Source organism: Parus major, chromosome 3, assembly GCF_001522545.3.
Source record: "Parus major isolate Abel chromosome 3, Parus_major1.1, whole genome shotgun sequence".
Taxonomy (NCBI): Eukaryota; Metazoa; Chordata; class Aves; order Passeriformes; family Paridae; genus Parus; species Parus major.
Window position 1 is genome coordinate 21869634 of NC_031770.1, and position 70574 is coordinate 21940207.

General features: G+C 44.4%; 3 protein-coding genes across 11 annotated transcripts in view; 1 reads left to right on the plus strand and 2 right to left on the minus strand.

Moving 5' to 3' along the window:
- Positions 1-19486: 19486 nt before the first annotated feature.
- On the plus strand, positions 19487-42363 carry RD3 (retinal degeneration 3, GUCY2D regulator). Of its 4 annotated transcripts, XM_015621909.1 has the most exons (4): positions 19517-19569; positions 20093-20238; positions 30331-30645; positions 38335-42363. In XM_015621909.1, exons 3-4 carry the CDS (start codon positions 30350-30352, stop codon positions 38630-38632), a joined length of 594 nt encoding a protein of 197 aa, XP_015477395.1. In that variant the 5' UTR covers positions 19517-19569; positions 20093-20238; positions 30331-30349; the 3' UTR covers positions 38633-42363. The 4 variants fall into 4 exon arrangements, with proteins under 4 accessions (XP_015477397.1, XP_015477395.1, XP_015477394.1 ...); XM_015621911.2 differs by lacking the exon at positions 20093-20238 and having other exon boundaries at positions 19487-19569; XM_015621908.2 differs by lacking the exon at positions 19517-19569 and having other exon boundaries at positions 19809-20238.
- Positions 42364-47668: 5305 nt separating this feature from the next.
- On the minus strand, positions 47669-53245 carry LOC107201243 (ADP-ribosylation factor-like protein 6-interacting protein 4). Its single transcript, XM_015620427.3, has 7 exons — positions 52834-53245; positions 52306-52377; positions 51940-52074; positions 51238-51290; positions 50677-50760; positions 50353-50445; positions 47669-48966 (listed from the first exon to the last, which is right to left on the minus strand). The coding sequence occupies exons 1-7, from the start codon at positions 53243-53245 to the stop codon at positions 48916-48918; spliced, it is 900 nt and encodes a 299-aa protein (XP_015475913.1). The 3' UTR covers positions 47669-48915.
- Positions 53246-53589: 344 nt separating this feature from the next.
- Positions 53590-70574, minus strand: part of TRAF5 (TNF receptor associated factor 5) — a 22183-nt gene continuing 5198 nt past the window's right edge. The window contains exons 1-12 of one of the 6 annotated variants that reach the window (XM_015621907.3): positions 66578-70466; positions 64217-64349; positions 63443-63667; positions 62253-62310; positions 60941-61042; positions 60437-60601; positions 60060-60137; positions 59611-59685; positions 59249-59341; positions 58270-58398; positions 57596-57764; positions 53590-57103 (exon numbers count right to left, since the gene is read on the minus strand). In XM_015621907.3, the coding sequence (XP_015477393.1) occupies positions 56526-57103; positions 57596-57764; positions 58270-58398; positions 59249-59341; positions 59611-59685; positions 60060-60137; positions 60437-60601; positions 60941-61042; positions 62253-62310; positions 63443-63657 (1662 nt within the window). In that variant the 5' untranslated portion in view covers positions 63658-63667; positions 64217-64349; positions 66578-70466 and the 3' untranslated portion in view covers positions 53590-56525. Of the gene's footprint in view, positions 57104-57595; positions 57765-58257; positions 58399-59248; positions 59342-59610; positions 59686-60059; positions 60138-60436; positions 60602-60940; positions 61043-62252; positions 62311-63442; positions 63775-64216; positions 64350-66577; positions 70467-70574 lie in introns of those variants that run through there. The other 5 variants (XM_015621904.3, XM_015621905.3, XM_015621901.3 and 2 more) reach the window with 5 other exon arrangements.

A 70574-nucleotide genomic window follows, 5' to 3' on the forward strand; every position in this document is an offset into this window, starting at 1 on the left:
CTTCTTCCCAAAGCACAAGCTGAGTGCCAGAGCCCCAGCACACAGGAGACTGTGTGTGGTCTCCATTACCAGCCAGCTTGGGCTGCAGAAGGGCTGGACCATCTGATCTCATGGAGAAGACTGAGTGGGCAGTAAGACACTTTCTGGAGATGAGCACCTGGCAGGGATCCTCCTGCCTGGAGGGAGAAATTAGTGAACAGTAGGTTTTTTTAGTATGAAGGAATAATGCAGCATCTGGACAAAACATAAGCTATGCAATCATTTTACCTGCCTTAGTGCCTATAGTCTTGCTTGCTTGAGGTATTTAGGAGATTAACTAATTTCTGCACTCCCACAGACAAATTAAATGATGCTGTGTACAACAGATATTGTATAACAAGTTTATTAAAGCCTGGAGAAGGCTTGGGCTCCTATGAACAAAGATGTGGGTGGAGATGTGGATTCATTTGAATGTGTCTACATGATATTTTTGTGTATAGGGGTATTTAAAACCACCTTTACAATTGGCAAAGTGGCCTTAAGTTGTAAAAAGAGTCAGACTGGACACAAAGAAGCAATGTTTCCCTGTGAGGACAGTTGAACCCTCGAGCAAGTTGCCCCGAGAAGCTATTTGCTGCATCTTTAGAAGTTTTCAAAATTCAGAAGAATAAAGCACTGAGCAACCTGGTCTGGCCTCATTGCTGGCACTAATGTGATCAGGAGGGTGGGCTGAGACACCCTGAGGTGCCTTCCAGGCCTGAATTATTGCTGATCCAGTCTCCATTCCTGAGAGGATTGGGTTCCACCATGCAGCCGTGGCTCAAGCGGTCCGTGTGCGCACACCCACGCAGACAGGGCTCAGCCCTTCCCTCCCTCCCTGAGCAGCTGGTATGTCGCTGGTGGGTGATGTCATCCCATTTGCTTACTTACGAGAGGCATCATTAGTGAGTAAGTAATTTCTGTGATGCTGCTGCTAGCGCAAATGAAGGTAGAGCCGGGTTAAGCAGGCCCAGGGCAATGAGGGCACACTCTGCACGGCGGGCTATGGAGAAAATTGCTGCAGGAAGCCAGAGGGCCGGATTACTGGAGATCAGAGGATCGGGGAGGACTGGGTTTGTTTCCTATTCGCCACACCCTTCGAGGCAAAGCAGCGCCGGGAGATGGTTTTTAGTCTGTTGCCATAAGGGAGCTCAGTAAATGCCTGTTCCTTGTCAATGCCCTTTACCCAAAATGACCTGCTTTTGGCCAATAAATGCAGGCTCAGCTTATTGAAAAAAACAACTTTCAAAAATCAGCCACTGTTCTAAGATCACTTTTTCTGTTTGTCTGAGTGAATTTCTGTGTCAGTTTTGCCTTGTGAGACTGGACCAAACCCCAGAGTGACCAAGGCAAACAGCAGCTGAGGACTACAGCTTGCGGGGGATATATGGACCTCACAGCATCAGGAAAAGCTGCTCTGCAGACTTGAGAGAAAACTTTAAAGGAAAAATTCAGGAAAAGAGGGAAGGAACTTCTTGGAGGTTGTTTGAGAAGGAGAGACACCCTGGTGGTTTCTTCTCCCCTGCCTGAGTGCTATTATTGCTGTTCCAGTGGCATAGAAATAGTAGTAGTGCTCTTTTGGGGCAGAAATGGTGCACAAGAGTGTTTGCCACTGAGGAGGTATCTCAGGCCAAACAGAAAAGATAAAGGAAGGATGGCAGCTAGAGAGGGCTGGCCAGGGCACGTGTTACCCTGTCTCCTGACTGTACCACAGAACTCACCCCTGGAGATGTGAGTCAGACTCTAGATTCTCATGAGCTCTGAGGGAATTTAGAGTGTAGACAGCTTATACCTATCATAGCTCAGTCAGAGTCTGACCCTTCCCACCTCACGTAATTTAGCAGATGATGTTCCTGCCCAGCTTAGCCTACACAACATTGGTTTGCTCATGTTGCTAGTAAAGGTGTTGTTTGGATTGGCACACAAGACTGGGTGAACAGCAAGGAAAGGAAGTGCAAATGCAAAGCCCTTTGGTAGTCAGGGTAATTATCATTGCTCATAGACTCACTAATAAGGATTTTGCTGCTGTGAAAGAATAAGTATTGAACAACATCCTAAAAATTACATTCTCTGTAAGATGGGAGATCAGACCCTTGGAGGAGAGGAAAACAAAGCAGAGCTGGGGACCTTACTGATTATCAGAACTCTGAAATGTTATTAGGAAAGCCATCACCGTATCTCAGGTGGCTGAGGGAAGGCAAGGAGACAGCTTCCAGCAGGGTTCAGGGCATCATGGTCTGTTCTCCTGCTGATCTGAGACCCCTTGGTGGGAATACGGCAGCCGTGAGCACTTAGCGTGTGCTGGCTGCAGGCGTGGAAAGCCACCAGTGGCAGCTGCGAGTCAGAGGAGCACTGCTGGGCACGCAGCTGGGGTCGGGGTGGAGCATGAGGTGATGTGACATGCTGGGCCCTTCTGCCAAAGCAGGAGCACAGCGGGAGCCAAGCTGTGAGCCCTGCAAAGAGAAATTACAGCAGTGAAGATGTGCCACGAGTGTGTGCATTTCTGCAGAGAGACCCTAATGGGATCAAACCAAGCGATAAATGGGAGAGGAACACCCTAGAACTGCGTGAGCTCTTGGGCTTTCCCAGGAAAGGAGTGTCTGAAAGGGCTGTGGAGACTTGTCTTCTGCATCCACCCCCACCCTATCTGCACCAAGAGGCAGCTGGAGAGGAAGGAGGGAATTTTCATCCTACCAACATCTGCCTAACACTACATCTTGGCTATAATTTGGGTTAAGGACAAAGGATCACCAGCTAACCTGGAAGATTCCTGTTCCCAGTATAACTCACACTGTGATACCCACAAGGTACACAGCTGTACAAAGCTGGGTATTAACCTAAGCCTACACCTCAGCCTAATGTAGGCACATCCCTATCAGGAGTTTTGTTTGTGCATTTAATCACCAGTTCATGTACCACTGGAAACTGATGCTGGCACCTGATCCTTCTGGGCATGATTCCAAAGAAGCTGGGAGCACGCCTCTGGCCCTCAAGCTGGAACTCACTGAGATTGAGATGAAGTAGCTCAGCCACCCTCTGTGGAGAGGATGGGCTTGGGATCTGGGGAGGAGCCCCCCTCCTTGCACTCATCCTGGCTGACACAGCCTGCACCCCCTCCCTAGGGCGGCCTGCCTGATTTAGGAATCCATCCCTGGGCACTGCCCTTGAGGCTGTCTGGTCAGGGAGACCTGCTCTCTCCTTGTCTTTTGATACATTTTTTGGCATCTCCAAGGACTGCGCTCCAGTGTGTTCGGCCAGTCTAAGGGTGACAGAAATCACAGGGAATATAAAAGTAAAATTTTTTGTTACTACACAAACCTAAATGCAGTTACTGCTCTATGTATAGTTTTGAAGCAAAACTATTCTTATAATCACATTCATTAGCAATTAACAGTTTATAGATGGAAGTGTACCTAAAGATATGCATGTGTTGCTGCTTGATTATAATGAAAAATTTCAAAAAGAAAAAAAAAAAGTAGTTTTCTTTGTTCTATCTCTTTTATGTGAAGTTAGAACTTGGTTAAATCAGTTAACCACCATCCTACACTTCAGAATAATGCTGCTAAAAATGAAACATAGAATTAGCCTGTCAATTTTCTGTCGCTCACTTGCGATTCAAGCTGTCCTTCTGCAAAGCTTTTAGTTTCCATTAAAATACCTTGCTGCAAATGCCTGGAGCATTAGCAGCAGCAGCAGCAGCAGCAGCTGTGATCAACCCCAAACTGGTCCAGTACTCATCTTCAAGCACACCCTGCCTGGCCAGGGCTGTCCTGCGTGTCACCTCTCACTCAGGGACAAATTCTGCTAATCCTCTCTGAAAAGACCCTCTTATAGTAAATGCTGTCAGGAGCACAGCTGTGCTCTCCTGCCTGCATGCCCAAACTGTGCCCCATGGCATGTCCAGCCCTTCCTGGCTATGCCAGGGGTGCTCATGGTTACTCCATGGCCCTGGCATGGACTAGCAGGGCTGGCTGCCTGCCCAGCACAGCCCCCAATGCTGTGCACTGAGATGGCTGTGGGGCTGCCTGTTTTCTGCTGGTGCTGGGAAACAAGGAGCTTCCAGGTAGGTTTTGCTACGAGTATTGTGAGGCTACTGGGCACCTGCTGTGAGCCTCAGGAATGAGCCTGGGAGGAGTACAGATGTGACCAAGAGCAATCTTCCCTCCTTCAAAGTAAATCTGTGATGCTGGAATTCAGCTGGGCTTGGCTCAAATGGCACAAAGAGCAGCTCTGGCACAAGCCCAGGCATGTGCATGAGAGGGCCAGAATGAGAGCCACATGGGCCAGTGTTCTCAGCATGTGCTATAAGGAGCCAACTTACTCTGGCAAAAGCAGGAGGTGCAGGTCAGATCTAACACAGGACCACTCCTTCCATGTCAGTGAGAGTCCCTCCAGAAAGACAATACTGGGATTCCTGTCTCAGGCAAAGAGTCCTTGTCAGTTTTTGCAGGACATTGTAGGTTTTGATTATGCAGCTTATCTAACAGATGGGAGGCAGTGCTATTTAGGTTGTAATACACATTCAGGTTTGTTTGGGCTATTTTTGTGCTGGAGGAAAATTTTTCTCTGCTGGATCATGGAGAGACCTGCTCTGCTCCCATCTGTTTGAACAGGGAGTGTCTTTCATCAATAGGCCAGGCAAGCTGGCTAAAACTCCCTCTGAGATTCTGCTCCTTCAGTCCTGAGAAATTCTAAATTTTATCTTTGAGCTGTTGAGATCAAACAGAATTTTTTTTAGAAGCCTGAGGGGAGTCTAGAGGTGAATTTATTTCTAATTTTAGCTGGAAGACCCTGTGTCTGTGTCAGCTGGCACACAGCCATGCCCAAAGCCACCTGAAGTGCTTTGCCCCATAGAAACTCTGAGGCTTTCTGTTTTATGCCTTCAATCCACAAGCTGCCACTATGATTTTCCAGGCAGTCACTCTGCTTAATGCTAATTTTAGGATTTCACCTAAAGTTTGTAACAAAGCTTGGCCTTGCTTTTCCTCCATAGGTTGAAATGCCTATATCACATCACTAGTGCCAAGAAACTTGTGCCAACTGAAACCAGTTTAAGCCATGGTGCAGCCTCCATGCAGGCCTCGGATGCAAATTTCCATGCCTGGTTGGATCCGGCATATTCCAGTACTAACAGCAGTAACCATTCCTGAAGAAAGACCTAAGGGAAAGCTGATCAGTGTTTGCCACCACACCACACCAGCACCTGCCAGAGCAGTGCTCGAGGACATGACCTGGTATGGACATGTTCAGGCACAGCCTGATGAAATCTGGTGATGAAATCTCTGTTGTTTCTAGCACTTAAATAGCTAGTTATAGGCCCAAAGGGAACTGTGAACCAGGGGTTTTGCCAGGGAGGGAAGCAGGCTATGAGAAAGAGGGATGTCTTGGGCCTTAAAGATGCCACATTCAGATTGGGCAGTAATAATTTTCAAGTAGCTAAAAGCCTTCCCATGGTGCAGGGGGGCACATGACCTTGTAGTAAAACTGCCTTGCTTCTAGCTATTCCATCTATTCCTGTTCCTTAAAAAGCTGCTGTGTGCTTTGGTGCTGCTGAGAGTGAGTGCTGGTCAGGGCCAAACCCTTCCTCCAGCTCTATGCAAGGGCTCACTGTAATATTTGGTGGGGCTTTTTTTTTTTTCAGCAGAAACTGTCAAACACATTAAGAAATGCATATGCTACTGTTAGGCAGAGATCATCAAGATTTGGGACTGGTTTGGTTGCTGTCACCTCTAACTCAAGCTGCATCAGGAAAGTTTGCTCACTCCTGGGCCCTGCCTGGTGGCCGCATAGGAAGAAATGTCAGTGCTCCTGGCAGTTCACCTCTACTTGCAGGAATCAGCCCACATCTGGTCCCAAACTCCCTTGGAATGCAAGGAGCTTGACTCTTTGCTTTGATAGCTTGTTTTCCTTTCAAAGGCTGCAGTGTCTGCAGTTGAAAGGCATGGGTTTTGAACATAACACCTCTCCCTTAAGAGAGAGTTTCTGACTTTCTCAGAGAGCCTTAAAACTTCTGCTAGGGTCTCAGGAAGCAAAAGCAGTGGTGTTAGGAATGAATGAATGAATGAATGAATGAATGAATGAATGAATGAATGAATGAATGAATGAACGAATGAAATGAAACATCATCTGTGCTCAGAGCTGTTGTGCCTGGGACTTTCTCATTACAAGCCTTAGGGGTGAGCAGTGACTCATCCCCCCACTCTGCTGTTTGTGCCTCCACATCTGTCCATGTGTTTAGTGTGGCACTCTGGTGAGAATAACAGGTTGTTTATTCAGTGAATACAACATTATCAGTGCCTCAAAAGGCTCTGGGTGGTCCTGCTCTTGGTGAATGGCATCAGTGCTTTCCTTGCAGCCAGCATGCAGAATGGAAGGAGGGCATGATTTTCCACAGCCATTTTTCCAAAGTGACCCCCACACCCACTTGAGGCAATGCCTGAGCAGATGCCTAATCTGAAACCTGCTGGTAAAACTACAGGAGCACCAGTATTTTCAACTTCAAAGAAATTGGATCATCTTATTATTAGTTGAGCACTTTTTACTTCAGAGTCAGTAGGTTCTTCTTTTTAAATTTTCTCATTGCACAGTTGTTAAGAACAGACTTCTGTGACTCTTAAATTTTGTCCTCTTCAGGCTGGCTGCTAAGTATGTGCTTAAAAACCCAGGTGTGTGTCTGCAGGTTTGTGTGTGGCAGGGCAAGTGGAGTGAGAGCTAGTAATAGAGATGAGCAGGAGATCTCGATTTCCTGCTCTTTCCATCCTTTCAGAAACATCTAAAACAAGGTGCTCCACAGCCATGCATTGCAATCTGCAGCTCTAGAGACTGCACTCTAACTTTGTCATTTCAATTTCTTTCTTCTTTTGCTGACCTGAAGGACTAATCCCTTTTCTGTGCCTTGCTGTCAGTCAGTTCCTGCAGCACAACTCCTGACTGAGTCCTGTTGTGCCTGAAATACAGTTTAACCAGTGACATGAGGTCTTATTCTTCAGCTCAAAACCTGAGAGCACAGCTCAGTGTATGTAATCTGCTCCCAAAACAGTTGTGCGTTGAATATTTGTGTATCTTCCACCTTCCCTGGACACGTCCATCATTAAATCATCCCCAAACATGCTAAGAGTGCACACATACATATGTTCACCCTATTACAGAAGAATCACTCATTACAGATTCCAGAACTCACTATGTCTCAGGCACAAGGTGAGCAACATGCTGGGCACCAGCTGCACACAGGCTGTCATTGCTCACATCATGCGTCACTTGCTGCGCACTGGTTGACCTCTGCCAAAACATTGCCCCAGCGGTCACAACACATTTGGCCGTGTAAAGGGTGCCAGAGCCCTCAGCCAAGCAGAGCACTGTAGCACTGCCTGTGGTAAGTGCAGGCTGGGAGAAGTAGCCAGGTCCTTGGCTGTCAGAAATCGTTAGGGCTGTGCTAACCTCAGAGGCGCTACCTGCGTTTACAGGGCATAATCACCAGTGAGGAACCTGGGCTGTTAGTGGGACAGATGGCCGTAATCCACTTCTTATTGGATAGCTGTGCACATCACAAGTAAGACTTACTGGACTGTTATGGGCAATCAGCAGAGACCTCAAGGACTAAGTGTCAGAGGAAATTGAATGATTGCTGCCTCCGCAGCTGGTCCCTCCCACCAGGCTGGAGCAGATGGCAGGCGAGGAGCTCTCCGTATGGTACCTGTTCGGTCACTGGAAAGAAAGCCATTTCTCAGGACACTTACAGCTTCCATAAAGAATAAATAAACCACCCAGGGAGCTGAATAATAGCTCTAATAGATATGAAATACCTTAAAGAATAAATGTGCAGGTAAATCCTGTCACAAAGCCATCTGAATCAGGGTTCTGAAACCCACGTGAGAGTTGACTGATGTGTTTCTGCTGAAAACAGCATTCCTCGATGGTGTGATGATTTCGTTACAGTTGGTATCATAACTCAAAACTTCATTTATCTGTCTTTGTCAAACATCAGTATGGTATGGAGAGAGGAAAAAATATAAAGATCTGTTGTGTAAGTTCAGTGAACATTTACTGCAACTCAATCTTTCTTTCTTCTTTCCCTTTTACTATTGCCTCAGCCATTTTTGAGCTGGCCCTGCTACTTTTTATAGTGTCATAGTGCCCATGGGTGTCTATCTCCACCTCCCAGCCTTCTTTTGCTAGCATACAATGAGCATCAGTTCAATGCCAACAATCAGACCCCTGGAGCCATTGTGATTTTTTGACCACTCTCTGTGTCCCTTTTCAAATCCTCAGCAAAGCCTTTCAGGAGAGATATTGAATTATTCTGCAGAAGCCAGTTCAGTTTCTGGAACGCTGGACTCAGACATCACAGAACTAATCCTCTTGTAGCCCTATCACTGAAAACATATTAATATTTCTTCCCTTTGGCTTCCTTGCATTTCAGATGCTGGTCCAGGACCATGTTCATTCTGGCTGAGCTGTGTTTCACGAATCATGACAAGCCACTTTTTGCAGAGATCGTAATAATTCTAATCATCTATCATTATGTCCCAAAGTATCAGTAATGTGCTAGATAAATATTTGTGTCAGAAAAGAGACCACCACTCCCTGTGGCTGCGCTGGGTTAAAATTTGACCTTCTGTTTTGAGCTCTTCTCCAGTCTAAAGTTTGAGTGTGTGACAGGCACAGATGATTTGCTCAGAGCAGGGCTGAAATGAGAGTAAAGAGAGGATGAAGGCATCCCAAGCCAGGTTCTGCTCTGTTGGATGCATGGGTGAGTTTCCATGCTGGTGTGAACAGAGTGGGTTCAGCACAGCTCGGTGGTATACCTTACACCGAATATTCAGTCCTTCAGGGTAACAGTTACTGACCTGCAGCCACCAGAATTGTACTTCATCAAAAGGAAAATATCTGAAACATTAGATCACCAGGTCTACTGTTTGGCCTTCTAGAGTGGGACTCAATCTACCTTGCACACACTTGTGCTCTCTTTCTCAATAGAGCACTAACTGCTGCTGCACTGTTTGCTTTAGCCTGTCTGCTCCTCCACAGTCACCAGACCAGCCACAAGATATGAAGAGGGATTTTTGTCCACCTTCTTCTGCACAGTGCAGTGCAGCCCTCTGTGAAATGGAGCAGCTTCTCTGTTGTGCAGGACCTACACTGCTGGTGGGCGCCAGGGGCCGGTCCCAGAGCCTCTCTACACTACATTCCATATGAAGGTGTGGGGCTGGGCTTTGAGGAGGAACCAGAGACATCCAGAGGCTGGCGGGAAAGGTAAGATGCCAATCAGACTCTCTGCTTTGAATGTCATAGGTTCTCTTCTACTAGTATTTCACTTCAAAAGTTACATTTCCCACCAGAACTAGGGTTGTGTGAGCACTTCCCTGTCAGAAGCACTCAGACTGTCAAAGAAAGCTGGTCACTGCCTGCAGGAATCTGTGCTGGACTGTCCTTGCAAAATGAAGATGCTACAAGCCGCCAGGCCATGACAACATACTGTGTGTTTATGTCCCCCTTGATGACAAGTGATTTTGCTTTAGCAAAAGGCAGATGAAAGTGGAACAGATTATTTGTTTTGTATTTGACGTTTTTCAGTAATTTTTTTCAGGGGAATCTGTCTAGTTCTGCTACCTGCTGCTAAAACACAGCCTCAGAGAGGGCAGTGCCTGCGGCCTTCCCTGTTCAGGAGAGTAGCCTTGTCCATCAGGTTTCTGTTTTGCCTTCTGCTGACAATTGAGGCTTGGCTGCATGAAAGAAATAAGACAGCATTGAATCTTATGGAATATATTATCTGGGATAATTGGGAAAAAGCAGTCTCAGAGCAGAATAAGAATATCCTTGCAGTAGGTGCTCTCGAATGACAGTCTCTTCCTCCCCTTAGGCAAGCTTTGAGCAGAGACCATTTCACAGTAATAGCAGTGCTCAGGAAAGAAAGGAGGCTTCGATTTTTAACCTATTCCTCTCCATGTTCACTTCCAGACATGGGCTGAGAAAGTAACGTGTGTTTTAGCACCAGCACCTTGCATGCTGTCAGCCCTGCAGCATCCACCTCCAAACAGGCAGAGCCATGGGAGAAACTGTGCCCACTGCCACAAAGGACCTCCATCCCCTCTGATGGACTGAGCTCCAGCCCTGGAATGTGGCTCAGTCATCTGCCCATCTCCATGTGTGGCTTTTCTCTCCAAACTACAAGCACTGGCAGTAGGGCATGAAGAGAGTGATCCTCTCAGAGACTGGAGCAGTAGCAGTATTCACTTGATGCTATTCAAGTCTTTTTTCTCTCTGAGTTCATGGAGACACCAAGTGAGTGTGGTGGGACAGAAGCTGTCTTTTTATGGAGAATTAATCAAAAGGAATGTTAAACAGAGATGTTCACTATTTTTTTTGCTCACTTCCATGCGGGAATGGCTTGTCATTTCTTGATATAAGGGGGTGGACAGCTTTTGCATAAGAAAGTATCTTGATTCTACATTTTCTCTCTACACTGCTTCTGCTCTTGTTCACAGAGCTACCTGATCACCCAGTCATCGCTTTTCCAGCAGCTTCAGTTTCTTTATTTGGACAAATAATCCCATTTATTAAATTGGTGTTTTCCACACTGGGCATAAGGTACCGGAATCCATCACATTCTGGGGTTTTCTGCTAGGTAAGGGAAAAAAGGAGCAAAATTCTTCACAAAACTGGGCCTGCACATTCTGAATTTTCATGTTGTTACACTATTCATAGAAAAGAAAATGCTCTGGTACAATGGATGCAATTTTCTTGGCACATGTCCTGGGAGGACATCTTTAATGAAGTCCGTATTGTTTCTCTTTTGTCTCTTCAAATTCATGCAGATAACCTGGGTTTAAATCTTCCTCTGAATTTGAAAACAAGTTCTGGCTTCAGCCTGTGAGGATGTGTGTCAAGTACTTTGGAGGCTCTGTGTATATATGTCTGAAATGGGTGTCCTGGGATCTGTGGTTGGCCCTGAATGCCTTTGTCCCACAAAAAGGTAGCGCTTAGAGGAACATATTTCTCTTCTTTTCTTGCAGTGCTGTGCATTAATGCCACTACTCAAGCTAAGAATAGAGTCTTCATCTTGATGGCTTTGAAATAGACCAAACAGCAAATCTCACTAATGTGCAGGCCAGATCCTGCTCTCAGCCGCACAGACTTCTGTACAACAATTTAGAAGTTAATGATGCACTAGAGACCCTGTGGTGTAGATGAAGCACCATAACAGAAATGTTTGTTGAAAAACCACTCTCTGAGCTCTCTCTGATTCCTTTATCTCAGTAAGAGGTAATTTCAAATAAGGTCTCACAGGGATGTGCTGTGAGCCTGTCTCTACTGGATATTTTTGCTGTTATGTCCAGTGGTGCTAACTGGAGAATGTATTTACATAATTTTGCTATGACCTCCTTGCCTGAAAGGACTGAAGGACTCACCTGGAGTGAGTGTCTGAGTTAAAGATGATTTGGACCAACAGTAATGATGAAGGTGAAATGATATATTTAGGAATGTACAACTACACAAGTGGCACAAGTACTGCAAAATAAGGACAAGGGGTCATGGGACAAATACAGATCACAGGTATTCTACTGTGGCATCTGTTCTCCCCATCTACATGGTACAAGGTGAGGGAAAATCTGGTTAATCTGTGTGAAGAAGATATGTTAGATGGGAGAAAAAACGTTACCATGAAACTTGTTGATACTAGTCAAGGGAGTCCACAGGATCCCTGCCACTGTGCCTTCAGGAATGGATTAGATGAAGAGCTCTCAGGGAAGGCCACCATGTGCTTCATGCTGTCCCAACACTGATGGTAGCTGGGGTGACCTCCCAGCCCCTGCAGCATCAGCCACATCTGCCTTGCAGCTTCTCCAGCAAAGTCCTTTCCCCGTGTTTGGGCCAGACAATGATCCGAGCTGTGGAGGGCGAACATTGATGCAGTGGCACTGCTCACACTGCTGCTTTGAGAAAATAATTTAAGAGGATTAGATCTGTAAGAATTCATATAAATTTTGAACAGATCTCTCTCTGAAAAAAAAATCCAGATTAATTCAAAAAGTTGTCAAATAACACAGAGGTAATAATATACAATATGATATATACAAATAACTATATAATCCAGACACTTGATTCCTAAAATGAAAACAGTATTTGAAATGACAGGTCAGGAAAACCTTGCTTTTCTGAGTCTCTGTTGCATTTCTTGTCCCCCTGCTTCTTCCACACAAGGGACCCCCTCCCCTGTCCACATATTCCTTCCTTGTTTCATTTGCTGTATTGGGAAGAATATAAAAGTGTGGTCAAAGAGACTGCAAAAAAAACCCCAAAAAAACCAAACCAAAAAACTATAAGAGGAGGCAAAACTATTGGAAGAGGCAAAACTGAGTGTGACAGCACTGCAGTAAGTAAGGAAACACCATTTAAATTGGACATTATCCATGTAGTTTGCATTTGAGCATTGCCAAATAGATCTTTGTAAGTGCAGCCCAGCTCTGCTCCATTTACATATCCCCCTTTTCCAAAAGGAACAAAGGTAGTTGCTGTAACACTCAGGAGAGGGAATGGGAGAAAACTAGATGGATTTAATGGTATGTTTTCTCTAATTTCTTTACTATTTTTGGTTTTACTCTCTGAGGGAGGCAGGGAATGAAAGGCTTTAAAGCAGCTGCCTGGTACTGGTGTATAAAAAGCTGGGGAAATGCATACCTTGTGTGTGCAGAGGGGTGACAAGGACCCGTGCGGAGTATTCATCATGCTGCTCCTTCACTTCTCAGCAGACTAAGCTTCAGAAGCCCCTTCCTCTACATTCTGTGCTGCACTCATCATTTCCCTGTGTCCCTGAAAATGTCAAGTAATTATCGGGTTGCTCTCCTTTCTTTTGAAAATCTAGATGTTTTTAACTTCACTTTTCAGAAACAGGTGGTTGGAAAAGTTGTCAGCCTCAGAGATGCAGTTAATCTTTGGACAAATATACTTTCAGTGGTGCACTGTTGTCTAGCAACTATACTATAAACAGCCCTCCATTTGTCTCCTGTGGGTAATCACTGATTTCTTGGGGATTAAAGCTTAAGTAACACTCCAATCTAGGTGCATGCATCAGACCACAGAGTATTACAGCAGATTATGCCTCCCAGTATACAGCTTGCTTAACCATTTAGAATCACAGCAGAAAACAGACAGCTGCAATGATAGGAAAATGAGCACTAGCCTGTCAAGTAATTAGTATTTTGAGTTAAGTTGTAGAACATTCCACTGGCAGGCACAAAACAATTCCTGTCATACAGGAAGGTGGAGTGTCAGATAAGCATCATATCAGAACATCTCATCTAGGCTGAGCCTGAGTTATTTCAGTCTGGATAGCTCTCTTGATGCAGGGAACAGGCTCTGCACGATCTCCTGCATCTGCTGCCTCATGCCGCAGGTATGGAATTTTACCTTCCAGTGGTGTGCAGGACCGTGCTTCAGCGAGGTACTGCCACTCATCGGTGGGCACAGAGGCTCAGGACTGGTTGAGCAGACTCTCTACGTGTTGTGAATACAATCTACTTGATGCATCTGCTTCTGTAGATCACCTTCTGCTGAAGAGACCGAAACGTGCTCTTGCTAAATCGCTGCATTTAACACCTTTCCCAGCGAAGTTCCCCTGCCTTCAATTGCGGATAGCCCCGGCGTGATGCTAGGGAAGGACTGAGTGCGGTGGCCTGGGGCCTGCCTTCAGGAAAGGGCGGTCGTTTGGTTGGAATTAAGCGAAATCTAAATAATTTAACTAAATAGATAAAAAATAAAGGCTCTAGAGTTAGAATAAATCTCAGCATTTTTGGGATTACAGTTTCAAATGTTGACCTCCCACACTGAAAGAAATGTCTGTGCGTGGGTAATGCTATATACCTTTGGGAAAATGGGTGTTTAACTGAAGGAATTAGGTTCAAGACATTTAAGATTTACCTTAAGAATTCACATTTTAAAGAGAGCAATTTTGATAAAACCTGGAAAAACAAACTCACGCTAGGGTTTCCCCACCCTCCTCTTGTGATGCTTTTTTAATGGCTTATTTGTGACCCACAAGCAGCAACTAAAGTGCCCCCTCGTCCCTGCAACACTCAGGCTCTTCAGGCTTTGGACATGATGTCAGGAGGCAGCAGAGGGAACACACTCACTCAGCCTGTCCAAAACACTGTGCAGGAAAGGGTAAATTGTTGTGCCTGCCCTCTGCTTTCCTAGCCCATCTGAGCCAGTCTCTTGCAGCTTCTGCAGCAGCAGATCCCTCCGTGCAGGCTCAAGAAGTGAAAGTAGATGGAAAGCAGGAAACAGCCTCGCCAAAGGGAGAGTCCTTTCCAGGGCCAGGCCAGTGTGAGGGTTGCAGTATGCCAGCTTTTGCTCCCAGCTGTGCCAAGAGGAATTTGGGTATTATGGCCGGTGTTGGAGTGCTCAGCAGGTCACTGGAGCAGTGTAAGGGGCACCCCAAATACTGGGTTGAAACTTACTTAGATGCAAGTGCTTCCCATGTGCTGTGTGGGTGACCCTGGAAAGAGTCCATGGATATAAATGATATCTCAGAAAATATTGGCTTAATTCAAATGCTCACAGGGTGCCCCTCTCTGAAACACCACCATTTCAGAAACTTTCATTCTTAAGCAGTTGCTGGCAATGAGGAAGGGCTGATCATACTTCTCTAACTGTGAAATGTAGGCTTTAAGGTTTCAGGGTGTAATGAGAGGGAGATTTTGTACCCTGCATCTTTTCCTAAGTGTTTAAAATAAGCATCTGTTAGACCCAAGGAGGAATACAAACACACTCCAGAGCTCTGTCTGTCTCAGAGTGGGAGGAGTTGGCTTTCTTTGGGAGCCTCTACACAAACAGTGTGATCCCACTGGGACTTGTTGAGTTTTCAGTTCTTGCCTCCAGACAATCTTACTACTGTTTTGTGCTTCAGTTTCAAATTCCCAAAGCAGTTACTTAGGTGTCCTTGTCTTTTTTCTTCCTACTGCTCTCTCCTGGAGGGGATGTATGTGTTTAAGTTAGCGTTTCTTGCACAAGACATCCCATGAAGATTCAATGATTCAATGAGTTTACACACTGAATGGAGCAATAATTAGATTCCATCCATATTTTTATTCAGAGAAATGATGGCATTATCACTACACTCCCCCCCCNCCCTCCTTTTAATTCCTTTCCAAATCAGCTTAAATCCCTCCTCCCCCTGCACTGATTTCAGTAGACTCTGGAACAAACTCAAACAGGGCATGGACAAAGTCTTGGTCCTGTTGAATTTAATGGCAAAACTGTTGTACTGAATTTTGAACAGTGAAAAATTCACTTTTGAATGAAAGAGAACAAATAATTTGAAGCCTCTTGAGGTCAATGAAAATCTGTCAATTGCTGTCAGCTGGATTTGCATAAGTGTAAGATAAAATAATAGATATTTTGATAAGACAGAGACAAAACCCCTTCAGATATGGTGTGAAAATAGTTACATGCCTAGTACTAGAGAAAGTTTAATCACATAATGAAAATTAATGTTTAAAAAGTTATTACCTCTGCAAAGGTGACATCATACATCATGACACAATGTATCAGCATTGGAGATGTGGTCATTTTAAAAGCCAACAACCTTGGCAATGCCCTTTGGAGATTATTGTTTGTTAACAGTGTACATTAGAAATCAAGCAATCACAGAGAGTGCAATTAAGTGCATAATCACAGATATTTTTGACATCTGTCTACTTATAGGCTCCATGGCATTTTTTTGCATCTCCCTGCCTTGTGTCTTCAATTAATTTATCGTGACCATCTGTGTTGTATTTTTTGCTGCTCAGCTTGCCTTACTACATCTGTTTTTTGGCAGAGTATTTCATGAGACTTCATAATTTTCACTCAGAGCTAAAAGTACAGAATTTGCATTTACTCAGTTAGGTTGCTCAGTTAAGATAATCAGCAATTAAACAGACCACTACACTACTGTTAAATGACTCTTAAGTGGTGAACAGGAAGGCAGGAAGGAAGCAACAGCAGTTTAAAAGCTGCAGCTCAGGTTTTCTGGTGCTGCATAGAGTTAAAACCATCAGGGGTTCTGCATATTTTCCACTGCTCACTCTGGATCCCCAGCTTAGGGGACACTTCAGAGAGAGGGGGACATGTCATGGCAGGAAGGGTGTTTGTTTATTGTGCTCTGGGTAGTCTCCATGAGTGTAACTGGTTTTGAGGTGCCCAGATATGTACACTCACTGCATGGGGGTGAAGGATGCTCAGAAGTAAGTACACAAGGAGCAGTGCAGACCCAGCCTCCCTTCACTGACTGCAGTCTGTCAGAAGCAATCAGCAGTGAAAGCTGACTGCACTGAGTGGGCAGTGCAAGCAGCAGAGAAGAAACATTTGTAGGTTTTTATTTCCTAGTGCCACTGAGGTTAGAGGTGTAGTGCTCCTCATAGGCAACTCATTCCATCTTCCTACAGTGATGCAAACATCTTTTATTGCTTTCCTAGAGTCCTTTGAAATGTTTACCCTGGGGGCTCATCCACGAGAAATACTTGGCCATGATACAAATGTTTTCTCTGAAGTCCCTGCTTATGCCTGATTTTCTGTCCTTAAATTTCTTCCTTTGCTATAGTTAATATTAATTTTAAGCAATCTTTTCCCACTCCTGGCATTGTAACACCCTGTGATTATCTTTTCTATGGCTTCAGGATTCCAGGTTTTAATAAACCATAGCTATCATCTTCTCCTAAAAAAGGGAAAGAGCAAAAATCCAGCATCAGATCCTACTCAGATGCAGTAAGGGGCCAGTCACTCAGGAACTTGTAGAAGGTGACAGTAGAAATGCTGTTCACTTTAGTCACAGCTCTCTCTGCAATAACTCTATGGTAAGTTTATCCAAGTGTCCTGAAGAGAATACTGCCTGCCCCGAATAGTTCTAACTTTTCCTGAGAAAGACCTGTATTCCATGCCCATCATCCAGCTGTGTTCTGGGACGCCATATCTAAGCATCTGTCCTTTACTGACCTGGGACACTCGTTTCTGAGCTGATAGTTTTAACCTCCTTTTTTTAATCATGGGCTAGTGGTCCCTGTCAGAGTACCTCCAGCAGCAGATATACCAAACTCAAGTGTTTCAGCCTTTTTGGGCACAGAAAACAACCCAACGACCCAGCCATAACATGTGGCAGGAGAAAGGGGACAGGGAGAGGGGAGAGAAAGAAATATATGCTAAAAATGACACAGCAACATTACCAGTTATTTTTAAATGGGCCTCAGCCTTGCAAAGCCTGGGGACCGCTGCTGGAGACTCAATGAACTTTCTCTTGTTTTGCTCATGGTACACTTCTGTGTGGGTGGGCTACCTGGATTTGAAGCAAATAGCGTGAATGAAGTTCTTTCCAGTAAATGAAAAATTGTTTTGCTGAGAGAAAACAAGCACTAAAAAAAAAAAAAAAAAAAAAAAAAAAAAGAAAAAGGTATATGGGTCTGAAAGTGGCACTTTTCTAAGCAAGATTGTAAGTCTATGAAAAAGCAGTGTTCCCCCTGTGAGCCCCATTATATTAACTAGCACGCTTCAGCAATTCAGCCAGAAACCAGCAGGCCAAATACAACCCTACCATATTAAATTTGCTTTCTGTTAGTGATTGAGTGAAGTTATTTGCTTGTGGTTGGACCCATGCAGAAGATAGCAGGGCTGTGGTTGTTAGTGGTTGGAGAAGTCCTTCCTTAGTGCCATTATCATGACTTTGACACCAAAATATGAGATAGGCATACAAGTAGACAACATCTGCTGTGTTAGCAGTGTGCTCAGGTGAGTCAGGGCAGCATCTGACAAATGGTGAGAAATAGCAGGCCCAAGTGCACTACACTACACACTATTCAATTGCACTATAAATTGCAGTATGGTGAAACCTGATTGTCATGGAGTGTCCTGGAAAATGTACCACTGAATAAATCTTCCCTACATCTATTTCACCAGAGCGTTGCTACCAAGCAACTGATGATCTGAGTGCTGACTGATCTGGCAAGTCCTGTCAGTAAAACAGTAAAAGAATCCTTGGTTTCAACTGCTAAATAAGGTATGGGAGAGATGAATGATTTTTCAGTTGTGAGGCTTATATATCTGCAAAGAAATGTTCCCAAAGATATTCCCCAGTGATCAGCATCTCTGATTCATGACAAGAACTTCCAGGAATTCACTTTATTGAAAATATAACCTGGAAAATATACCTGAAAACTAAGCATTTTCAAGGGGCTTTGTTCTGTATTAGTCAGACTTGACAACTTTTGAAACAGGTTTTGGTGTATGAAAATATAATGGTCTTTATTAGTGTAAGATGACTTTTTACTTGAACTCAACAATCCCATTTAGAACAGAGCATACCCAGGATGCTATAAACCTCTACAAACTGGGCTGTCATTGAAGCTCAGGACAGACAAGTAATCCTCCACAGATAATTAGCACAGAAAAATGCTTCTAATCTCTTTGTTAGTTCAGTTGTGTTTTTTTATCTAACAATAAACTAAACTTTAAAACCCTCCATCCTCATACATTTTAACTTAGGCTGCACTGGGCATCTTGTAGTCTGTAGCTTTTTTAGCTGGGCTGTTTTGATTTATGTGTGTGCTGCACATATATGATCTGAAACACTTCTGTCCTCTGCCTATGTGTGCCTATGAGTGCTGCATAAATACCAAGATGTCAGAACTTGGGCCACAATTTATGAAAGCTTTATGTCAGTGGGGACATGATTGACTTTACACACATGCTTAGGTTGCACATGTGGTTGGGTGGTGTCACCTGTCCCTGTGCTGAGATACCCAGGCTGTAGCTCTGAAATCCCCTGACACAGCCTGGCTCTCTTTGAATTTGGTGGGGGTTTGGCCAATGATACTGGGGATGGTTTTGCACATTTTTGCGTTGTGGGAAGAGGCTGGGTGAGGAACTGTGGGCTCACAGAGGTCGCTCTGGCCACGTGTGACTGGGACCATCTAGTTCAGCCCTCTGCAATCAGCAGGGACATCTTCAGGTAGGTCAGGCTGCTAAGAGCATTGTTCAAGCTGCCCTTGAATGTTTCCAGGGATGGGACAGGGGATATTTCCAGGGATTAATTCTCCTCCTGACTGGGAAACCTGGGCCGGTGTTTCACCGCCATAATTGCAATAACCTTCCTCCTCTTCTTCCCCATGCCCTTCCAACTCCTCATCCTTCTTCATCCCTCCAAACCCAGCGAAACCCTTGTGGCTTCTGTGGCTGAAGACGTTCTGTTCTGTTCCCAAAGGACTTGGCGACAAATGGATGAATAGTTTTCATCCAGTTTCCGCGCCGTTATTTGTCGGTGCAAATTCAATCTACGGCAGTGAGTCCCCGCGGGGTGTGACGCCGAGCCGGTGCCGGTGCCGGTGCCGGTGGGATGCCCGGGCGGAGCTCACGGCCCCGGACCGAGCGGGCTGCCCGTGGTCGCTATGGGAACGGCGGCGCGGGCGGGGCGCGGGGGGCGGCGGCGGCTGCCGAGCGGCGGCTCCGCTCAACTTCGGCGGAGCGGCGGCGGCGAGAGCGCTGCCCCGGCTGGGCGCCGGCGGCGGGACGGCAGCGGGCACCGCGGTGAGGAGCAGGAGCGGGAGGAGGAGGGACCGGGGACGCTGCCAGCGGCGGTGGCGGCGGGCGGGGTGCCCGGCAGGACGGAGGTGGTGCCCGGCGGAGGAGACCGCTGTCTTGGCGGAGGAGAGCCCGGGGCTGGCGTGTCCCGGTTCGGCTGTGCCGGCGGGCCGGTTATCGCCCGGCCCGAGCGGCTCCCGGCAGGGCCCGGGCTGCGGCCGCCTCCGGAGCCGGGACAGCCCCGAGCCGGGCGGGCACGGCCGGGGCGCGACCGGAGCGAACGCCCCGTGCCGCCTGTAGAAAGTCCCGGTGCCCTCAAATACCTGCCTTTCTCCGAAGGCCCGGCTCAGCTGCGGGCTAGAAAACAAAGTTTTCGTGTTTTGGAGGGACTTTTAAACAGGTGCCGAAGTCTGGCTGAGCCGAGAGGTGCTGGCTCTTGGCCGGGAGGCTGTGTATGTGGAGGTACTGAACCAAGCCCTAATCGCTCAAAAGCACTGCCGTAAGCCCAGCTGTTATATCTCGTCACCAGGGCTAATCCATACCCCAGTGTGGGTTTAAGCCTGCTGTGCCAGTTTAGAGGGCTTGACTTCAAGCCACGTCCTTCTCCTCCCGGTACCCTCTCCGCTCGCCCTGGGTCCGTCTGTCCGCACAAGCAGCGGGAGCGCTGGTGCCAAGGTGAGGCGGGATGGGTGGGCAGGGCAGGGAAGGGAAAGGGGCCGGGGGACTCCGACAGCTCGCCCAGGCTGGGCTCGGGCACGGCTGCCTGGATCATGGATAAGCACTGGGTAACTGGTTACGTAAGGACAGGCAATCGAGGAGGAAAGCATGGTTTATGCTGCTTTGTGCTTGTGCCATTTTTAAAGTCTCCGATTAGACACCTGTCCTGCTAAGTGTCTGCAGTGGGGAAGTTCAGTGTTTGTTAACCCTAGCGAGGTACCACGAAGGTCAGTCAGACAACTTTAGAGTTATGGCAGTGTAACTAAGGATAGTACAACTGTACAACTCCTAGTGCTGGTACATTAATGAAAACCTATGTGAGTACAGCGCTGTTCACTGCTCACAGAGACTGCTCTCTGTGCTCGCAGGTGGGACGTGCAGATATTGCAGGGTGGAAAGCGTGAGCTTTCCCAGAGCTCTGCCAATGCTGTGGGTGATTTCGATAAAGACAGGCTTAAGTTTTCAAGCTTTAAATTTAGCATTCTTCATTTGGTTGCTAATTTTAGAACAATGTATATTTTTAAGTAGCGCCTGTCACAATGATCAAACTTTAACACTGGTCTTAGTATTCTGCAGTACAGACAAAACTCTCACTATATATATAGGAGTAGCTCTGCAGTGAATCACAGCAGAGTGGGACTTCAGGGACCTTCAGTCAATGTTCTTTCTGGTAGATATCGTAACTAAGGTTCAGTCCTGAACAGAAATGTAAAGGTGTCTGTTATGCATTCTCACTTTATGATGCTATAAGCTACTGCTGCTTTCCCAGAAGAATCAGTCCTCAGTCCGGATGGAGAATGCACATCTCACCTGCCCGTTTTCACAGCACTTGGTCTGGTCTTTGCCATAATATATGAATAAAAAAAAACTTCAGAGCACCAGATGACAGGTGGAATATGCCTTTGGGTCAGAGTTTCAATCTCTTTATATAACTCTATATATGAGTATCTGCGGTGGATGACAGTTTTAGAAACTCCAATCTGTGACATTACTGTGACATTTAATAACATTGTGTAGTTAGTAGTAGAATAGAGAAAGATGAGCTGGGGATATCTCAGAGTTTTAATTCTGAAAGCCTTTTGTATTGGAGCCTTCCATCAGATGCTTTTACAGCATTGTTGCAGAATACTTTTTTCTGGTGGTTTGAATGATTTTAATAACAGCAAAGCTATGGGTTTGTGCTACCTTCTGAACTCTCATTTACACAGCTGAATAAATGGTGAAGAGTACTTTACATCCCTCTCTCCTGACTGGAAACCTGGCTTTGTAGTCTGCAGAGATCAAAGCAAGGTATAGAATTGAAGGCGTGTTTGATCCACCATGGCAAGATCTGAGCAATATATAGGAGTTTTAATAACAAGTCAGTCAAACAGAGCAATTCATTGTGCTTTAACTTCCCGTCTTCTGTAGGTTTAGGTAACAGTTTAGTGTAAGTTTTATGACAGAGGGCGTTTATGGTTGCTACTAGAAACATTGTTTCAAGTATGAGTGAGAAATTGGCATGAAAATGGTCCTGTTTTTCAACAAAGGGAACTCATTTGCTTTGATAAGTAGACAAACTGCAAAATACTGCTCTGCTTCATGAGCAGATTTAAGTAGAACCCACCCTTTTGCTTCTGCAGATAACACAAAGATTATTTTCTGTAGAAGTGTCAGGCATTAGGAGAGCTCCAAGCTATTGGGCCCTTCCTTCACTCTTTCTTTAAGATCTGTAGACTGGATTTTCATCTGGAATAAATCAACAGAGCTCTCATTATTTCAATGAGGCAAATCTGTTTTACATTCGTGAAGCTTTGCTGTAGATCATGAATTTGTACCTGTTAGATCAGCTACCTTTTCTCATTGTGTTTTGGTTAGTGACTGAAAAACATCTTTCTCATTCATACCTGAACTTGGGGCCCAGTTTGCGATGAAGTCTTGTTTATTTACCCCTCTTGCAATCAAAATGCAGACATAAAATGCATTAGATAGACTTGTTTTCTAGAAGATTGAAGCTCTAAGAATGTGTTACAAGCTACACAAGTGCTGGGGAGATAAGAGCAGTACTTTTAGTGTGTTCTCAATTTTAAAGGCTTTCATTAAAAAAAAAAAAAAAAATCTTGTGGGGGCTACCAGCTGGAGAAGATGCGACATATTCACATATATCATCACTGTTGTGGTATTTCCAGAAGGCCACTCAGCCTTTCCTGTGATAGAAACAGTACCACTTTTGTTTCTTTTTTGTCCTGCAACACCTTTGGTTCGCTCTGACTGCCCTCCTGTCACGTTTACCTAGCAGTGATTTTTAGTCATGCACCTTCACTAAAGGCTTAAGCGACTCTGTGGCAACGACAGCAGACAAAGAGCCAGTCCCTTTCCATAATGCTGACAGTGCCAAGCCTGCTGGGGAAAAGTGAAGACAGAAATGGGGCTGCATGCTGAACAGCAGCACGGCTGTCACGCTTTTCTGGGAGCGCTTGTCACACGGGAGCAGAGGCAGGCAGCAGCAGGAGCTGTCAGCCCAGGGCAGGCAGGTCGGACCGTGAGCACAGCCGTGCTGGGGACAGGCAGGCACTGCTGGCATGCAAGGACCTGCAGGGTGCCACTGTGCCCTGTCACAGCTGGCTCGCTCCTGGACACTGCTGTGAGGTGCTCTTGGCTGTCCTTAAACACCTGCAACCACCAAGACTTGACGAAAAGGTTGCATTTAAAGCATTCGCTTCATCCCCTGCACTTCTGTTATTCAAAGCTCCTTGCTTCTTGTAACAGGGTCATGTACCTGGAGATGTTTTAAGTACTGTGGTTCTCAATTTTTTTAGTCCAGAAATAGCTTGTGCCCATCACAACAGAGGAATCAGTGTGCTTATAAAGCAAAACACAGGTTTTCTGCTGTCTGTAAGCAAACCTCTGAATGTCCGCCAAAGTTCTCTCTCTTTATTCTGCAGGTCAGAGTAAGGAATGCTGCTGTGTTAATATCATGGTATTTGCATTGCTTTTAAATTTCTTGATTGACAATCTCTACCTACTGCTTTTTCAGCCTTAATTGCCTTGTAGCAGTCGCAGGCTGAGGTTATAATTATTTCCACTGAGATTACAATCACATGGCAAGTATCTGTAAACACCTTAGCCATCCATGTCACTGAACAAGAAAGGGGATTCCAGACAGATAGGAAATAGAGTTCTTTGGGCCTTGGTAAGGTAAAATTCTCTGGAATTTTATGGAGAGAATAATGGCAAGTAACTTAAGAAAAAATAAAATCACAGAATATCCTGACTTGGAAGGGATCCACAAGGATCATTGAAGTCCAGCTCCTGTACCTGCACAGGACATGCTGAAATGTCACACCATGTGCCCAAGGGAGTAGTCCAAATGGTTCTTCAACTCCGTCAGGCTTGGCACTGTGACCACTTCCCTGGGGAGCCTGTGCCAGCGCCCAGCCACCCTCTGGATGAAGAGCCCTTTCCTGTTATTCAGCCTAAACCTCCTCTGACACAGCTTCAGGGCATTCCCTCAGGTTCTGTCACTGGGTACCACAGGGAAGAGATCAGTGCCTGCCCCTCTGCTTCTCCTTGTGAAAAAGGTGTAGACTGCAGTGAGGTCTCCCCTCAGTTTCCTCTTGTCCAGGCTGAACAAACCAGAATGTGGCAAAGAACAAAGAACAGGGACTGTTTTACAAAGCTATGGTCGACTATATAAATAAAATTGAGAAGGTGTTGGCAGCAGTTTCTTAATTAGAAGTTGCTAAGATTCTTTGGAACAAAATTAAAGTATCTTCATCACAAGAGAAATAGATTTTGAGGTTCATCTTTGATGCTGATGTTACTTCATGCAGATGGAGCCAGCAGCACAGCCATGACCACAATTTCTGCCTGAGCAGCTTGTTAAACATTGCTTCAGTTAGTACAGAATTCAGAGTTGGCTGCAGCCAAATCAATTTCAATCTACCTATGAGTTGCAGTTCAAGCAAGTACACTGAACTTTCCTGGACAATGTAACCCAAACTTTACTAAAGAAGTAATTTGAAACAAATTTTCATGTGCTCTGCAGTTTCACATTATCTCTTTTCCCTGTCACTATGTGTCTTCTAAGAAGTACAGTTATGGGGACAATTTAGAGATTTGACCCACTTTAGAAATAAATTTCCTTGTTTGTTACCCTGTGATCTGGCATGTGTGGAAAAGAGCTAAGTGGGTATCTTGCATGAGCAGACTCTTCTCTCTGACTGTAGCTGTAAGGAACTACCACCCAAAAGAAGGCAAGGAAGGCATTTCCCAGCTCCTTAACCCACTTTGTTACACTTTGACTGGATGGTGATGGATTTTCTGGAAATCTGTCTATAGCTGGGTGACAACCTGTCTATTGACATCACTGGATTATGGATTAGGCTCCTATCACCTAACCCCTTTAAGGCTTCTCCTTCTGCTCCTACACAATCACCACACCCCTAAGGCCCTAGAGAGTCACACAGGATTGTCAGCAGCACTCCTGGACTGTGAAGGCAAAGTTAAACTACAGGAGACTTGTCAGAGGAGATACCTTTACAGAGAGTCCTATTCTACTCTCATTTTTTTCAAAATGCACATTTCCCACCCTCTGCATACTCCTCTCCTATCCCAGAGGGCATTGCTAGCTGGGAGCCAGGAGAAGGATCAATGGAAAGGAATTTTTTATTCTCAGAAGTTCATTTTCTATATGCTAGACTGGCCCTGCTGATTGACTCATGGTTTACCAGAAAGCAGCCCTGCTGTACCAAGTCCTAGCAAGTGGTGATCCAGCCTGCAAGAGCCTGGAGGAGGAGATTGTGTCCAGCAGCCTCCAGCTGGCCAGAGAGCAGACCAAGGAAACATACTGCCTTTGCTGGTAAAAGGGCTAGGAAGGGCAGAAATCATGTTTAAGGGAGGTGAAAAAACAGATAAGGCATGTGAATGTTGATATTTCTGATGAATCTGTGGTGTGCTCTTTGGAACAAGAAGAGGAAATCACCTGGGGAAACATGGGAGAAGGTAAAAATGTGGAAGATGAGGTGAAGTTGTTCAGAGCATGCCCTGCAAAAAAAATGGAGAAAGCATGCAAAGTACATGGAGAAAGCTACAAAGTACATGAGAAAAAAGCAGGAATTGCTGAGAGCTTAGAGAGCAAAAAGGAGTTTTGAAGAAAAGCAAAGCTAACAGGAAACATTTACATGAAAAATTCTCAGATGGACTTACTTACAATTGCTAAAATTTGAAGGAACCCCTTAGAGGCTGTGGGACAGAAAGAGAGAGGTATTACAGACTTTAGCATTGCTAAGGTAAATGTGAGCTTAAATCTCTGTGAGGTGGTTGGTCAGACTTGCAACCAACAGTGTGAGGGGAAGGCTTGTCTTCTACACAAAGAGTCAATGACACCAGAGTCTCGAAATGCAGATCTGTTTCTGGAGTGGAACTTGCATAGACCCCTTGGAAAATTTGCTTAAATAACACCAGAGTAGTTCATCAACTGGATTGTGTCAGCTCCCAGGATAGCCTTTTAGGAGGAATTAGAAAATGGACTAATTGTGCAACAGAAAGATCTGTGTTCAGCTGGGGAAATACCTCTTCTTAAATATAATTTTAATGTGAATGCTTGAAAAGTGTAAATTTGTCCTTTTCCCCAATAAGAAGGTCGGGCTGTAACTTTTGCCTTTCTTTGGCTGTCCACATCTTGCCAAAAGTCCTTTGAGTTTTTCCACATGGGAAAGCCATTTTGAGTCAGTCAATGATTAGCCTGCCTGTGAACTTTAAATTAAAACCAGCAGCCACAATTAGTGAAGCCCACAGTATCTTCTGCAGGCTGCTAAGAGCAGTAGTGGGAAAAGTGGTGGCTTGTTGGACCTGCTAAATAGAGATGGCCAGATGCCAGCTCTCAAAAAGAGGAGATGATGGATGAGAGAAGGGGAAGGAAACAATCTCATACAAACAAGACTCCCTTAGGAACAGCCAGCACAAGCTGCCAGTGTGTGTGAAACGCTTGCATGGGATTTTCCTTCATTTGAAAACAGGCCATTTCAGCTGCCCGTGAGATGCTTTCCTTCCTTTATAGTCTTATCTGGAAGCAGATTTTTCTATGGCGGTTAAGTGAAAGCCCCATTTGGGGTCAGAGGTATCCATGTTTCCATACTAAAAGCAAATCTGCCTTTTACCAGAGCTTTATGAAAGCTCTGGGATGGGGCAAAGCTCAGGTTCAGCAGGCCTTGGTATCAGCAGAGAAGGTATCCAAAATATTTTTCTGTTTATTCTCTGTAATACTAGTGCTGGGTAAAATGGTTCTCACGCAGAGTGCCTTGCTCTGAGGTAGACCTGTGCAACTAAAAACCATAAAGGCAGTAAGAACAGCCCAGGATCATGCAAAATCCAAGTCTCTTAGCTCTCTTTCCCAGTCTGACCACTAAATTCCTCTCTTGCTCCTCTTCTGATGAAACAGCTGGTGAGCTAGGAATAGCTGGAAGGGCATTCCTCAGCTTCACCGTTGTAATGCTTTATACTGATTTAATGCCATTGAAGTCAGCAGAGTTAAACCAATGTGAGACCAGGTCATACCCAGAATTAAAATACAGAAGGGCATGTTCATCTTCATCAGATAAAGTCACAAATGGAAATAATAATGGTACCTGTAACAGCTTACAAAAATTACTGTCATCACAGAAGCTGAAAAGAAATACGAGACTTTAAATTCTTCACAAGAGCTTGTGGCCTGTTATGCTCCTCACTTTTGTTAGTGACACACAAAGGCTGACCAGACCAAGCAAATGGTCTTCATCCTTAATGTCATGATAAGTGGAGGCCCCCATGTAGCATGATCCAGGTTCACGTTGGAGCAGTAGCATCATGGACTTGAAGCTGTCAGCACATTGGTTCCAGCCTGAGTTTGTTGGTGTGTTTTGGACAGCGGCAGAAGCTGGCTCCACGCCGGAGCTCTGCGTGATGATGTGGGAGCTGTTAGCTGGAGTCACCCTGGCGATAGACACAAATGGAAGGACTGGCTGCTCCTCCTCCTCCAGAGCACAGGGATGAGACAGGAGCAGGAGTACTTGCAGCAGCTGCTGTCACAAGGATATAATCACAGCTCAGGCTCCAGGGCACAAGCAGCCACTGCAGTGATCTCTCCTGTGCAAGCACTGTAAACCAGCCCAGGTGTTGCTGTTTATGCAGGCTCGGGAGAGGACCTGCGGCCTGACACTCTGAGGTAGCTGCATCTGTGACCTGTGGAAGCTTTCAGACCTTTTATGTCTGCCTTCTGAAGAAACTGGTACTGCTTGCTGGGAGAGGTAGGATATAGGACTAGAGAAACTAGTCCTTTGATGCACTTTGGAAAACTTCCTGATTCTAGAAAAGCCTAAGTACTAGAGCCTGAAATACTTTCAGACCTGGGACACTGTACAGACTACCCAGGCTTTTGGAGCATTTTCCTTTAATGGTGTGATATATTTACATAGTAGGAACATTTTTGAAAGAGAAAAGGCTGCTTTATGACAAGTGAATGATGCACGGAAGCATCTTTTCCTTGCAGTCACGGCAGAATCCTATTGATCATTTCTCATCCAGGGAGTCTGGGAGCTAGCTCCCAGACTTGGCTCTCAGTCTTGGCTCTCAGCTCTAGTGGGAGTACTGTGTAGTTATGAGCTTTTGGTGATTTTTATTGTCACTAAAGGCCCTAGCCCCCAAGGTGGAAGCTTAAATCAAAAGCATATTTTTCTCCATTTCATGTCTGTCTGTGTCCCAACAGTGAGGATTTGCTCAGACCCTGCAGAATGAGACTCTTTAATCCTTTGCCCTCGTGTTAACTTTTGACGCCATGTCCTGGTTGGGCTGCTGCCAGGAGTGGCCTTTCTGTAATCCCAGCTGCAGTCATTATTTGTGCCACCCCTTCTCCCCAGGGGCTAATGGAAGGGAGCAACAAGGCACGTAAGTGCACTGTGTGAAGAAACGGATGCTGTTTTGCTCCTGTTCAGCTCCCTAGTGCCTGTTTTGGATTCCATTGTATTTAAATACAATAGGTAATAATTTTGTTCCATGCATTGTCCTCCTGAAGGGACAACATGAAGGGATTGGCTGGGTGGGGAGTCAATTCCATCTTTTTCTGAGCTGATTGATGCAATTTGTTCTGTCTTCTAAGTGCTGGGTAACTCCCCAGCAGCAGAAACCTCTCACTTAGAAGTCAAAACAGTATAAACCTTGGTATGCTTTTGCTTCCCTCTCAGCAGCCTCGGCTCCCTTGGCACTGGTGGTGGTGCTGAAGGAGTGCTCCTGCAGCAAAGCAAATGATTGTCATTCAGCTTGTAGAAGGTGGTGTAGCCTCTGCTGCATGCAGCAGCACGTTTGCTAAATAATGGTTAAAGCTGTGTCTGGCCTTGTAGCTCAGGCTCCTGTGAGTGCTGCCCAGGCAGGGGGGAGCTCTGCTGCCGATGTTAGAGCAGCAGCAGCAGCAGCAGCAAACCTACCCAGGTTTATTTGGTTTGTGTGGCAAGGTTTTGGTAGTGATGGGGGCCACCGCAGTGGCTCCTGTGAGATGCTGCCAGAAGCTTCCCCCATGTCTGATAAAGCAAATGCCAGATGGCTCCAGCAAGAACCCGCTGCTGGCCAAGGCTGAGCCCATCAGTCCAGGTGGTAGCACCTCTGGCATAACAGGTCTAAGAAGGGGAAAAAACAACAGAGCAATAGCTGCTGAGAGACAGAAGTGAGGATATGAGAGAGCAACAGCTCTAAATACCCCAAGGTCAGTGTAGGAGGGGCAGGAGGTGCCTCAGACAGTGGAGCAGAGATCCCCCTGCAGCCCATGGTGAAGGCCATGGTGAGGCAGCTGTGCCCCTGCAGCCCATGGAGGTTCAAGGGGATGCAGAGATTCGCTTGCAGCCCGTGGGGGATCCCATGCCAGAGCAGCTGGATGCCCAAAAGAGGCTGTGACCCCATGGGAAGATCACAATGGAAGAGGCTTCTGGCAGGACCTCCTGGAGAGAGGAGCCCATGCTGGAGCAGGCTTGCTGGCAGGACACCATGGGACACCCACACTGGAGCAGCCTGTTTCTAAAGGACCACACTCCCTGTGAGAGACCCAGGCTGGAGCAGTTCACAAAGAACTGTAGCCCATGGAAGGACTGACATAAGTTCATGGAGGACTGTCTCCTGTGGGTGGGACCCCTCGCTGGAACAGAGGAAGGATGTGAGGAATCCTCCTTCTGAGGAGAAAGGAGGTGCAGAAACAATGTGTAGTTAACTGAACACAACCCCCATTCCCTAGCCCCCTGTGCTGCTAGGTGGGAGGAGGTAGAGAATTTGGGAGTAAAGCAGAGCCCAGGAAGAAGAAAAGAGTGGGGGAAGGTGTTTTAAGATTTGGTTTTATTTCTCATTATCTAGCTGTGATTTGATGAATAGCAAACTAATATATCCAAGTTGAATCCGTTTTGCACCTGACAGTAATTGCTGAGTGATGTCTCTCTGTCCTTATCTCGAACCGTGAGCCTTTAAATATGTTTTCTCTCTCCTGTCCAGTTGGGGAATGGAGTGATAGAGCAGCTTTGGTGGGCACTTGGTGGGCATCAGCTTCAACCCACCACACCAGGTCACTTAATCCTGCCTCCTCTCTAAGGATCTCTTGGCTAGAACATAGCTCCCAGCAATCCTTTGACTCCATGCATTGAGATTTTACAGCTAGGGTTGCTGCAAGATCATGCCCTCCCATGAGGGTTCAGCCAGGGGAGCCCAAGTCCCACGTGTGGGCAGGAGAATGCTTCCCCAGCCTAGCCTGGAGGGAGCAAAGTATCCTTGTAACTTAACCCTGACTTAAGTTGTAAGGACTGTGACTCATTTTAATTACAGGGTGAGTGGAAGTTTAGGAAGACAGTGCCTCTTCACCCTCTGTCTCACCCTCTGAGCAAGCTGGCTGCTACGAGTGAGATTCCTCAAGGGGCACAGCACCAATTATTTCCAAGTGATTATCCAGTAGCAATTTTAAAAACAGATTGGAGGGGTGGGGGGGGGAAGAACGTTCTCAGCTGAGGTGTGTTGATGATGGCACTATTCTTCTCTCCCTCTCTCCCTTCAACTCACTCCTAGCAAAGAGACACAGAGCATTATGTCATTGGCATCCTGGTTCAGGTGGAATGAGCCCCCAAACCGCATTTCCCAGAGGAGCCCCACAGAAATGGTGGTTGAAACGCTCATGATGGAGCTGAGCTGGCAGATCAAGCAGGCAGAGAAGCAGCAGCGAGAGCGGGAGAACGAATACCGCAAGATCAAGACCGGGGTGGACTACGGCTGGCTGGTCAGCTATCCAAAGCAGAGCTATGACATCAGCCCTGGAGAACGGCTGCAGCTGGAGGACATGTGCACCAAAATACATCCTTCCTACTGTGGGCCTGTCATACTCAGGTACAGTAAAAGATGGGGTGATACAGACCTTTCCTTTCCCCCTTTCCTCTTTGTGATGTGTGAGGAGAGAGTGAGGGTTGCCAGGACCAACAGAACCAAAACTGGGCATCCTGTATCTTGAGTCGTGCTGGGGTAGCATCTTCATGAAAGAAGGGAAATCTAATGTTTTAAGGCAGTTTAACACAACATCATTTCCTTCAAGAAGTTAAAAAATACCATTTTCTTCTGACATTGGCTTGAGTATTTCATGCTCCTGAGTAGCCAGAGCAGGTTTACCTTGCCTGATGAACAGGTAACATCTCAGTATTGTGATGGCTTTTTTTTCACTTCAGACTTTAGAATCTTAGAGAAATTGAGGTTTAAAGGGACCTCTAGAAGGACGCATTTCCACCTCCTACTTGGAGTAGGGCCACCTTCAAAGTTAGATCAGGTTGCTTAGGGCCTTGTCCTGCCCATTGTTGAATATCTCTGAGGGCAGAGGTTCCACAGCCTCTGAACAACCTCCTTTGGTGTTTCCCCGCTCTCACTGGAGCTTTCATTCCTCAGTTTAAGCTGTCCAGCAGGTCTATTGAGGCACTTATCCCCAGTGTCCAAACTAGCCAAAAGGTGCCATTATTTTTTCAGCCTGTGAGCCAGGTATTCCCAGAGAATGTCTCCCTTCCCTACCCTCCCTCTTCACCTTAGACATGGAGTCATGGGATGCAGGTGGGGCACACAGCTGGCTTGAACAGCCAAGTGGTGCTTCTGATTTCTGCAGTGTAGTTGTAGGCACAGCCTCTTGGGCTTGCTGTTGAGCCTTTCAAGTGCTAGACTTAGGATTGCTGCCTGCCAGCTGAGTGGCCTCCTGTGAAAGTGCCTTTAGAAATTTATCTAAACCTGCTGTAGCATCCAGAATGGAAGGGAAGGGTGTGGCTCTTTTCCTTTTGGGGTGGCTGCTATAAGATAAACTCTTGCACTTGGCACAGTGAAGGCAAACTTGGCAAAGTGAGGAGCAATGACTCTGAGGTGCACCTTAGCCAAAGGAAAGTTGTGAAATGTGCCTTTCTAGTCAACTTCCCCTGTTCCAACATCTTCTTCATTTGGGATTAGAGTGAGCACTGTCCTTGCAGGAGGGCTCTCAGGACCCTGCAGTCCCTCACTGCATATGCTGGCTCCTGTTTTCCTTTAAATAAATGAATCTATGGCCTCTGACTTGCAGCTGTAAAAGTGCTGGAAATGGCTGGTCCTCTGTCTTACAGTGGACCTGGTGGATGTAGCCAGGAAAGAATGCCAAAATTACCTCTCCAGCCCTCATCTTCCCTGAGGCTGAACCTTGGAAGCAACCTGGCACGCAGAGCCTTGGCTCTTGCAAAGATTGCCATGGTGGCAGGAGCAGAGATTTGGGATCATTCAGTGACCAAGACCTCTCCAGTGAAAATTTGCTGGGAGCAGCACCTGCCTTGTATTTGTTTAACTCCAAGCTATGCTGTAAACAAGCCACTTCAAACCCTTGGGATTCAGAGCTATGTTTACCATCCCCAGGGCCACTGAGCAAGGCCTGTCTGGCAAACAGGTTATTTCCATGACAGCAAGCTTTGGCTGCTGGAGCGGGGAGGCCCCAAGGCTGATCCTCTTCAGAAAGGTATTAAGCTGAGCCATATAAAACTTGCTGCTCTGCTATTTTTTTTTTTTCCTAATTGAGACTGATCATGCAAGATGTGTGATTTCAGTGCAGCTTGTAATGGTTGTTCACTGCTGTTCAGGATCCAGCATACTGATGGCAGTAGATAAATGTACTCAACAACGTTGGTGGACTCTGTGTGGGCATGATTGAAAAAGGCTAAAACTATCCTCTTCAAACTCCTCTTACAAATAGGGTGCTGTCATAAATTGTATTACACTATGATTCAAGAAGTGGCATGTTCTACAGAGCTCACATGGTTAGCAGAGCCAAAAAAAAAATAAAGAGGATTTCATAACTTTTGTTGTTTCAATTCTGTGATTGAGTAGGGACTGTCACAGCCACAAAAATGGTGGAACTGGATTGCATCAAAGGTCTGGCTGATCTGCTGTGCAGTCTGTAAGTGACAGAGTGGCCAGTGGCATCAGAGTAAGGAAAAGAGCAAAGGAAAGGAAGAAAATCCAACAGTAGAAACAATTACAGCTCATATACAACACCCAACTTACCAGGTTTTGTAACTGTGAGACTTTTGGACCCACAAGTGGATCTTCTGTCCATAATTGGTGGATGTGGGTTTTTCTTTCAGTTGTTTAGGTTGTGGAGGCTTTTCTCTTTTTGTACACATGTAAATTTATAACATTTTGGCACCCTGTAGCAGAGTTCCACTCCTGAACTACAACTCTGTTATAAAATACTGTGTTTTGCTTGTCTTAAGCTAATGTGTCCCAATTTTATTAAACAATCCTTTCATCTTGTATTGGAAATGTTAAGAGTTGACCCTTCTTCTTTTCTACCTTCTAATTGAGAGCTCTGTCATTCCATGGAATTTTCATTACTGATGAGGAAACAAACATAATGGGGCTTGCCATGTTAGGAAGTGCAAATGTACAGCAGAAAGAAAAAAACAGAAAAAGCCTGCAATTTAAATGGAAGATAGCCAAAACTGGATAAATTCTCTTTGCAGAAAGTGAGATAAGATGGAGATTTTAGTAACTTCCCCAAAATTTCACAAGATGAGTATAATAGGAATGCAATGAAACCTCCATATTTCCAGTGAAGTACTTTAATAGCAAGATCATTGCATTGCTGATGTTTTCTCTCAAGTACTCTGTGACTTGCTAATATGGACCAGGTTTTAGAAAAATCTTCCACAAAAAAAAAGTTTGTGAGCTTGTACTGGGAAATTGAAATGCAGAGCGTGTACACTACCAAAGTCCTTGGTTCTGACTGAAATAGTCAGCTTGATCCTTTCCCTTCCATTTTAAATATTTGAAGAGCTGAGGTCCTTTTTGAAGTCCTTTTTGCACTCGACAAGCACATAATTCTTAAATAACACAAGTAGCAGGCATCTTGCAAGACTGCAGAGTTTGTTTTGTTTGTGTCATGCAAGGTCTCCTTCTTTGTGAGACTCTGAGTTCATAGTCAAAGCCAGAACAAAACATTTTTATATGAGTTGTCAGAGATGTCACTTTGTTCTCTAAAGGTTTAAATGATTATCCAAATTGTCCTATTCTCTGGGTATGGACTCATTTACTGAGAGGCAAAATTTCTCCAAATTTGTTTCTTTAGCTGTGGAGGAGGCTGGAAAGGAGCACTTCACAAATGAAAGGGTTTTTTTCAGATCCAGATTGCCTATTTTGTATTTTGGGTCAATAGAAACTTCTCTTTGAGTCTCTTGGAATTCTAGAAGGATTCAAATACGCTGCAAATAGCAGATATCTGGAGACTCTGATTCACCTCATGCAAATAAAGCCATTGCATTCATAACCTAACCTTAGCTTTAGGTTACTGGGTTATGAGATTGCTGACTATTTAAAATTAAATCCTGAAGCCAACTGAAGGAAATGACAGTGAGTTTGGTGGGGTCTGTAGTATATAACAGCAATGGTTAAACTGAACAAGTAGAATAGTATGTTGCCAATAAAAAATTCTAGATTTTTCCCCATCTTTACTCAGAGCTTTAACCCTAGTCAGAGCTTGTTAAAGTCTGTTTAATTTCTTTCAGTTTCAGCAAAAGTGAAACAGCTGGCTTCTGTCCTGTGCCTGGAAGGAAACAAAAAAACTCCCTAGTATGGAAATGTAAACCTGCATTTTGGTGATCTGAATTGTTATCAATATCACAGGCTAAGGACTGTAATTTTCTAACGATTGTGTATAGATGAAGTGGCCTTCCTAGTAAGATTAAATCTAAGACAAATGACTAAAATCAGAAATGGATTTATTTACAATTATGAGCTTAAGTTTGAGGTGCTGTGATATGAGTGTTGCAATTAATGTGAATGCTGTAACTCTTTGGGAGTCAAGGAGCCTTCTCTAGCAAAGCTGTTCGTAGCTTTACCCTATAACCAGAATTACTGCTCAAAATATAGATTCAGGAGTCAGCAGTTAATTATTAGCACTAAGCAACCCCATGTTTTCTTTGAATGGCTAAATCTACTTAGAGCCCTCCATTCAGATGGGCTCTCAGGAATACCCTGAACTATAAGCACATTGTTTAAGTCCATGGACTTTCATTGGATTTAACAGGTCTTTAAAGTTCAGGCTGTACTTAGGGAACCTACTGTACAGGAAACCTACAGAATAACACAGGCAGGTGACAGTGCTTTAAAAAGCAGTGCCAGTATGAGCCAAGCACAACCAGATTCTTGAAATCTGACAGCTCTATGAAGCAATGGAATGGGGTCACAATTTAAAGAACAAATTTGTTTGAACTGTGATTCAAACACTGCCTGGACTGGGGAATGTGCTCATCCCTGTGTATGCCTATACATCCTCCCCAGATCTGTGCTGGTTCAAGGTGAGTTTTTGTCACATCTCAGACTGTGTGACTTGCATGATGTGTTCCAGGATAGTTACCAGCAATTCCATAGATTGAGCCACAATTAAGATAGAGAGCTCTGCTTTAATGATGAGTAAGGAAACCCTGTTGAAGTGGTTCTGGACATGGTTGTGCAGTTGCCTGGTTTGAAACTATCCCATGCAAAAACACAAGGGTGTTAACCTGTGCTAGAAGATAGATGAGCCTTGTGCAGTTTTGTGTTCTTAACCCCACTGAGCAGCTTTGTGAGGAGTTTGTTTCCCAAGATACAAGGCCATGCTCCTTGATTCCAGTGGTTTTCTGTTTTTATATACTGGGTGCTCTGTGCAGAGAGCAGACTGCTGAATCATCCAGCACATTAACTGATGCTCACTGATACTTGGAGAAGATGGCTTTGGTTATGTGTAGGTGCCTGCAGCAAAAACTTTTTATTTTTCTGATACATAAACTGGTTTAGCTGGAGCTCAGCCCTGATAACCTGTCTATCTTTTCTGTTGAGAAATATTTGTGATCTGTACTCCTTTAGGACTTCCTACATGAGCTTGTCCCTTACACAAACGTGCTGGTACTGAAGTTAGGTGGGTATTGATAAAGGGGTGAAGTTAGTTCATTCTGTTAGGGGAGAGAAAAGGATCCCATTTCCCTTCTCCATCACAATCAGGGTGACTTTTCATTGTGTAACTGGCAGACAGTCTTTTGGCTTGCTTTCTCTTTGTTTCTTAGACGTGCTCAAATCCTTACAAAGTAGTTTTGGTGTTGGTCTTGAAAAGTTAGAGGTAAATCTTAACAGCAGACTGGACAAAACTAAGCTAAGCAGAGTGCAAAGAGGCAGATAGCTGTGCAGGTGGGAAGTCACCCTGATTTCAGAAAACTATTTCAGCTGGATTGGTTGGGAGTGTTATCAGCAACATGGACCATTAGCATTAGAGCTGTCTGCTCAGGGGTTATATTTGCTGTCATATCATCTATTTCCCCTCTTGTTCCCAGAGCAAGGCACTGGCAGTAATAGCCTGATATGTGCTGCTGCCTGCTCTGCAGCCACAATCCAGCAGCATGACACACAGCCTCTGAAAGTGGAGGCAGTGCCGAGGACTTTTGGGTGCACAATTGCCAATACAAAAGAGGAGGATGTAATGAGATATATATATATATATATATATATATATAATGTGACAGTGCCTCTCTTTAAAACACACATTGAGATAAGAAACCAGAATGACTCATTTTAGTTCACCTCTGCAATAGACATCCTTTGAAACTACTTTCCCTGGTATAATAAAAATAATAATAATGTTGTGAAGACTTCTGTGGACTCACCTGTCTTTGCTTCAAATAGGATAAAGGGAAAAATGTATTTATTGTGAAAACTGTATTTTGGGCTCTTTGATAATGCAACCAAATTGCCTCCTCAGAAGGCAGAAAGGAAGTCTGCAATGTCCAACAAATCCCAGTTCCTGCTGTTGTCTGCTAGCCCTCAGCAAGAGATTGTCTATTGCCCTTCCAGCCTCTGCACAATTCAGTTTGGCATCACTGTGGCAGTACTTAAATACAGCACCTCAGAGGCTTTTTGCACCCAAACACTCCAAGTTTAGAGGTTTTGTGAGGGGGCAGAGGAGGGAGATTAAGAATTCATCCAAAGCAACATTTCAGTTAAGGAACATTTTGGTGACTTTGGAAGGTTTTGTGTCAAACTGCTCTGGCTTGACACTGGAAGGGACTGGTGCTTCTGCTGACACTGAGTTCCCTCAGAAAGCAACACTGGTGTCTCCACAACTGTACCCATAGCTGCCAGTACTTGCTGGGAGAGAAATAGCTAGGATACAGCAGGGTGTCACGATGTGTGTCCAATTTCAGGCCTTCACAGTCGGAGTCAAAATATATAAATATACAAAAAGTCTTTCTGGTTTCTCTTTGGCTTCCTTTCTGTCCTTATTATCTTGGGTATCCTCTGTCACACCATTAAGGTGTGCAATTCCATATGTGCTAAACTCCTTCTTACATTCATGGGGATTGTCAAAAACCCAAGAAGCAATATCTTATTCTATCAGCTTCTGCTGTATTAGGCTTGTACGCTTACCTTATACACTTTAGCTTCCCTGCAGTACAAATACCTGGATTTTAGTGAAGTACTAGTTTATTAGCTCTATGTCTCCTTTCAGGTATAATTTTTATGTTAAGAACTGATTATTTATTAGAAGAGTAGCCATATTACCATTTGTCACAAATGCATACTGTTACAGAACAATCAGAGTATCTATGTGACCAGTGTGTGAGCCTTGGCAGTGTATCCCACACTCTCCAGGCAGGGGACAATTCACCCCACAAGGTGTCAGGAATGCCATAATCTCTTCACTGCTCAGCCAGTGGCCCATTCAGCGGCTTCATGAAAACTATTCTGCCCTGCATCTTATCTTCCTCACCTGCAAAATAAGCAGTGGTGATTCTTCACTTCCTTGGTATTAAGCTAGCTTAATACATTTCAAAAAACTCCACTTTGAGCTCTTTGTTGAGAAGGCACTGAAGTAATACAAAGTTATCTAATTAGATACAGCATTGTGCTGCCAACCAAGGTGTTGACTGCTGAGCCAGTCCATTATGTGACAGAAATCCATAGGAAGATGAAACAGCACTTCACAGAAAGTTAAATATTGAAAGACTACCAAAGAAAGTGACTGAATTTTCCTTTGTCTAGAGGCCATTGGGTAATGCTATGGGGAACAAGAACGAGAAATAGGGAAATTTTAATGGAGCTTTCCCTGGTCTATCCTGAGCTTCTGGTAAGCTGCAGTTCAGGGACTACTTTGAGCAAGGGTGTGCATTTGGACAATCAGCAGTGATGGGAACATTTTCCACAAAGTTGTGCAATAATTTTGCTTCTTAAGCCATTGATAGCACTGAGTTCTAGATTAATAGGTGTTGTGTGAAAAGAGCACTTCCTTCAGTTTCAAACTTGCCTTCTAGCTTTGTTTTGTTCTCCCTATTATTTCTTGTGCTTATAAGAAACAATGATTCATCACTTCCTTACATTCCCTGGCTTGCTTGTAATTTTAGAGACCTTGGGCATACCTTCATGGCCCTTCCTTGTTGTTCCCTTCAGTCCAGGGAGTCCCATTTAGCAGGAAAGTGCAAGTTCCAAGCCTAGCACAGCGATCTGGCAGCAATCCGTAATTTGATGTTTTTAATCAAAGCTGTGCCTTGACTGTGCTTCCAGGTTCAGGCAAGTCGTTGCAGAGTACGAACCAGAAGCACAGGAAGTATCCCGGCTCTTCCGCTCCGTCCTGCAGGAAGCTGCTGAGAAGATCAAAGAGGAGGAAGAGGCCAAGAAGCTTGCAAGGCAGTGGAACACAAAGAACAGAACCAGCCTCTCCTTAACAACATTTAAATCTCGGTCCAGGATTTCCCCATTCATCAGTGACATCAAGACCATCTCTGAGGATGTGGAACGGGGCACCCAGCCCAACAGGAGGGTTTGGAGCATGCCAGAATTTCGGAACACCAAGGATTTCTGACTCTGTACTGAATAAGGTTTTTAGACACTGATCTTTCAAAATCCCAGCTAACCCATTTTTAACTCTACTGTTTCTTCTTTTTTCCATCTCTCTTTCCCTGCCTGTCTCTGTCTTGGAAGCTGTGTCCGTAGTAACCGCTGCCGATGCCTGCAGTCTGTGACACGATTTATTTATTACCAAACATGGTAGTCTTTCCTTTAACTCAGTAGCTATTCAGTAACCTTAAGGGCAAGGCTCACTTGCTATCTCATTTTTATTACTGCTTTCTTGTGGAAAATGAATTAGTTTTGCTATGTATGTCTTCTCCCTTTCCCCTCCAGCCTGGATGTAGTTATCTATAAAAACCTGGCTCAAGCTACTGAGAGCTGCTGGCTGGACCAATCTTGCTGAAAGCAAGACAGCCACTTAAATGAGTGAGGCTTGCAGGATCAGGCTTGTGAGTTAAAGCTAGTATCTGATTTGGAACTGAACTTCCTTTTCCAACTAGCCTTCTTCAGTGCTACAACAAACTTCACAGGTAACCTCAGCACTGCTCTTGATCTGCTTTTTTGCTGACAGTTCACAATCCAGCCTGAGTAGAAGCAGACCCAAGCTTTTTGAGATTAAAGACCAATCATGTTCAACAACCACCAGTTTATGCATGTTCAAGTTTCTTGGGTATTTTCTCTCTTGTGGAGGCAGAACCCCCTGAACCTTGCACGTGCAGAGTAGATAGAAATTTATCAACCTGCTGTGTAGATACACAGGTGGATATCTCAGTGCAGTGTCAAGTGCTGTTCTGGGGCCTCAGTGCTCTGTGTTGCTGAGCCAAGTGCTCCACCCTACACCCCAGAAATAAATCAGTGGGCTGAAATCAATGTTTATGGCCAATCCTGAAAGAGGGCTGGAGTATCCATTTAAAGGGAAGGGTGAAGGGAACATCTCTCATTCCTCTCTGTACAGTGGCAACAGCTGAGATCACCTGAACTTTTTGCTGCTGTGAGTGATAGAAGTGCTCTGGCAGATGAAGGTTCTTCCGAGACCTTGAAGAGACAGGAAAATGCCACTAAGAAAAAGCTGCTAAGGCCCTAACCCAGCATCTTTAGGGAGAGCTCTCACCAGCAAAGGGAACAGTAGGGCACACTGTGAAAGTCAAGTGTCCTGCAGAGAACCCAAGGGCTAGGATGCTTTGTGGTGACCAGCGGGAGATGGGGAACAAAGAGAGGGATTTGCTTGTATGACTGGCTTTTGGGGAATCATCTCAGTGGGATATAGCCTCCTGGAGGACCCTGTAGCTTTGTTGTTCTTTTGTCCGTTTCCAGCTATTTTTCCCTGGGGATCTTTGCAACAGCATGTGGGTTCTACAGCCAAGATTAAAACCCTTTGAAGCTGTGCCAACTCTGGGAAGAATTCCAGTACATGAAATCTATCCTAGACTAGAAATGTGCATTTTCTTCCAGAGATGGAGGAAGGCAGCATAAAACAAAGATCAAGATCAACCCCCTAAGAGCTCTCTGAGACTGGGATTCTGACTCTTCCTCTCTCTCCCCTCTGGGCTATGTAAGATTGAAGACAAGGCTTTCTTACTAGCACCAGGCTGAAGTTTCTATCCCTTGGTAAACATTACTGCCAGCAACCCTCCTAGGGAGAGAAAGCAGCTCATTTTTAATCAAAAAGTCAGGGCTTCCAAATACAGCATCCAGTTTGGGACAGGCTGTTTCAACTCTAGGTCAATGAGGGAGAGTTTAAAGCCTTCTGACAATCAGCTTAGTGTTTTTCAGCCATATGTCCTTGTGAAGTAATGTGATTGCATATATGAAGTAAAAACCAAGGCTTGACATACTTAGCATAGCCTTAGCTGTCTAGAAGATGTAGGATCTCTAGCAAGGGGTCATCACAATTTGCAGAAACAATTCTTGTTTGGAAAAGGGTCAGCCCTTTTCCTTTAAATATATTTGCAAGCCACTGTATGGTACTGAAGACAGATGGGTTCATGAATTTCATGCTGCAGCTCTGTATTCATTTTATTTGCACTTATGTTCTGTTTGACACCTTCAGTATTGACTGTGCTGATGTGATGTTTGATGGACTGCTGGGAGACACGGGACATTCTGACACACTGCCACAAAGCTCTTTGTTACAGCACAGTGTCAGTAGTATGCTCACTCTTTCTTAAGGAGAATCAGCAGTAAGTAACTCCCCTGCAGCAATGTACTAAGCCAAGGAAATCACTGAAGGGTGTTCACACTGTCACAGCAGCCTGTGATCATGCTGTGCCCTTCATTAACAACTTCCAGCTGGCAGACACCATTCTCATGCAGCAAAGGAGACAGATCTGATCTTTGGTCAAAGCCCTGCATGTTATGGAGGCCAGGCTGTGGCAGTGTTTGTAACAGCTGTTTTACCCCAACTTACCTATCATTTCTAATTCCAGAATAAAATGTAATCCAAACTCTTGAACAGTATCACTCTCTCTGTGCCACTTCTGGAAGTTACACTGGGCTCACACTAGGATCTGATGATAGAGGGATATTCAGATACCAAGCTATGAGAGATCTATTATTCCATGCTATCTAGTATTCTTACAGGGGTAGAAGTAGTACCATGTTTGCCTGCAGCCAGCTGCTTGGAGACTGACTGTGAGCTCCTGCATTGTGCATGCAGCAGCAGGCACTGAAGCAGAGCTGGAGATGATCAGGGTGCACAACTGCTGCACTGCTTGTGCTGCTTGTTTTTCTTAGAAATGCTGTAGACTGAACCTTAAATGATCCCCTGGTCTCAGCATGCGCCAACAACTATGTACTCATGTTTGCCTTGTCCTAATTCCACATTTGGCATGGCTAAATTAGTGTCAGTTCAAATGAGGAGCAGGAAACTCCTGACTGTCCCCACGTACAGTGCTATGGTCTATGGCATTGGGCACACACAGCAGGCTAACCAGATTGTTTCTGGCTAAAACCAACCCAAATGATCCATTTCAGGTAGCTCATAAACAACAAATCTGGACTAATGGTGGTCTGAAATAAACTCTCATGAAATTTGTGTAGTGTGAAGATCAGGTCCTCATTGGTAACTATCTGACTCTACTGCTCTGCTCTTCCTGGGCTGCATTACTTGCCAGTGTAGAAAAACAACAACTAAAAAAATCTTGATGAGACCCTCTGATGTTTTTAGCACCTCCTGAGAATTTGTCCTGTGTCTTAATTCTTTATGGAGAATGAAATGTTAACTAGCAGCACATCATCACGAACAAACAGAAGTGAACCGAACAAGAATCATTCTAAATCCTCAAACATGCTTTCAGAATGGAGCAAGGCTTTTGGTATCAGCTCAGAGCATCACTGTTGGCCCATTGCTGACAGTGTTGTGCTGTCCAAAGGACACTGCCACACCCAGGAAAAAGCAGTCCTACACTTGCTATACCTTCTTAAAAGTAATAGCAGCAGCTCAGCTGCACTGCTCAGCTTCCAGGGGCCAGCACTCCTTAGAGCCACTACTCTTCTGAGGGAAGCTGTGCAGCCCTGCTCCTGTGGCTTCTAGAGATGAGCCTGGCCACAGGCTGTGTCAGCCAGAAAAGATGTGCAGGCAGGAGCTGAGGTTCCTCACCCACATCAGCACAGAGTTCAGGCAGCTGTCATGCCATGGGGAAATGGAGTAAGCTCTGAGGGAAATACCTGCCCACTGACACAGCACTGTTTATACATTTCAACACAGAACCTTAGAGAATTAAAGCCAAGCTGTGGAATATAAACCAATTTATTTGTACTTGTTGTCTTTAATTAAAGATCTCCTGAAATATAATCTGTCTATATCTAGCCAAACACAACAGCTGTTCCACTGCCCTACTGTGATGTATCAAAGCAGGAAGGCACAAATGGTAAAGGCACTTGATCTAAACAAAAAAACCTCCATCCTCTCTCTACAGGCTACACATGCAACTGCCCACCTTCTATCTTGCTACCTCTACCATCAGATCTCAAGATCCAAGGTGATAAATAACCAGGATTAAGCAATTGCAAAGGACTGAAGTTCTCTGAAGCTACATGGTCTGCCGACACAACCTTGAATTGAAGTCTTCATCAACGTGCTTCCGAGCACGTCTTACATTACCCAGTATTACCACAAAATGAGATGATATGAGAGACAAAATGGGTGTTTTGTCTCCAGATACTTTTGAATCATTCTGTTGATTCCATACCTGATCCTGTGTACTGGAACACTTTAATAGCAGCAGATGGCCCCAGATGGCTCAGGGCTCCCTGTGCTAAGCATCATATATACAAAGCATGCATGTGTTTAACAAAAGGGAACCTTTTTTCCCCCCCACATGAGGTATTACTGAAGCATGAATTGCATTGCTTAGCACATCCTGCACATCAGACAGACAAGTGGTTCCAAAAGGGGACTGTGAGTTCAGGGGCTTAGTAAGCTCTAGATGCAGCCTATAGCACAGGGCTTGAGTTACTCCTTGCCAGAAGCTGTGGACAACCAAATCTGTGTTGTTGCTTACACTGCATCCCCCAGACATTGCTATAGGCCTCTCCCAGAAGGAAAACTACAGTTTGACTGAATGGCCACTCTGATATTCCTGTGTTCTGCTACACCTCCCTGCTAAAGGATATGGTACTGTAGTTTTGCCCAAAAAGCATTCTTGGAAGAACTGGACTGCATCAGCCACAGCCTTTTTGGTTGTGCTCTGCGATAGAGGAAGGGCTATTAGACCTCCGTTAGTTCCACCCACCTGTGCCAGGCAAAGACATCATAATTTCAGTGCCTGCCTTTCCCTGGTACTGCTGTCTGTGTGTGGGCTGTTGGCACAAGGGACCTCTTGTTCCCTTTGCGTGGTCAGACAAACTCAAGCTGGCTTACATCAGAAAGATGCTCTGCTGGCCCTGAACACTGGGTCTTGGGCTCAGGTCTCCCAATGACCCCCATGTATTTTCTGTGTATTTGCTGCACAAAGATACTGTGAGACTTACTGTGGTAAGGGAAAATCCTTACCAGATGAGATCTTAAAAAGCACAACAGAGATGTGAGAAAGAGGCCTACAAGAACACACTGTCTACATTGTCACTGGACACTTCGTAAGATTATAAATTGTTAAGGTCCTGGCCAGGATCATCCACAGATTATAGCATTTTACCTCTATATTTTAGCCATAGACACATGTTGCCTTTACCAAATAAATGAAATCTAACTCGGGAGCAGAGACACCAAAGTGAGGAAAAAGCTTCTGTGTTCTTGACATCAGAGTATCTGTTCTCAGAATGTAATTACTATTACATCTGTTTATTGTTCACAATGGTGTATCTTCAGAGGCCTCCACAGGTCACAGTCCATCTGCAGTACTTTTCCAACCTGATTCTTTCAGGTGTCAAGTTGCCTAAAGCAACAGATTGTACTTAATTTGGTCTGAAGACTATTTAAATAACCAGACATGTTATGAAGCAGTGATACTGAAATACTCCTTATGTAGGTGAGTTTTCTTTCTATATTCTGATACTGATATTTAGGAGATGGAAAAGAGCAGAGTGCAGTTTCTGAAGAACTCAGCAGCCCCAGGTAGGGTGGTGCACCTTCCAGGCCCCTGCTGGCTCTCAGCATCCTACTCCCTTTGCATTCAGCTACTGAGAAGTTAAAGGCTTCCTTCTGCCTTTGGCACACAGGCACCAGCAGAAGAGACTATTGTCTGTCCTCAGCACAGCCAAGGGCAAGAAAGGAACAAAGACTGGATTAAATTCATAGGACAGTATTAACACATGTTCCCCATAACCATAATTAGGTATTTGCAGGCTAATTATAGGGTTTCAGACTTTCAGAAAGTGCAAAGCCAATGTCCAAAGGTTAAAAAAAAAAAAAAAAGAAGTGGAATTTCGGTGACATTCCAGCTGGACAGCATTGCCACCTACCGGCAGATATTCCAGCACCTTCCAAACAGGGAACAGGCAGCGGCTTCCTAAACAGGCCTCTCCAGACAAATGCAGATTCTTCACACTCATACCACTGTTCTGTCACCTCTAGAGCAGCTCACGAATGGAGAGCAAAGTGAGCACAAGTGATGCTAGCCCTGGTGTCCAGTGCCTGAGATGAAGAGGGCACCAGTGCCAGCACACTGGCATGGGAGCAGCTGCCACCACAAACACTTTGCCTCTCAGGCTGGGGAGTAATGATGTTCTTCACGCTGCTCCAAAGGGCTCTCAAAAGGCTTCCTTAGACCCCTCAGCACCATGTCCTGCTCGTCCCTTAGACAACACTACATGACTCATACTCCTGAAGCACAATTTAAGACTGAAATTGAACAGGCAGGGAGAAAAAAATACCTGTTGTCAACAGGCAAATAAATCACAGTCTCTGCACCGGGCAGTTTTGATGATTAATTTTCTCCAGAGGTGGAACTAGGTAGATGGGTGCTTGCCAATAATTTTAAGAAGCAGGTCCTCAAAAACTCATTGCCCTACAGCTTCAAATATAACCAAGTGCAAACTGCAGGATTCTCAGGTGTGCCCAGAACCCCATTCCTTCAGGGAAACCTAGTATGACATAAAATCCAGCAGTTCCACAGAGTCCTCAAATGACAGTGGAGGTCCCAACCTTGAGTGTTGAACCAGAACTTTGGAAACTTGTTTCTAAATACACACAGCAAAGACCCACGCAGCAAAGACCATGAGGAGTGTGTTTAACATAGGAAAGGACATCAGAGCTCCACCAGCCATCAAGGCCCTTGCCCACACCAGGAAAGGTTTAGTAAGTGACCCCAGGGCAAATCACTTCAGCCTCTCTGACCTTTGCTCTTGCCCTGCATGTAGAGCTCACTGTTTTTCCTGCTGCAGAGGATGACTGGGAATGATACATTCCTCCCCAAGTACATCTAAAGAGCATAACCCGCCCAAGTTTCACCACACTGTATATTGAACTGTTAGCAAAATGGCAGGCCCTGCTCAGGATGAGACACCTTGGTTCCAGGTACTTCCAAGTCAAAGTGGCATTTATCAATATTTCCTCAGCTTTTCATTTCTGCTATGCTTTTGTGTGCGCAAAAGAGTGAAGTTCAAGCCAACTCTAAAGGAAATGAGTAACAAAGAATTGCACTGCCCACAAAAACGGGCTGGGATATAATACTTTAAACAGTGCCAAGGAAGACAGGCATGGCAGCAGCAGCTCAGAGAATGTGTCCTTCCTCTCCTTCCCACAACAGTGACTTCTGTTTCTGAAAATTCTGCAGCTAAAAAAATTCAGTTGAGTTCTGCATGATTCCCAGAATGGAAAACTGTGCAGAACACAGAAGGTGAGTATGATAGGGAAGACTGTAACACACACACTCACACAAAAGGCAGGTTTCACATCTGAAAGATTCTATTATTGAGCATTGTAGGAAGAACCTCAACTTGCCAGCTAAGTAAGCTTCTGCAGCCCCTGCCTCATCATCTGGCCTCTGCCCCACTCCATGACTTCTGATGGCAGCCATCTCCCTCCAGCCCTACCTCACACCTTTTCCATGGCTCTGTTGTTCCAGCCTTCACCTTTGCCCGTGACATGAACTTTTTGGTAGACGTGGCAGCAAGTCTCTCTATCAGCCATGTGTGTATCAGGTTAACATCCCACGCTCCTTCACATTTCCCTCATGCAAATTTCTCGACCTGATTTTCAACACGTTGTAACTGCTGTAACCTTCTCATCTGGTTCAGTCTGGTGCAGCTGCCACTACAGGGATCTGAAGCAGTATTAAGAAGCTATGCTTTAGTGAAATGACCCTCTTCCCTGAGGGTGCAAGCATGGAAAATTATTCTGGCTGTAAGGGTCTGTGCTCACTAGGGAGGACTGGAATCTGTTGGCCTTTTCCCAACAGCAGCCTCAAAGATGCTCAGTCCCAAGAAGATGCCCAGGGTCTCAGTGCTTGTGGGGAAAGATGGAGAAGGGAAGGATGCAACATGATTCAAGCCTCTTTAGAAGCCTGAGAATCTACATGGACATGGGTAGAACAGGAGGCTTAGAAAAGCAGCAACTGCTGGGAAGTTTCAGACAGTGCTCGTAACTGACTGGGCAGGAGAGAATAAAGCAGAATCACTGCCACAGAGTTTAAGCAGCTTGGCTTTCTAGAAGAAATGATAGCTTAGAAATAAATGCTGGCACAGAAATATTTTAAAGCATCACCAAAGCATATCCAGCATGTCAAGAAAAGTAAACAGAAAATTTCTCTGTCCTGAACACAAACCAAAAAAAAGCTTTGTTTTTTAAGAAGGAATAGTTTGACTGATTTTTGTACCATGAACAACTACCAAAACCCTAAAGGAAGAACAGTCCAAATCATATTACTAAAGGCCCTTTGCCTTTTTCATACTAATGTGGAACAGGGCAGGAATTTTATGATCTTGACCAAGGCAACAACAAAAAATTATTTAAACTAAGCATGAACCTTCCAACCAATGCAGTTCTTTTCAACTGTGACCTCTGGGTTTCCCATTCCTATTTTCTTTCCATCTTCAAAATTTCTACTCCCTACTCCACACCAAGTTTTCCAAAATTAAACTATCTTTACATAAAATATAACCTAGGGAACAGGAAGGATGTTGTCTTCTGAAGTGTGTTTGGGATTAACTGTGTTATGCAAAGTCCAGAGATAAAAGCTGCTTATGTGGGCAAGATGCTTTGACATCACTAGCTAAAAAATACCAAAGTAGCATAAATCAAAACATAATCTCCATGATAAATAAAAGGGGCTTTCTTTCTTGGTTGTTTTTCCCCCCCAGTAACATTTCAGAACAGTGCTTTCAAAAAGACCCTTTCCACTGATGGATTAAAAGTCAAGGAAACTCCATTTCTTACCTATGTTTTTGCAAGTTTTATGTTCATAAGGATGTAGAGTTGCTCTGCTGGATCAGGGCTTTAGTCTCTAGAGTTACATCTCTGCAACAACTACAAAATGCTTCAAAACAAAACTAGGGGAAGGAGAAGATTCTAGCATCTTCAGGTTTTGCAGTTCAAAACAGTTATAAAATCATCCCTTGAGCAATTGTATAAATCTTCAAGTTTACTTCAAAACACCGTAGCAGACACAGACACAGTTTTCCATTTGCTCTTTAATGAACTCCCCCCACTCTGACTGCTGTACACTTGATGTTCTTGTCAAAGTCAACTCCCCTTGAGTCCTTCCTTCAGGCATTCCTGAACTGCAGCCCCTGAGGAGCACCTGATTCATGAGCACCTGATTCAAGTGGAATTCCCACAGCGGGGTTATGTACAAAGGGGCCTGCTGGGTAACCAAGAGTCAAGGTTTGGAAAGAAGGCAGGCACTGAGCAAATTACCACACTGGCACACCCACAAGCTGTGCTGGGCTCCTGATGCCTGTCCAAACCTGTCTCATCTCACAGTGGACTGTCAACAGACCTGTGAAGTCACTGCCACTGCCTGTCTCAACACCATTCCACAGCTCTTGTCCATCAGACTAAGGTATGTCGATAGGATGTATCTTGCTGCACTTCAGAGAGAGAAAGATTTGTTACATGGCTCACAGGATCAGAAAAGCAGGCCACAACTCCAGAACTTTTAGTCTAGGAACTGCAACATCAGATATGGAGAGTAAACTATCTGCTATGAGCTGAATAACTGATTCAGATAAACAAAACCAGAGACCTTTCCTGCTTCTATTTTAGGATAAAAATAATTTGCTGCCATTATTGCTCTAGAGTATTTTGCTGTTACACTTTCTAATGAGAGAGAGCAATAAACTGTCCAGAGAAACACTGCATCTCAAATTCTGAAACAAAACAACATATTAGTGAATGAACTTTCAAAAAAAAAATCATTTATGTAAAAGGATGTTCTATTTACAAAGGTAAATTTGCTCTTTAGGATAAGCATAACCACTACCAGAAAAAAAATATATACATAAAAGAAACACCTCGTCTTTCAAACAGACATTTACAAATACTCTGCTTAAACTACTGGAAAAATTAAGACATTTGAAATCAAGAGTGCATTCTGCATGCAGTTAGGATAGAAATTACATTGCTGGACTTCAGTGTGTCCTTTCTTATCATTGTGAACAACACACACTTGGGCTTTTCTGAAACACCACAGACTGGCTTTTACCTTAGGATCTTAAAAGGAGGACATGGATCTCCATTAACAAGTTATTAGCTACTCTTTGTTTTGCCATTAAAAAAGGACATCCCAACTTTCTTCTCTGTAGGAGGGTCTGGTCTTGTCCAACTTGGTGTCCTTTTCCCTGAGTTTCCCTTTAGTGATCTGTTAGGATGATGGCTGGCTCGGTACATCTACCAATCCTTGGTGAGCACTCTTCCCGTTACAAGGCAGAGTTCAGAAATTCCAGGAGCTGTGCACGGTTCCGGTCTCTCTGCAGAGCAGACAAGCAGAGGCAGTGGCTGAACAGACCTGTACTCAGGAGCAAGGCCACAGATCCCTGTTTTCTGTGGGGTTTTCACATCCCAAAGCAAGTGCCATTGACACAGCTGGGTCTAACTAGCTACCAGTGAGGCGTGGGTGCCCAGGGGAAGTGCCAGGCAATGGTACTGGGGAGACAAGCTGTCACTGTTCCATGAGACATTTCCTAAGTGGCTCCCTAAGGAGGCTCCAGTGGGTTGTCATCGTGCAGCTCACAGCCTGCCCAGGAGGGAACTCACAAGCACAACAGATGCTCCTCCCTGGTGGCCGAAGCAACTTTCACTGTACCCAGATTAAGTCCTGTGCTTTGGGAAGTATCTTTTTGTCCCTATGCATAAACAGCAGCTTATGCAGCATAACAGAACCCTGAACTTAGGTTCTTTCTTCACGTAAAAGATGGCCCAACCAATTAATTCCAGCGTTTTTTATAAAAAAATTATTGAATCTTTAAATATTGTAAAGAATGGATGTTGTTCAATTCAGCTTGACCACAGGCATCAATCAAAAAAAGGACCAGCATCAAATATTTGAAATCAAGTATCATAGCAAGCAGATCACTAGAACAGAACTAGCAAACATTTAGCATAATTTAGCACACACTTTGGTGTCACAGAGAGAAGATTATGTGTTTTCAGTCAAATTTAACTCAAAATGCTCAGGACTGCTTTGGTAGCTGTAGAACAAACTACTAGGGCTGAACCAGAATCTGCCAAGCTGGATACCTCAAGGAAATAACACTTCCAGACCAGCACCAGAGCCCTCTGCAGGTCACCCTAAGGTGTGGATATTGTTGAAGGGAGAAGGTATTATTTAAGTGCTGAGTCCAAACATCCATAGCAATAGCACACAACACTATTCATGGTATTTATTTCCCTGGGTATCTCAGCAAAAACATCTGACTGCTCTGAAAAAATGCAGGAGCATGTGGTCCTAATACTACTACTGTGGTTTTTTTTAAATTCCTCTCTAAATAAAAGCTAGTCTTGCATGTGTTAGAAAAACAGTAGCAATTACCACAACTGATCACAAAAGTCTGAAATGAGTACAATGAACACCAGTACAAGAGAAAGCTACAAACTGGCTAATGATTAGAGGCTGAAATGCTAAGAACCTGCACAGGCATCCTTTGGTTTATATGCTCAGGACTGAGTATTCCAAGCTCCTTCATAACATAAAGCCTGCCAAAAGAATGAATTAAAATTTCTCAGCCACACTAGAAGCTACGCTCAGTTAGCAACTCCTACCTCCAAGACCCACTCTTCTACAAAAACTGCTATTAGAAAAATATTAAAAGATACAGTATTTTTGCTTAGGGACATTTAGACTACTTATTTCTTACCTCTATATCTTCCTTAGTCTTCTTTATTTTCATCTTAATTTTCTTTCCAGTTATCATGCTGTAGTTTTCATTCTTCTTTTTGTTTTTGAAGAACTGAAATGAGATCACATGTTAAAAAGACATAAGCTTTGTTCTGTACCATTACAAATCTTATGCAAAAAATAAAGACAATCATCTTTTATACTTCCTAACTGTCCACAACAACAGAAGGAGGTTTCTACTGGTTGATGACCAAACTGGTGATGTCATAAACATTTCTATGACAGGACAGATTAAGTATGTAGGTGAGAAATCAAACAGGGCTTCACAGTCAGACCAGCATACCTTGGAAAGCTGGACAGGTCCTGTTTTCTCTTTCCTTTTCTTCTTTTCTTTCTTTTTCTTCATTTTGTTATCCTTTTTCCTTTTCTACAATAATAAGACATATGCTGTTATGCTTACAGACTAACAAGGGCAAAAAAACCCCAAACCCACAAGGATCTCTCAAGGCCACTCAAGTCAAAAGAGCCACTACTGTTTGCCATTACCATTGCTGGACAACTAGTAGAAAGTAATGCACCAGAGCACCCTTGGGACTCCAAGGAACAGAAAAGGTCTGATTCCCCATTCTCTGTCTTTTAAAGTCACCCCAATATATAAAATAAATGGAATGGAAAATGGAATAGAAAAATTACAACAGCAAGAATTTTCCACTTGCTTCTCTTACTGACTACAAATAATGTCTTCTGACAAATTCTATAAATTTATCAAGATTCCCCACTTCTCTTTTCTTCAGAGACTACTCTAAACTCCAGCTGGACCAACAATGACTGGCAAATTATTTCTCTTTTTGTATAATGTCAAGCGCTCATTTATCAGTTCAGCTACCACCACCCTATACAATACCTTTTTGTTGTGCTTTTCTTTTTTCTTCTTCTTTGACTTAGACTTAGGAGAATCTAAAATCAAGGAAAAAAATAAACAAAATAGAGCCCTGTACGTTTAGCATTCTGAAAAAGTAATTTGTTTTACAGATAAGACACAGAGAAATGTGAAGTATATGAAGAAAATACTTTAGTTCAGCTATATATACTGACACAGGTTGAACTAACCCTGAGAATGAGAACACATTAAATTACTGCCACTTACTGGACTAACATGGAAACTGAAAATACCTGATTTACTGATTCTGCAGATGTGCCAGCTTTACGTGAATCCTCGAAGCTAAATGCTTGAAATGTTAAGACCAAAGTAGGGCTAAATCAAATCCACAACTCTGGTCTAGATAGACTGGTGAAGCAAAAAAAGATCTGTGTTTTGAATATGTAACAAATAGAGGGGCTTAAATATATAGAGCACATTGTTACCATGTAACATTCATTTGAATGGCAGTTTCTCTTTTCAAGTAATTCAAATTAACACAAGAACGTTGCACTGTAAGTGAAGTGGCACCTTTACACACAGTTGGAAAGGGTTATAAGATAAACACCCTGAACAAGCAGCACTGGTATTCTGTGCTGTCACTTTGTGGTGGCTTTGCCACTTTTAAAACAAGCTTTAAATGCTCTCAGGAGCGCTATCAAAACTGGAAAACGTGGAGTAGCTTACCTCTACTACTACTGGAAGATGACCTTGACGATGAGTGTGATGAGGAGGAAGAAGTGGATGTACTGCTAGAAGACGATGTGGATGAAACAGATGAGGATCTGCTTCTGCTACGCTTTCGTTTCCTTTTTTCTTTTCCTTAGGGCAACACAAGACAACAGTGACAAGCCTGCTAGTAATTGTGGCCTACAGAAATGACTCTTACTAGAATTTAAAGACAATGAACCCCTGTTCTGAGGGGTTGCTTGTGCTTTTGCCCTCTCTTCCAGTGTGCCATGGTCTACTGCCATCAGCGAGTGACCGAGCCTGGTTAAGTGGCACAGAGGGTGACACAAACACCACAGAACATCAACAGATCACAGCACCTACCTCGGGCTTTCAGCCCTTCTTCTGAGGTTGCACACAGCGTCCTACTTTTTTCATCCTTCCTGTTATCCATATCTAGTCAGAATCAAAAGGACATTAAATGACATCATTTACAAAATACTCTGGGAGGGAGGGAGGGCGCGGAAGTTCAGAAACAGAGGAAAAGAGCCAGCAGGCCTGAGGAACCACAGGGTGGTTCAGGCTGGAAAGGGCCACAGAGGGGCCACAGAAGGTCACCTGCTCCAACCTCCCTGCTCCACACGGTCATCCCGGAGCACACGGCACAGGATCACATCCCCCCCCATGACACCGCACCACACTGCGGAGGGAGAGCACCTCCAGCCTCATCCCTCTGCACCAGGAACCGGAGGCCAGACCCGCGTTTGGGTGCCGCTAGCGCACACGCCAGGGGGGTTTCACCCACGCCGACGTGTCGGGCTGTCGCTGGACCACGGATCCCACCCACGGCCCGGCCCGGTCCAGTCCAGCCCGGTCCACCCTTCCCCGGCCGCCCCAGGGACCCCGACCCACCTGCGCTGCGGCCGCGGCCGCCCCGGCTCCGCCGCCCCTCGCCCGGCACCGCCCGCGACCCGGAAGGGCTGGGGCTGCCCGCCGCCGCTTCCGGCCCTCCCTCACGGCAGCCGGAGACACACGGCCCCCACACACGGCCGGGACACATACACGGCCCCGACACACGGCCCCGACACACGGCCGGGAGCACGGCCCCGACACACGGCCAGGAGTACGGCCCGGACACACGGCCGGGAATACGGCCCCGACACACGGCCCCGACACACGGCCGGGAGCACGGCCCCGACACACGGCCGGGAATACGGCCCCGACACACGGCCCCCTCAGCGCCTTGCGACACGCTGGGCTTTGCCCTGCCGAGCGTCCCCTTCCCCGCTGCGAAATACCGCGTTCCTAAGCACGCTGTAGTCATGGGATACTGGAACAGTTCCTGTTCCTGCTCTGAACCGAAACAAATCCCAGCCCTGCTGAGCCCAAACCCGCCTTAACCACAAATTATCGCGGCAGTGCATCCTCAGACCTCCGGGATATTCACCTGGCCTGGCTCAGGATTTACTGAACTTGCGTGTGCGGCTGCTCTGCGATATCCAAGTGCAAACCAAAACACCCAAGAAGTACACTGATTTCTAATCTAAAGCAGTGTTGGTTTGTTTTTGTTGGGCTTTTTTTTTTGTGTTGTGTTGTTTAAAATTAGTGTAAATAAATACCCGGTACTCAAGTCTGCTTCAATCCAGCCAAAAGGAATATAGGCCAGAGTCCCTCCAGAAGGATGATAAAATTATTTATTCTTACTTTAGTTTATGTACACAGTAAAGACATTTGGCTAGAAAAATGCCTCTGTTGTAGTAGGAGCTATTCAAACAACTACAAACTATCAATAAATACATTAGAAACATATGGTATGCTGATGTAGAAATATCCTACGCTCTTTTGGTTACTTACTCAGTACAGTATTATTGAAAAGTTTTTTGGTATTCTTCATGCAACATCAAAAGTCTTCCTAACAATTCATGCTATACAACATGTTTTTCTTTATTAGAAATGGGATGAAATTTAAAACCCTGTTTACAAGTAGTAAAAAAATCACTGAAAATTTTAACATAAATCTCTTAATTTCTGTACTAAAAAGAACCAATTTAAAGAGGGTTGTCTTTAAAAAAATTAATTTTATCAACTAATTATATATAAAACAGGCAGTATTTCAAAAGGGATGTTTCCATCACCCAGGATGAATTTGTGCTTCAGAATTTTAAAAGGAATATTTATGGCAAAAACCTAAACCCAACCAGTAGGTAGAGGAGAGATTGCAGTATGAACTGCCTAAAACCAAACATGCTTCCAAAATCTGTCGAGGAAAACGCTAAACACTTACCCACATCACTATGCCATCACCTATTGTAACAATTAGAAATGGAGTTTTAATAATACTTAGCTCTTTTCATGCTCAAACTTCTTCACAAACATTTAAATAGCCCTAATGCTTCTGCAAATATTATTATCCCCACTTTACATTTGGGGTGGTGGAGGTGGAGAGGGCTAGGAATTTGCCAGGATACAGACCACGCACATCCATTTCATCTTGCCTCCTTTGCTTGTCTGAGCTCTTTATCACTTTCTGTATTTAACACTCAATGTACTGGAGAGCTCCAGGACACAGGGATGGTACATTCCCATCAGTTATTACTGGTTACTATGCAAGTTATGTCACTTTGAAAGTTACATGACAAATATTAGAGTAAAAATCAACATGAAATCCAGGCTTATGGTTGATGTCACAGAATGGCACGCCCCTGTCAAAACAAGCCTGCTCTTTCTGTAACCAAGTGTTACGTCTAGTTTGTTCTGTTTTACAGCTGAAATGACCCTGGAGGTTAATGGTTGTGGTACACAAGAATAAAATTTGTTCCTCACAATCTGTCCCTGTGAACACGGAAAGCAGCTCTGATGGTGGCTCTGTAAATCTTGACACTGTGAACCAAAAAGGACTTCTAGATGAAAAAGATTTCACATGTGCTAACCCACCATGAGGCACAGATTACTAAGGTCTCTTCCCTTCCACCTGAGTTAGAAAATACATGTGTCTGAATTATGTCCTGAAAACCATGTGGAAAAGTAAATGTCTAGCCATAAGATTGCAGATACAAAATAAAGTATTTTGCCTTCATTTTGGTATCAGTCCTTGAATTATTTAGATTGTTGTCAACATCCTGCACAGGAAGGGCATCTTCCAATTTGCCCTCCAGAATTTTCTATTTATGCCTTTCAGTCTGTGCCCTGTTTTGATTTTTATCCTGCCTAGTTTACTCTTACTCTAAAACCAGCTTAGTTTCTTGCTGTCTCTTGATAAGCTTTGGTGCAATGGATAATGCTGTGGTGTTTCCCTGCCTGACCTGTGAGAGATGAGAGACACAAAATTCTTCCACTTGTAATAACAAAATGACTGAGTATGCAAAACTACATCCCTCTTACAGGCACCCAAAGGGCTTTAAAAAGGCACCTGTGTTCTGTGTCACTTGTTCCTCAGTGCCTGATCTTGGTGGTTTTAGCGTGTCCCAAATAAGCCCTGTACAATGCACACATTCCCTTGCAGTATGGAAGAAACTTGGAATAAAAATTAAGATCTTCAGACATCACAGTCAGCAGCTGTGTCATCCTTTAACAAACACTAAAGCTGCATTGATTGTAAAAATTGGGTTCTTACAGCAACCTCACTCCCTAATCCATTTTCCCCCTTCTTCGCCAAACTTCTAGGAGAGAGGAAAAGTGCATGTTATGTGAGCTATTCCCCAAGCTCTTCCTGCCTTTTTTAGAGCTGGTAAGGCCAGAAAACATCTCTTTTTCACAGATGTGGCAGCAAAAGAACAGGAGTTTTGCTGCTCTTCCAGCAGCGCAGCCAGGAGCTGGCAGGCTGGCCGAGTGCCCTGCCTCTGGCCGCGTCCTGAGAGGTGAGAAGCACCTGCAGCTTTTGGCTTCAGATGGGGACTGTGGATGTTTACCACCAATGGAAAACAGTCCCAAGGCACTAGGCAGGAATGGAAAGGACACAAGAAAGCTGTTGTGACCTGGGAGTACTCTGTACAGCTGAAAAAACAGGATAAAAAAGTAAGAGGCATTGGCTCCTTCCTCTGGGCTTTCTGGAAGAACACCATTCAAACAAATAAAAAAGATGCAAGATACTTGGCAAATGTTTTCTCTGCCTAACTGAAGCCTTTCTCCCTGCTTCAAAAATCCAAGAGATGGAGGGATCAAGACACATTGACTCAAATTTGCTAATGTCAAAATGTTTCCTTTGCAGACAGATGAAATGCACTTGCATGTTTGGGCATGGCTTCATTTCTGTGTGAGGGAGAGGAGCCCACAGGCCTGCCTGGGCTCCAGGGAGATCACTGAAGGAGGTTGATTTCCAAACGCCAGTCTGGTGATGGGAGCCCAGCATTCCCCCCAGCCTGGACTGAACCAATCTGGATCATGCTTGCACCAACCCGGACTTCTAACTGTCTTAAAATTGCAGTCTTGAAAAAAAAGGGTAGAAAAGGAAAGGCTGATTGGCAATTCATTATCTGTCCTGTAGTCCAAAGCCATGAAATGTTCTCAAGTAGCTTGACTGGTGGCAGTTTGCTATTGCATGGCTGGTGTTCACCAGAAAAGCAGTTCCTCATGCTTACAGCGGTCACACTGATTGGGCTCGCTTTTCACAGTTCCTCCAGATCAGTTAGATCCACGACCACTTTCAAAAAGAGAGTGTCATCTCTGATGTAGGTGTTCTTTGTGTTCTCCAGGACGGCGTGTGGCACGAAGCGCGGACAGCCGGAGGCAATATTCATTTCTCCATCTGGCCTTTTGAAACTGCTGCTGTTGGGGTCAGCTCTAAAGACTTCCACAATGTGATTTTTTTTCCCACTTTGGTCCAAAAGCATAAGTGTAACCTTCTGCTTGAAAGGCCACAGCAGCAGTGAGTCAAACTCACCCCTCATGACCACGAAGTAGAGGGAGATGTGCGTTCCCTTTCCCGAGCCGTCCCCGTTCAGGTAGGCTCTCGCACACAACCTGTACCCACAGCGGCTGGTGTAGAAGGGCTGGCTGGCTATGGACAGCACACGGCCCTCCACTGCCTCTTTCTTCTTCATCTTGTAGTCTGTGATTTTCCAGATTAACTTCCCATTGTAGCACGTGCCTTCCAAAAGCTTAAATCGTTCTTCGTTTTTATTGAGCTGTGCTTTGTGAATATTGATCTGGAGATCATGTTTGCTGGACTGATCTTCCAAAACAACTGAGAGAGGAGGCAAAGAAAAGAAATAGAATAAAAAAAAAAGAGAGAGACATTTGGTAAAATAAAGCTATCAGAGCCCTGGATAAAGCAAGAACCCAGACTCAAGCTGGCAAAACTCATCTACCCAAGCCTGAGTACAGGCTATGAACTGTTAACTTTTTAACACTGTAACTGCAGCTAGTGGTTCAATAAGAAAAGCTGGCAACTATAAAACATGAATGCCTGAACAGTGCCACGGCCTCTATCACAGTGCAGGAACCAAACCAAGGCCAGCTCTGTGGCCCTGCAGTGCCACTGGAGTTCAGGAGATATTGTGCAGTAGGGAAAGGCGGGAGAACACCGCACACACCATCACAGTTTGGTCTCAGAATGCAAGAAAAAAGCCCTTTCTAGTGAAGAGCTCCAAATGATTTGGTGTAGCACCAGAGCCTTCACTTAGCCACCAGAAAATCAGCAAACCTCCCCTACCTGTGCAGGCAAGTGCCAACATACCCATACGCTGGTCGTATGTCTCCATCAGGGCAATCTTCTGTTTCACGTTTTCAATTGTGTCAAACAGGGGCCGCAGGTCTAATTTACTTTGCTGCTGGTTTGCCATCTGTATTAGCTGTTTCACTTGTGATTCCAGGCGTGCAGACTTATCCAGGTGACTAGCCAGAGCCTTCCCAGTTCATGCCCATTGGAGGAGGGTGGGAAGTAGACACAAGAGATATCCATAAAACCAGTTATTTGCTTTGAATTAAGATACTGAAGTCTTTAGCATGTCAGCACTATCAACAATATGATGCATTCAAAGTGCTGTGCTGGCTTAGGAATTTATCCCAGTGCTCCTTCATGATTAATTCAGCTCATTTACAGACTGAGAAGTCATCCCTCATTCAGAACCCATTCTCACTGCACCACTTCATTCAACTCATTATTTAAATTTACACCTGCACATTTGCCCTGGGCATCTGACCGTAAGGATTTGTACAGTGCTTTTTGCTCAGATCACATATCCAGACTTCTGTATCAATTAAAATGAAAAGATAATAACATATCATAAGAAATGAGGTCTTTGAGAAGGCTGTGCTATTAATGACAACTGTTACTGGAGAAACATATTTCAGGATGCAAGAAAGCAATTGGTAAAAAAGGTAAAATCAATGTCTCACCTGAGTGCTTACCATCAAGTTGCTATTGTTACCAAACAATTGTGTATACTGTCTGAATTCTTTCTCACACTTCTTAATGGCATCTGCTAGCTGCTGGATTTTAATCTCTTTACATTCCAGGCTCTTATACAGGTCAGATATCTACAGATGGAAAAATCAAGTGAGCTAGATAGAGCACTCCTTAATTCACTGTTTGTGAATAAGCACTGGCAAGAACTGCACATAAGGTAATCAGAGTTTTGAGCAGATCTATGTGGCTCCAGGTGCAAAGAGGCTCCTATCTCTCATTCCCATCCATGATGGTCCATTTGGCTCTACAGTGGGACAATATATACTTACATGCACACGTGCATGTGTATTTTTCTGTGTATGTATATGCATTTTTTTCCTTTACTGAGGTCTAACCAGCAGAAGAGATGATTCAGTGAAGGATACACACTTCAAAACCAAGTTTTAGCAGTTTGGGGCTCTTACTTCTTCCATAAACAAGCGAAAAGTAAGTCCCCCATCAGTTTGGATCCATTCAGTTAACAGCACTGGGCGTACACCCAGTGTCTCCTGCTGGGAGCCAAAGAAGTGATCTTGAGCAGAGAGCTGCTGTCCTCTGTGCTGCTTCCACACAGAGCAGTAACTGGGGCAGCTAAATGCTGCTTTTTGGAGCAACCTGGCCAGCCAGTGAAACTTTAAGATGCTTTATCTCTAAACTCCATATCCACTGTAAAACAGAGACTGAAAGCAAATGAGTTGAGCAATAGCAAGAGGAGCCTCCCACTGTGCCTGGCGTAGAATATACATGCCTGAGCACAGAGAGGTTTCCCTGTAATTCACTGACTTCACTAGAAGACCATATTCTGTCTTCTGAGGTGTGGAAAGACTATAAAAGGAGTCATTTAAAATGTAGCTGAGCTAAACCAGGCAACAAATGTAGAATCTCATATCATCCTCTAACCAGTCAAGAACTGCTGAAGAGTTCTCATTAAATATGACTTACCTGTTCTTCCAGTCGGGAGTTCTTGTCTAAAATCTGCAGCATGTGTTCCCTCAGGGCACTGTTTTCATGTTCAGCAAGTTTCCCTCTTTTAACCTTAGTGAGACAGAGGGGAGAAGTGAAAGAATAAAATAGTAAGATAAGCAGATTTTTGAAGCTCTTGGTAAAAAATTTAATGATGCAAACATTCAAAATGTCTCCTTTATGCCCTGAAAATGAGGGAAGGGCAGTCCTGATTCTCTAGTGTTTCCGCTTAGCCAGCAGAAATGGTTATGAAAGAACATAAAGTGGTTATTTTAATTATTCTGATTGGTTTGGGAGACAAAGTCCAGTCCTGGTACAGACAAAGATCCATAAAACAGTACCTTTACATGACAGCCGTACTGCTTATATGGACAGTCCACTTCTGCCTCGGGACACACAGCATGGTGCTTTTCAATCTGCGTGTATTAAGCAGTTTGTGATTAAATAAATACTTAGTAATTTGAAGCACTAATAAAATCTAAATGCCTGCAAAAAGGGTGAATAAAGGCCACTGTCATGACACCACCAATGACTTTACCAGGAAAATGAGTACTCAGAATCAATAAGCAAGCCAGGTGTTTTTCCATGCTGCAAAACACCAGTGGCTTGCAGCGACAGAATAATCCACTTAGAAGATGGGAGATATATCCCTTTTAGGACGGAACAAAGGAAACACTTAGAGCAATGAAATTTTATTGGCATGGGCCAATGTGGTCTGCAGCACAGCTTTCAGTTTTCATAAATATATGTGACCTGCTGAATTGCAGTATCTGGAAAAAAATAATAGTACCTCTTTTTTCAGAATTATTTGTGAACAGTTTTGGAGACAAGGCACAGGATAATCAGGACAGTCATTTTTCTCATGGTTCTGAAGAAAAAGAAACAGAACAAGGCAATGGCTTTCATTTTTGTAAAGCAGTATATACAGAGGAAGCTATGCAAAAAGTAATCCCAAACATACAAATGCATGACACATATCATCTTGTTCATAAGAGAGCATCAATAATTGGTATGATTTCAAGCACAATTATTACATTTTCTCCTTCAGCTACTCAGCCAACTTTTGTTTCAGGAGTTAAGTGCCATTGCAATGCTGGAAACTTCTCACTCAGCAATATCAAGGGGAAACAGGTGCTATGAATTCTTGGGAATGCTTCATAATCTTACCTTTATGTTAATTAACACCACGTATGTGTTACAGTACTGGCACCTCTCTTCCCGGAATTTACAGTGCTGGCTTAAGTGCTCTTTCAAGTCTTTGCGAAGAATTTGATCCCGACACCCATCATTAGTGCATTGCATGCTTTCAAACAAACACTGCTGCAGATGCTCCTGCAACACACACCAGCAGATTAAATGCCAAATGGCCAGTGTGACCAGTTTCCTCAAATCAATAATCACCTAAGCATTCAGAATATGAACGGACACTGTGATTTACAAAGGCAACATATAGCAAATGGTTCTTATTTAAAAAAAAAACCCCTAAGGCAAAGCTGGAACAAGCTAATAGCTGTAATATATGCTACTTACAGTGTACAGCTGTCATAATCTTTGTACTTAAACCACATTTCTACAATAACTCTGAAGACAATCACGGGAATTTAGTTGATCATAAATACACAGAGCTGTTATGAAAATCAAAAGCTTCAAAATTTGATCAAGCAAACCAACCTGATATCGTCCCAGAATTATTTTTGAATTGCAGTCAGGGAAGTTTTTGCAGAACACATGCAAGTTAAGAACTTCTCTTTTACAGCAGTTGTCTTTGAATACCTTCAAAGGAAGCAAACCAGCCTTAATATGCAGTCACACAGGATGTTATAAATAATATAAAAGAACATCACTACAGATCTTCTAGGTGTTCAAGTGTAAATGACAATTGTGAGTATGGCTCTTGATAATTCATATTGAAAATTTGTATTAAAACTATAAATTAAACCATTTATGACATTTCTAGTAAGCATAGGGGTTTTTTCCCCCAACATAGTTGTTCCACAGATGCTGATCCATCCCACAGCCAGCAGGACTAGTAGCACAGGAGCTGTATAACCACTGCCAGAGCCTGCTGTATCTAAAAGAAAGCAGATGGAGCTAACAGGCCCTGAAGGCCAAACCAGCTCTGTGCATGCTCCACTATGCTCAAGCAGTGCCTTTGGGATGGAGGCGATGCTGAGATATCCTTTCTGTCACATCTGAGATGCAGCACCGTTCTCAGCTGTGTATGCAGAACCAAACAAAGCCCTCAGAGCAAACTCTCAGTCTTATTTAGAGATCTTCCTGCATTGTTGTCATCAAAATTTGCAAGTAGAAGATGGCAAATGAAAAATGAAAATCATGTGGACAGTCTAATTATAATTTCTTATCAGGAGCAGGAGAAAGAAGAAGGAGATATTTGATTTCCCTGGTATATAGTATACTTCCAAGCCTTGTAATATAAATAAGGACAAATGAATCCATTATAAAACAAAACAACCAAAACCAACAATAGCTTCCAAAATAAAAAGGATGAACTTTTCTTTTCCTCTAAAAGTTACCCAAAAGTAAATGAGGTCTTCAGGGTTAATGTGATCTAATGGAGATAGTCAAGAAAGCAAATTAATAGCCAAGTTAAAATGAAGACAATCAGATAAACAAGATATCCTAGCAAGATAGGGGATTTAAAAAGTAAGTCAATAAAATCTCCATAAAAAAACAGACATCTGCTGACTTGGGAGGATTCAAAACTTTGTGAAATTCTTCAACACTTTACTGGAAATACAGAAGACTAAAATGAAATAACTTCAGAACATGAGGTATAAAATGAAGCTTTATATAGACAGCCATAATTCCTTCCTGGGAGAGCATCACTGAGTACACTGTTCCTTTAGCTTTATTTCAGAGACAAAAAACTGCTCTGCCCTGAGGACTAAAAGCCACCTTGTTCTCGGTTGTCTTGCCTTTCCCATGTAAATGCTGACTGCTGAATAAAACTACAGCCACTTACCTCATGCATTTTTATTGTTTCTTTGTCGACAGGACAGGTGGGTACTGCATTTAAGTCTCTAGATCAAAAGAAGAGTCATGTTAACCCACAGGAAATTCAATTTATTTTATTAAATTGGGCTGTGCTATAATCTGACTCTGACAGAAGTCAGCAGTAGATAGCATAAAAACAAAAAAAAAAAATCCTTTAAAAACACTTTCATCTGGCAACTACACAGCCAAATTCTGCCCACAGCTCAAAGAGGGCATAAAGCAGCAACCATGAACACGTAACAGAAAGCAGAGTTTGCCCTAAGAGTGTTCAATGGTAAAAACCACAAGATGTTTTTTAATTAAGAGGACTTTGTCACTCTCCGACCATCTGCAGCTCACAAATGTCATATCTCAAAAAATCTCACTGTGTGCTTTAAATCCAGCCTTTGTCTACTAGAAGCAGTGCCCTCCTTGCTACACCAGTAAAAGAAGATCTAATGGCTTCTTTCTTAAAAGGCTTCCAGAAATCCTGTAATAGGTAGCAGGAAAACAGTCACAGAGGCAGTGTGAAAGGAGTCAACCCAGAGACAAAGCAGCAAACATGAAGCATTCACAAAAGGTAGTTAGTGACATCCGTCCACATGAAGAGGCTCCTCTGCAATCTTTCCAGGTGAAATGCTGCCCTCAGGTACACCAAAGAGTCCATAATGTATTCCCAGACAGTCTGGGGGCAAACTCATTTGTACCAAGCAGAAGGGATGCCAGCAGCCTTGTGATCTGACTGCAGCATTAGGTAACATTAACATCAGTCTTATAATGCTGCTAAATTCAGAGGAATTATACCGAAGCAGATGAACACAGCCTAATCTAACCACCAGCACCAAAACCGAGAGACATCAACGCAGCAAATTCCTCTGAGGAGCACAATGGCAGAGAGACCACAGCAGCATCTCACACAGCACTATCAGCTTACATCAACAGTTTCTTTACACTGACTCCCCTGTGGTTCACCAGCACCAGGTAAGGTCTTCAGAGATGCCTTTAAAACACTGAGCATGCAGTCACTGGGTTCAACAGAGCCCTTCCATTGACTCCTGCAGCCTCTTACTGGGTCGGTAACATTACTATGGCACTATGCTGATTTATAGAAGATGTGGGGGTTTTTTTTACGAAAGGGAACAAGGGGAGCTTGCAGACACAGGAGGAGTCTGCTCTCACCTCAGAGCAAGAATGCACTGCTGGCAGAAGCGGTGCCCGCATCCCGTCTGGTGGGGATTGCGCAGGACCAGGTGGCAGTAGGCGCACTTGTACCGCTCCTCCAGGCTTTCCACAAACTTGTAGTCGGCGTCAGGCTCAAAGTCCAAAGAGCTGGTGCTGGAGGAGTTCTGGCGCGTGAAGATGCCCAAGAGAGCAGCGGGTTCGTCACAGGCCATGGGAGCTGCACTGGGAAGCGAAGCAGACACAAGGAGAAGCTCTTCAAATATTCCCTGGCAGCGACTCTGCCTCAGCTACTGCGTGCAGCAGGCTGCTGCTGGCAGGAGGGCTCTCATCTGCAGGGGGGAGACAGGTTTCACAGGGAAACGTGGTGCCAGCTATGGAAGAACAATGAAACACTCACAGAACCACAAAGCAAAGTTTACGCTACAAGCATCAAAGCACACTTCTTTGGAAAAGAGCTTCACAATCTGAAAATTATTACACAGAATTGAGATTTTTATGGTTTGGTTGGTTTTTGATTTTTTTGTTTTGTTTTCTTTTCTTACAGCAGTTCTTAGTCTTAAAAAACTTAAGAGCCTCAAACGAGTCTCAGACACAGCTGGGGAAAACAGAGGCCAAGTTTTGGCCTTAATGTTCACCAGGAAAATCTCCACTTAAAGTAGAGCCCACCCACATGAATTATAAATTCACTGCACTGGTTCAAGCAGGAGATGGCTTTGTGGTTCACAGCAAGGAGCATACAAAAAAAAAAAAAAGGCAGCAGGAAGATTTTACCTTCAGTTTAGGTGTTACAGGAGTTGAAGCCTCTTAATTTGACACCTTTCTTTTTCTTGTTGATCATTCATTTCTAGCAGTAAACTCTTATTTTACTTAATTATGTGCAAGTTTTTGGCTGTATTAATTCTGTCTGAAAGAAGTGGTGGGAAAAGAAGAAAAGCAGGGTTGCAATCAGAAGTGTGACATAAGTTTTTCTTTCAACCTACCATAACATACACAGCACAGGAATGCAACGTTAATTTTCCAATAGGAAAAAGCATCAACATTTGTTCCAAGCCTTAAGTCACAAACCTTGAGATTTTCCACCAGTCCCTCAACCTTGCAGCTATTTTTATTTTTTTTTTTTGCAAGGAGCTCAAGCCCTGGAGCCACTCTGGTTGGCATTTCTTGCAGCTTTGCACTCAGAGGACTTTTTCCTTACAGGACTGTATGAAAGCACAACACACCTGAGCTCCCAGACCATTTCATAAGCTCAGTTTTACAGCTGTGCCATGGGGATGCTATTTTCCTTCTGTGTGCACCACCTGCCCTGTCAGTCACTGAAGTCACTCTTACTGGCATCAGCATCTCTCTGAGAGCTCTCACTCATCTCCTGTAAGGTCACTGAGGGCAGCTGCTGCTTTTGGAGGGAAGCAGGGCCAGCACATCACCATTAACAACCTTGTGCCTGGCATGAAACAGTGTGCCCAGTGCTGACACTCTGCCCACCCTCCCTCCCTCCCTCCCTGCTGCAGCCCCTCCTGGCCCAGGAAAGCAGCAATTAGTGAGCTGCCACACAGCACCTCGGGCTTCAAAGAACAACATCCATTTTCCTTTCTACTTTAACAATCCATACTGGGTGAGGAAATCCTGCAGACAGATAATGTGCCCGATTCAAAAACACACCAAAGCACTTAACCAATTAAAATGTATTCCACAGCCAACATTTAAGTGCTCCTGCAACTCAGCACCCTTGTTAGTGGTTACACACAGTATTCACCTCCACAGCTTGTGAGAGTCTCCCTGCCTTTCACCAGGCTGAAAGTCTGACATACTCCAGCACAATTGATCATCTAACACCGGTAGCCCTCAGGAATATGAGCCGTAATCATATTCCAGCCATTAAAGACTTATTATTCCTACAGGAGTTTGCAAATTACCCTGTTTGGTCCCTCCAAATGAACAGCCTTCTGCTTCAAACCAGACGTGGTTGTCCATTTGCTTCTTTCATTTTTAAACATCTTTCCTCCTCTGAAAATGGGGTTCCTGTTTCCCTGGCACCTAGTAAGAAGCAATTCTATTTTCCTCCCGTCAACCAGAGATGACAAAATGCAGCCTGAGGGATTACCAGTTTCATGCCTCAGTAGCAGATGCCAGCAGCAGAATGTGCCTGCTGCTTCTAAGGCAGATGGAGAGCCATCACCATTAATTTCCAGAGCATGGACCATCCACGGGATGAACTGCCTAAGAACTCTGCCGTCAGTCGGTGACAACTCTGAAACAAGTTTCTTTCCTCTCTTTTTTTACTGCTCTCTCTCCCATTTACTTGGCATCCAATTTCCCCAGTCCTATCATGCTCCAGCACTTAAATCATCTAATGGTATGGTTTAGCAAGCTAATGCCACACTGTGTAAAAACACACTAAAAATGAAACCACCAACAAAAAAAATTGTATGTTTTACCCATTTTGCCTTTAGGGATCTCCCTTAACTCCAGCAACTCCAGCTGGAGTGACATGTTTTAGGCAAAAAACTTATGGGACACATTAAAAAGAAACAGTCAGCAGCCCAAAATCCCATCCAGAAACTCCTCCAGAGCTCTCACTGCTCATTAAATCAACCAAAATCACTCCCATTTCTTTCTCCAAGGAGCACTCTGCGGTGGTACACCACCTTCCAGCTCTCTTGCTGAAATGAGAGCCTGTATGGCTTTAAACACCTTCATGATGCACCCAACCCAGATCCCACTCCTAAAAATGGAGACTCTTGGCATCTCCATGAACGCGCCTCCTCCACCTCAGCCTCGCCCAGGATAGTATTGCAGGGCACAGGAAAGAGCATCCCAGGGAGAGGAGAGGCTGCCTGCTCAGAGGGCAGAGCAGAAACCTCTGGGTGCCCAGAGGATGAGGGAGCTCACTGCTGCTGCCAGCCTTGCAGGAGCTTTGCTGCAGGGCTTGCAGCTGTTCTGCTGGAAGAAATGGGCTGCCCCAGGAGGCGGCCTGGGGATGGCAGTGCTTTGCTCAAGCTGGAGAGGTGCCCGTGTCAGTCAGCTGGGGAGACTCAGAGGAGCTGAGAAACAGCAGCCCTGTGCCAGCCAGCACACGGTGGGATGTGATCCAAACCAGCCCAGGCAGCGTGTAATTCCCATCCCAGCACTCACCAGTGACTCAGAGTGGCTTGCAGCAGCTTTGCTCCCACTTCTGGCTTCCAGCACACGGGCTCTCTGAACTGAAGCCAAAGGGAAACCGTCAGGGGAAAAAGTGCTGTTTTATGACAGTGAGAGCACCCAAAGGGTTATCTGAATCAATTTCCTGCCTACGCTGATGCCTGGCCAGCGTAGGCAGGGCCTGAGGTAGCTTTCACTTCTGTCTGCTCACAGCTTCCAGCAAGGGGAAGGTGTCCTCCTGCCTTTGTGTACGCTGCAATTTTTCAGCACACGTGTGAATTGTAATGCTGGTTTAAAATAGCAGAGAGCGGCAGGCTCGTGCTGCATAATGATGCTCTTGTGTCAGACACAGTGCACACTGTAAAGGGATTCTCACTGCAACTCCACTGCAACGGCACACACACAAAACCCCCCAGTCTATGGAGACTGAAAATCTACACATAAAAAAAAAAAAGGATTTCCCTGTACTGAAATAAATAGGATTAATTCTGCCCACACATAAAAAAAAGTAGTGTGAATCACTAGAAGCTAAGTCCAAGTCCTATTAACAGCTATCAGTGAGTGGGAGCTCAAAGGCAGTGCAGTACAAAGAGCTCCCAGCTGCATCTTCCCACTACTTCAGCATCCCAGCCCTGCCTGCACCACAAGCTGCACAAGCAAAATGCTTCTGGAACAACTCTTTCTATGCAGATGCCTTAACCTCACTGGAAATAATCCAAGTGGGAGAATTTTCTTAACAAAAATAAACTTTATAAATTGTGAGCTATCCTGTTTTAACTACCACCACACCAAACTGAGCCAAAACATTTTCCAGTAAAATGTTCCACACTTAGAACTGCTTCTTCTTCAGAAACTGAGCAGAATGTAATAATAAGGAGAAAAATCAGCATGGGCATGACTTACTAGAATATAAAATTGCATCAACATTTTAAAGCCATGTTCAAACAGCTCCCCTCCAGCACTGCTGCTCTCTATCTACAGCACCAGCAGTCGGAATGACAAGAGGCTGTGTGGAACGTTGATATCACATTGAACTACTGTGGACAGATTAACTTCTTCCAGCCATAAAAACATACTTTCTGCACCCAGGAAAAAACATTCCTTATAATACGGTTGGTTTTTTTAAAGAGACACTGTTTTTCCTGTTTTCTCTCATATGAAGCCAAGCCCTCCTGAAAGGTTAGCACATTATCCCATGAGCTGTGACTGCACCATTACAGCCAAAACTTCCAGGACAGCAGAGCCAGGCACAGGCACTGGGTGCCACCATGTCTCAGACTGAGAAGAGAAAATATCCAGGATGTTATCACAGATCTGATCATCACACATGGACAAGACAGGATCCAGCCAGCAAATGGGGCTGAGAGCCCAGCTTCTGCCAGGTTTCACTGCATGAGGGGAGGGTGATGCTCAGCCACTCTCCAGGACTGGGGTATTCCCAGCAAAAAGCACCTTCCTCACTTACCAGCTTCCATGTCATACATACAACAGGGCACAAAAAAAGAGTTATGCACCTACCTTTCTGTAGCTCTAGTTCAGCTCTGTTGCCTTGTCCTAAGACATTGGTTGGGACAAGACTTAGAAGATGCCCTGTCCCTCCCTCTAAAATTGTCAACCTTTTATGGTAGATCAGAACTGTCTTAGTCACAGTGGGAAAAATTTTGTCAAATTTGGAGGTCTAAGTCACTTCACTGGGAGGTAACAGGCAGAAATGGGATGGAGGTGAACACATCTTGCATTAAAACAACCCTCTCCAAGCTGCCATATAAACTATTCAATTTATAAACAGATTAGCTGCCTCCAGTACTTTTGAATGAAAATAACAAAGCTGTATGATTTACTACTCTAAGGCCCTCCAAAACCTCACTATTGTGGGGACAAGAAATATATGCCCTAACTCAACACACAGAGTGGAAGAGATAACAGTTTGCTAAAGAATGACTGAAAGTATCTATACAGTTTGAGATACATATTTAAGATACAGCAAGTTACATGGAATAATGTGAAAACAGGAGATGATGACATCTGACATCTCTGGGGGATCATCCCTGTCCCTTCCAGCCCAAAGAAGAGTTAAAACATTTTGGCTGCTGACAACAAAACACATTCCCCATGTGGGAGAAGGACCCTGGCTGCATCATGGGTGTCCCTCCAGCACAGAGGCTGAGGAGGGAAAGGATCCCTTGTTGCACCAACACAGACCCACTGCTAACACTCAGGGTCACCTCAGGAACTGCTCTGATGATGTCCTAATCACTTAAAAGCTGCAGGGCAGTGACCTGCTGGTACCCAGGAGAGAGTGCTCCTAACAGCAACAATTTCTTATTGGATATGTGCCTGAGCCCCCCCACACCCCAGGGGATGTTGAGGCAGAGGCAGCCAAATACACATTTCCTTTTGTATACAGACACCACTATACTATTGAAGTTTCAACTGTAATATTACCTCATCCTCAAGGCACAGTAAAACCTTACTAAGCAAGCATCAGTTTGCTCATCTCCATAGGCAAATTTTCACTAAGCAGAGTACGACAGTGGGGTTTCCTTTGCATAGAGGTACAGTCAAGCATTACAATTAATTCCCATAAGACTAGGCTTCATCAGGTTCATTCAGGTTACAACACAGCATTTAAAAAAAAAATTAAAACTACACTCTTACAACTAATAAAGTGTGTCTGGTGCTAAAGCAGCTTTGATTTTACAGTCAGTTTACTTATTTGCTTCAGCTACTGTTTTCCCTGGAGGTTCTAAAAATAATTAATTAATTTTGCAATATCAAGAAATCTATTTCTAATCAACATGATGCTGTTATGCCTTAAAATAACCTCATTCACAGCTGTAAAATAACCTTGTTGCCATCACTTCTGTGGCAATCCCTGAATGTTTTATCACCTTCCCAAGAACCAACAGAAATCTCAGTAGGAAGGTTCTGCCTCTCATCCCTACAACATCACGGCACCACTTTGCTGGTTCAGGGGGTGAACTTGTTTCCTGAGATGTTTTTGGGTCTGCAGCCTTCCCCCCTGTGTGCCAAGCCCTTGAATAGCCCTTCAGAAATGAGAAATAATTCTGGCAAAGTTAAGCTCCTGCCAGTGTTAACAAGACACGATTTGGTAAAGCCATACCTGGAAACTGTAGCTGGTCCTCAATGGGGAGAAAATGAGAGAGAGACAGAGACAGAGTGTACCAGCATGAGCTTTGTGGTTAACACAGAAGTACGAGCATTTTAAAACAGCAAGGGAGTGGAAATCCCCCAAAGTAGCTTTGAAAAGATCACGTATAAAAATGTTTTAGAAGTGTTAGGATAAAAGGCAAGCCACTGAAATGCATTTCATCTTACTGCAATGATGTAGGACTGCAGATTTTACCATCTGGAGCAACACAGGATTACCAAGGACGTTTCTCACAGCTGGAATCCAAGATTCAGAGTAGATTTCACCTTCCACAGAACTGGTGAGTGATGTGATCAAAGAAAGAGTACAAGGACAGCAGGAAACACGCAAGGACATAAGGAACACCCAGGTCCAATCCTGCGAAGCCCTCCACAGTGGCCTCGGCAAACCCAGGTGAACCCACGCATTGCAGGAAGTGAAGTGGCAACTCACAGAGGAAGCATCACTGGCTCAGTCACATCAGCTCATGTCACAGGCTGCACAGGCATGTCACATTCAAACAGAGCTCTCACACGGAAATAAAATCCACTTTAAGAAAATAAACATTTTGTATGGTTTTGCAATAACTTAAGTGGCCATAAACCCTTATGGTTTTCTAGTCTGAACTTGTGCACACAGGATTCTTGGCAGCCTCCCTCCCCAGTCCAAAATGTGCTGCCCTTATGGCAGTGCCTTAGGCTCCATCTCTACGCCCACTCTCTCTTTATCCTCCTCTGCCCTCTTCTTTTGCTTTCTGGTCTCTTGTTTTCATTTTTTTCCCTTCCTTTCCTAAAGTAAGCTATTGTATTTTCTCTGAAAGCAATAATTTTTAAGTCTCCT

Excerpts from the sequence above, each read along its gene's own strand:
- RD3 (XM_015621911.2), top strand. The coding sequence starts at position 30,350 with ATGTCATTGGCATCCTGGTTCAGGTGGAATGAGCCCCCAAACCGCATT. Across the intron at positions 30,646-38,334 it reads TGTGGGCCTGTCATACTCAG|GTTCAGGCAAGTCGTTGCAG; the intron begins GTACAGTAAAAG and ends CTGTGCTTCCAG.
- LOC107201243 (XM_015620427.3), bottom strand. The coding sequence starts at position 53,245 with ATGACTACAGCGTGCTTAGGAACGCGGTATTTCGCAGCGGGGAAGGGG. Across the intron at positions 52,378-52,833 it reads CGGCCGCGGCCGCAGCGCAG|ATATGGATAACAGGAAGGAT; the intron begins GTGGGTCGGGGT and ends GATTCTGACTAG. Across the intron at positions 50,446-50,676 it reads GACCTGTCCAGCTTTCCAAG|TTCTTCAAAAACAAAAAGAA; the intron begins GTATGCTGGTCT and ends ATCTCATTTCAG.